General features: G+C 34.9%; 1 protein-coding gene across 3 annotated transcripts; it reads right to left on the bottom strand.

The window, feature by feature from the left end:
- Nucleotides 1-12,751: 12,751 nt before the first annotated feature.
- On the bottom strand, nt 12,752-42,686 carry LOC126815534 (uncharacterized). 3 transcript variants are annotated; one of them, XM_050541221.2, is made up of 3 exons: nt 42,515-42,686; nt 28,383-28,428; nt 12,752-15,485 (listed from the first exon to the last, which is right to left on the bottom strand). In XM_050541221.2, the coding sequence occupies exon 3, from the start codon at nt 15,064-15,066 to the stop codon at nt 13,867-13,869; it is 1,200 nt and encodes a 399-aa protein (XP_050397178.1). In that variant the 5' UTR covers nt 15,067-15,485; nt 28,383-28,428; nt 42,515-42,686; the 3' UTR covers nt 12,752-13,866. The 3 variants fall into 3 exon arrangements, with proteins under 3 accessions (XP_050397178.1, XP_055955670.1, XP_050397179.1); XM_056099695.1 differs by lacking the exons at nt 28,383-28,428; nt 42,515-42,686 and adding an exon at nt 25,877-25,894; XM_050541222.2 differs by lacking the exons at nt 28,383-28,428; nt 42,515-42,686 and adding an exon at nt 18,897-19,013.
- Between the last annotated feature and the right edge of the window lie 29,403 nt (nt 42,687-72,089).

Below are 72,089 nucleotides of genomic sequence, written 5' to 3' on the forward strand. Positions count from 1 at the left end.
GGTGTCTTTAATTTCGTAGCATTTAAGAAACGGTCTCTTCTCCTGGATGACTTCATAATAGAAATTCCGCAGCCTTACACGTAATATGTATTATCTAAGAGGTATATTTTCTGGTGTGTTACGTGATGGATAACTACAAAACGTTCCACATCAAAGATCCAATCCAATTAATATACGCACTGAAGTACACGACCACCATATTTTTGTTCGTGATGGAGATGAATTTTATAACCTCATTGCAGGTCTCAGTATAAATATTTTACATGTCTTAAGCCAAGAGTAAGCCAGATTAACGCTTTAAGCTGATGGAACTTGATGAAAATCGATTCCCTACATATTTTATATTGGTTATACAGAAAAACTTGAATATTTTACATCTATGTAATTTGGTTATTGCTCCCAGAAGACTTTCAAAATAATGGCGATCGTTTTCTAATTCGATTTTTAGGTTCTCTCTACTAATTAAAACTATTCCCTTCTGCCCAAATACATCTTTTAAAAATATGACAGCGTTACTTTTCAAATACTGTGATTCTTTATCGAATAAGTGATGTACAATTAAGCAGATATGCCGTAGGCCATTTTGAACAATTTTACTTAAAGTTTAAAAGAGCTAATCCCCTGTGTTGATTTGGTAAAATATATTAAGTCTTTTAAGTTTATTTCTCTTAAACTGTCAGAAAGTATGTGGGCACAAAATATTAAATGTAGACAGATATCACTTTGTAAAACAAAATAGCACTTTAAATTTTATATAAACAACTAGCCTCTTTATGTCGATGTTATGAAATTGCAAGTTAACAATTGTCTGCAACATTGGTAGTTTTTTGTCAATATATTACAGATTAATAAAGTTATGGTTCTAAGGACATCTGTTGACACTCTTATTTTTTGTAAACTATGAGAGATAAATATATATATTTTATGTAATATATCAGTTACAGAGGTAATTGTCTTTGAGGGATCCCGATTGCAAGTTGGTGATAGTTATAACAGGACAGATAATGTGGGGATAGTATACCCTAACCGCTTATGTGAAATATATATGTATCGAAACCCTACGTTTATTAACACCCAATCATAAATAAGCTTAACCATCAGTGGTTTTAAATGAGAAGATCGTTGTTGAGAGAAATCACAAGGAAGCACAAATATAGTAGCTGCTATGCTTGGGAGTGGATTGCATACTAGTAAATCTTTAAAAATTCCATTATTTGTAAAGTACCGTTAGCTCTTTCTTAATATAATGTAATATACATCAAATGGAAAAACAAAGAGCAGAAAAGAGTACCACAGAGAATCGGGTTTCTGCATGTGGCTAGGATAAAGATATCTAAGAACCTTTTATGCAGAATTTACCAGCTGTATTGACTACTCCTTTAAGTATCTGCTGAGCAGGTCGACAAGTCTCTGGATAATAATTATATAGGTGCAAGACTGATGAAAACTTACGCTTCATATAACCCAGTCTCAGCTTGTTTCAACGACAATCATGAAATCTGTTAAAAGATTAATGAATCCTTGCACTATCTATGCTGCAATACATAGATAATTGTATATGGGGTGTAATTGAAAGTAAACGAAGCTTGAACATAGTAATTGCATATCCTCCAGACATCCTCATCTGATATAACTCGACATCTCCGCCATCTATCATGTTTTGGAAGCAGTGTGTAATCGGGTGTATTATTGGTGCAAATAGAAATTCCATACATCTTGTACAAAGTCGGGCTTAGTTTCATATAAGATAATAGGGGCTTTATACATATATTGAAAGGGCGAGTTCGAAAAAAACTCGTGCAATTATTTTGGTTACTATTTCAAATTGACTTCTCATACATAGCTTTAAATGGGAATTTGCACTCGTTAACATAAAATAATGAGAGTTTTGTTCATATCTTTAATTTGGTGATCTATATGTAGGTGCTAGTCTAGGTGTCGAATCAATGTACTCTTTAACATTGTCCTTTTTTTCAAATCTACCTATATGTAAATAGGTAAGCTTAACTCATGGTATAGAAAATCGTAAGGAAACTTAGGAATGCTACATAGAAATGGTTTCCTGGGGGGCTAGGAAAGAACATCCTAGTAAGATAAATGTAATACAAAATAAGTGACCTAGCGGTTCTCATGTAAGACGTTAAAATTCATTTTATTCTATAAATAAAACCATGCCCCCCCCCCCCCAATGTAGATCATTTAATATATTTGTGATGTGCTTATACGGCCAATATCGTCTTTATTTCCCGTTTCACCTTAATGAATAGTCAATCCCGCAGACTATGGCGAATTAGTAAGCCTATGTATCGCCCGTTATAGCATTTTCTTTCTCTGCAACATAATTACATCTCCATATACCCATGACTTTATTTATGAAGTCTGTATTTCCTTCATAATAATAGCCGCCTATTCATGTTCTAATTAATATACAGTATATCAAGAAGTCAACGAGCGATATATCGAGTCAAGTATGTCTTGGAGTCCGTAATCTTCTTATAGATTTGCATTTGAAGATTACCCGGAGACGAAGTTGACAGTTATCGTTATCTAAGAGCTCAGTCCCAGATAATACCTACGGATGAATCTGAAATTTAGATGTCATAGACTCTCAGACAGTTGATTATATAGAATATTGTAGCAGGTATAATTTATTTTGTGTTGCGATACTCTTCTACGAATATCATCTAGACTTCTGTATAAATGCTTCTATTAAATACTAAGAACAAAACAAATGTTAAATCGTGTAATACAAGCCCCCGGACAAAAAAGGAAAGGAATGGAACTATGTCCAACGTCTCGTCGACAGTCTATTTAATGGTAATACGTATTTCAGTTTACTATCGTAATATAACGCGATGTCTGGTAGGAGACTTGTCGTAGCAAAGTGGCCTTTTCTTCTATTCTTTTTCGAATTCAAACGGGGTGCACCCTGTTTTTTGGCACATGCACAACGACTAGACAGTCTAGTTCCCCGATCGCTCCACCACCTTCGCGCCGAATAATCGGCAATAGATGATGGTTTAACAGTGTTAAGTGGATTTGACAAGGAGGGCGTATTCAAGCAAGATATCTCCTACCTTGACTTGTTATAGGTATGTGAATAAAATTTTCACCAGTGGCTTAGAAATGAAATGAAATGAAATGGGGTTTAACGTCCTACTGTTTTGCTCCGAACTGGGCTAATGAAGACGGGCATACGCCATACGGTGTGCTATGAGGGAAATTTTGCCCGGACAGCGGCACTACGGCCTACTCCTATATCGAATTCCAATTGTCAAGGGATCTTTTACGTGCACGTCAATGTGTACACGGGCCTCGGTTTTTCGTTTTCGTACCATCCGAACGACTAGACAGCTTTCCTTGTCAGCCCCTCCGTCCTGCATCACGGACAAGGAAGAACCACGCCACTGGGCTTAGAATGAAACGAATTAACGTACTACTTCTCTGAACAATTCGGGCGTACTTTTCTTCATCGAATTCTAACCACCATGGGTTCTTTTACACGCACGTCAACGCGTATACGTGACCACTATTTTTCGTTCCATCGACATGGCTAGACACCATGTCTTGTCAGACTCTCCGTCCTGCACCACTGATACGGGAAACCATCTTGAAAATCCTGAGGAACCTACTCGGCCAACACTTGGATCGAATCCGGATCCTCTTGGCTAGTGAGTCAGCGGTTTGAGCCAACTTGACTCCCTTTCAACTCCTAATCAAATATATGAAAGTGTAACATAAAATGATAACGGAAATCATTGATTTTAAATAAACAAAGGGTCATAATTTAGTAAAAAAAATAATTAACGTAATTCCACGAGACGCGACATTGGTCTGTAATTCTGGTATAAACTGCAGTGTGCCAACCTTCAATCAAATATCTCAAAGTTTTTCTTAAATACATTCACGAAAACCTAACTTCCATGGATTTTAAGTCACTAAAAGGTCAATATTCAGTAAAATATTAATGAAATTCCACGAAACGGAAACTCGAATTACAACTGTGTACCAAATTTCAATCAAATATTTTAAAGTTAAATTTTATAAAAAAAAAAATCTGGAAAACAAAAATTTTAATGGCCAATAATCATACGGACGGGCAGCAGACACGGATTAAAGGGGATGGGATGGGGGCTGGGTTGCAGTCAGGACCCCGATATTAAAGGGGTCCCATAAATAGTTATAAAAAAACTTTGGTACCATTAATAAATATTATTTATTATATTGTATATCGTCGGTGGGCGATCAAAACCTCGTATATCGGATTTTATTAAGTTTTCAGGGGAAACAAAAAACTGTCTGCGGTCCCGGATTTTTTATTGAATGTGATTATATTTCTAATTTATGAACTAAATTGTGGAAAATTTAATATGGGAAGGTTATTTTTGGGATAATTTTAGGGGTTTATGTGCTGTGGCTATATACGACATTTTGTCTTGTGAAATGGCGGCGTATGTGATATACGACGTTCTGTTCACAAACTATAAGCCTGTTCTGAGTATATACGACGTTTTGTTCTTAATAACCTATTTACACAGATTATTTTTTAGGGTAATTTACCTAGTACAGTGACGGAGGCAGGATATTTTTTTATCGGCCGGGAGGGGGGGGGGGTGCGGAGCAAATCGGGTGTCAGTGGTGGATTGTGAAGTTTATCTGCACCCGAATACAACACTCAATTTCATCAGCTGTAGCTGACATAATTCAAGGCAAATAACCCTGAGCCATAATATTCAAGACATAATTCAAGGTAAGTAATCCAAGGCTATAATATTCAGGACATAATTTAAGGTAAGTTACCCAGGGTCATAGCATCTACTACACAATTCCAGGTAAGTTGTCTGGTAGGTAAATAGCCTTGGATCGGTTCTGGTAGGTAAATATAGGCTTGGATAGGGATGATACTGAATACGCAACCTAAGATAAGATATCAAGTGTCGTGATATTTACTCCATAAACAGGAGTTATAAACAAAACCCAATGTACGTTTAGCCAGGAGCATGGAATCTATTACAGAAAAGCTATCGAATTAGACTTTTCAAAAACTGTTGTGAAGACTTGTTCTAGGTACATCTTGTCTGACGATGATCGGCAGTAATGGGACGGCAATTTAGATAAAGGGTCTAGAAATCTTTTAGCGGTTAAATATGTAGACGATTCTCTGTTCTTGTATTTTTTCTCTTTTCGGTCGAGCCAGGTGTTGTACCGTTTTTGGAACGGTCGAACCATCTGTACACCATTTTTTCTCCGAGAGCAAACGTCGATAAAACATATTCTTGCAGACCTGTAGTCTGTCATTGTTTTTAATTAAGTGGTAATGGTAAGTAGTTTGCTTTCTGTATGTCTTTTCTTCCGTTTCGCATATGGTTCTATCCTTGACATTACATTTTTTTACAAGATTTACTATGTATACCTCTTTTTGGTCCCAACTCATCTTCCAGAATGCTTCAAATAGATTACGCCTGTCAGCCTCTGTAAATTTTGAACATAATTTGCTAGGATTTGGAGCTTTACACTTTGATGTACAGGACGATGGTGTAAGTGTTTTTCCTGATCTCTTAGCAGCATATTTTTAATGTCCAACATTATGAGCTAAACCCATGTATGGTTTACCATGCATGCGTAATAGTTGGTTGTTGTTCTTAAGCCAAACTGCTGGATCAGAGCAACCTTTTTAGCTCTTTTTAGTATCTCAGCTGATATTGATTCTTCAGCGGATTCTATTGCTTTGTTTTCTTCAATTGCAATTGCGACCGACTCGACTGTGGCTGTAATGTCTGACGATAGCAATCCTGTAACTGTCAACAGATAATTAGACTGTGTTGATGCTGAAGCATTGTAAATATTTATGGAAGCAAGGACCAACTCCCCAACGATGACGAAGCGGGGCTAGAATTTGTCTGCGAATCGAAATCAAGGTAAGTTCTTTTGGTTGATGTTGGAGCGAGGTAAATGTTGGTTACTGAAGGTGGTGCGTGAGCGAGGTAAGAACTGGTTAGTGAAAATGGTGTTAAATTTACATAAGTACTGGTTACTAGAGGTTGTGCTTGGTCGAGGTAAGAACTAGTTACTGGAAGTGATGCTGGGGATTGTAAGTGCCGGTTACTAGAGGTGGTGCTTGAGCGAGGTAAGTACTAGTTTCTCGAAGTGATGCTGGGGGGTTGTAAGTACCGGTTACTAAAGGTGGTGTTTGAGCAAGGTATGTACTAGTTACCGAAGGTGATGCTGTAGGGTTGTAAGTACCGGTTACTAGAGCTTGTGCCTGAACGAGGCAAGTACTAGTTACCGAAGGTGATGCTGAAGGGATGTAAGTACCGGTTACTAGAGGTGGTGCTTGAGCGAGGTAAGTATTGGTTACCAGAGGTGATGCCGAAGGGATGTAAGTATTGGTTACTATAGGTGGTGCTTGAGCGAGGTAAGTGCTGGTTACCAGAGGTGAATCTGAAGGGATGTGATTAGAGGTGGTAAAGGAATGTAAGTACTGGTTACTGGGTGGGGGGGGGCTAAAGGTATGTAAGTACCATTTACTTGATGTGTTGCCGGAGCGGGATGAATACTGATTAGTGGTGATGGTTCTGGAGCGAAGTAATTATTGGTTATTGGAGGTGGTGCTGGGGCAGGTAAGTACTGGTTTCACGAGGTGGCACTGAGGACTGGTAAGTTCTTGGGCCTGGAAATGATGTTGAAACAAGGTAAGTACTGGTTGCATGAGGTGGTGTTGGAGCAAGGTACGTAAATCTTGTAAAGAAATGTAATGTCAAGAATAGAACCGTATGCGAAACGGAAGAAAAGGCATACAGAAAGCAAACTACTTACCATTACCACTTAATTAAAAACAATGACAGACTACAGTTCTGCAAGAATATGTTTTATCGACGTTTGCTCTCGGAGAACAAAGGGTGTACAGATGGTTCGACCGTTCCAAAAACGGTACAACACCTGGCTCGACCGAAAAGAGAAAAAATCCAAGAATAGAGAATCGTCTACATATTTAACCGCTAAAAGATTTCTAGACCCTTTATCTAAATTGCCGTCCCATTACTGCCGATCATCGTCAGACAAGATGTACCTAGAACAAGTCTTCACAACAGTTTTTGAAAAGTCTAATTCGATAGCTTTTCTCTAATAGATTCCATGCTCCTGGCTAAACGTACATTGGGTTTTGTTTATAACTCCTGTTTATGGAGTAAATATCACGAAACTTGATATCTGATCTTAGGTTGCGTATTCAGTATCATCCCTATCCAAGGCTATATTTACCTACCAGAACCGATCCAAGGCTATTTACCTACCAGAAAACTTACCTGGAATTGTGTAGTAGATGCTATGACCCTAGGTAGCTTACCTTGAATTATGTCGTGGATATTATAGCCTTGGATTACTTACCCTGAATTATGTCTTGGTTATTATGGCTCAGGGCTATTTACCTTGAATTATGTCAGCTACAGCTGATGAAATTGAGTGTTATATTCGGGTGCAGATAAGCTTCATAATCCACCATTGACACCCTGATTTTTCCCGATTTGCTCCGCCCCCCCCCCCCCCACGGCCGATAAAAAAAATATCCTGCGTCCGCCACTGTACTAGGTAAATTACCCTAAAAATAATCTGTGTAAATAGGTTATTCGAATTGAAGGAGATCTGAAGCATACGTTTCCCCCTTTGAGAAAGACGAATTCGAATACGTCATTGTAATGGGCACCTGAAACAAATAAGAATAATAATAAAACAGTTTGACAAAACTTAAGACTTAGTAATGAGAAATTAAATTCTTAAGTAAGCTGGTTCGTTCGATTGTCTAAAAGTTCAAGACTATTGTTTTCTTTCTTTTTTTCATCTAGATTTGGGACACAGTTTTACCTCTTTCTACTCTTTCTAACATGAATTCCTCTATCATTTAGATTCAAAATACTACTATTATGTCAAAATGGACAGGCTGTGTTAGACAAAACTTAAGACTTAGTAATGTGAAATTAAATTCTTACCTTGTTAGCCTGTAGCCTGCGTCGATGTCAATTAGGAGATACGACTTTTTGGTTCTTAAAAACCACGTGACTTTGAAAGATGTTTTATGACAAACTGGCGTATATAAGATACGACATTTTGGTTTGTAGAAAATTTCACGAATCAGAATACGATGTTTAGTCACATGCCTATAACTTGAGTTCTAACTGGATTACAACTACCGCGAATAGAGCATTCGACGCGCCATTAATTTACGATTCTAACCATGTAAAAAACGTTTTTGGCGCCAAAATTGATATACGTGGTTTTGATCGCCCACCGACGATATGTTTGTGCCAAATAAATTCATCTAGGGCCCCAATATTAAAGGGAACCCCAAATTCGTTCCAAAAAAGCATTGGTATCATAAATAAATATGTCATGTTTTATATTGTATATGTTTGTAGTAAATATATTTATCTATCTACCATAGTGACCTTCACATTGCATTTGTGTGGGTGTGACGGACAATGATCAGAATATGCCTCCTCTTCACCGTTGATGCAAGGGCACCGTGACATTTTCAGCAAGGGGCTTCATGCAAGCTTAATCCGGCCCTGACGGACGAACGGAGAAGAAACCTATAGCCCCTTCCGTTTTCACTTTAGGGGACTGACTGTCGAACGGGTAAGCAAAGCCTGAATATTAAGTTTATGGTTCAGAAATACATTTGATCAGCAATGTGTTAAAAGACGAAATCCCATAGACATTTGATTGTTGTTGGATTTGTTTTTGTAAAGTTCAAATTAGGAAACAATTTTTGAAACAATATTTCTGCCTTACACCCATTGATACCCCATAACAGTGGACTCGTCCATGCGAAAGGGAATGAAAAAGAGTAATAGGTGCATCTGACGAGTAAAGAAAATGAAATGAAATAGGATTCAACGTCCCAATTTTCAGTATCATCCGAACTAACAAAGTCGAGTATACGCCCATGCAGTGCTCTATGGGGAAATTTTGTCCGGACAGTGATTCTGAGGATGGATCCGGGAACGTACTTGTTTGTGAGACATCGCGACACCCGAAGAGTAAAGAACTAATTGTGTTTTTACCAAGTAAACTGTAACTGATCGACTGAAATAGTTTCACAACTCTTTTCATTTTGCCATCAAGAAGTATTGTTTCTTTTTAAAATATGAAATCCTATTCGTTCTGTTAGTTTATATAATGACACCCTTATTGTTCCTTTTTTCATTCATGGCCCACTATGTGTTGAATGATATGTGAATTCTAATTAAACAGATTTGAACGAAGAAAATAAGATTGAACTAACATACTCATATCAACCACCCCCGCCCCTCCCACTAGTGGTTAATTTCATGTTCTGGAATTGTTATTTAGCTATGGTTTGCCGGGTGCATAAAATATACCACACGACCCCAAATATACTTTTAAATGTCTGATTCTTTGTCTTTGATTATTTAAGACATATTTTAAAACATAACATAAGATTTGAATACTTGTTTTATATTGAAATATGGCCAAACGAACCGTTTCATCAGTTAAATCCCCGTCCCAGTTTTGTATTTGGCACATCACACTAACTATGAAGTTGTTTGAACAATTTAAGGACGTTTGTTAGTTTAAAAGATCAAATGTTATGCAAGACCCATGGAAACAAGCAAACAGACTCAACTGGGAAAGAACTTTATGTAGTAAAGACGTGGGTGATGGTTAGGGTTCATTTTCTATTGCTAACACATGATTGCCATCACGAAGAAAATGATTTAGGTTACATTAATTTTAACGACGTGTCTTCCAAATATTATCTCGAAAGGCCATACCGATCGAATTGTTTTAATGGAAGTTTAATTTTATGAGACCTTTAGTCCATGTTTTTTCTTGGCTCCCAGAGTGGAATCAATTTATGGCACTTTACCCATTAACTATCGCAATGGGAAAGAGTATAGAGGAGTATAAGTAATTTATTACAGAAATTGCTTAATTAAATTTATCAGCTAAGCATATTCAAAAAAGGTGTCACCCAGGGAGATCACTTATCACCAATTTTATTTTCGTATTACAGTAATGCTTCTTTTGAAAGAGAGCCCGATTCAATTCACAATCTTACTAGTCTAATGAGACCAGAGTTGAATAATAAAGTGGTCTTGTTTTGAGCTCGAACACCTACTGAGAGCACACACCAACCGACCTTATAATCGCATTAGTACGTTTGTGCCATTTGCCGTTGGCGACTATTTCGCCCAGTGAGACTTGGGCCATCTCCCCACCTACTATAATTACATAAATGTAATTGTCACTCTTTGGTCAAGCTTGAATACTCATGGGGGTTTAAAGTCCAACAACAAAGGGAACCGTGGAACAAATTAGAGGAACTGTCAAAGCATTGAATCTAACGAGGACATTTCGCCGTAGGAAAGACCTCTGATCCAATGTACATGTAAATTAAGGTCCGAAGTAGTCGATAGCGTATATGTATATGCTAGCTAACTTTTCAGGCCAGTGCTGACCTTTAGGTAATTCGTTTGATTAGTAACAGGTGAACGAAACAGATGGGGGATTAAAGTGTTAACTAGTGTTTGGCTTCCCCTCATCAATCTAATTCAACGATGACCCTTGATGACCTTAATGACTTGCCCATTGCTGACCGCCGAAATTTCAGACAAATGGCAATAGTTTCTAGTTTCTTGTAGATTGACATAGATGATAAAAGGAAAGTCATAAATACAACAAAAAAATATTTGGTTTCTAATTTCTTATGATCTTTGTTTGACCCAGCCGCTTCATCGCATCCGAAAATAGCACCCAGAGAAAGAGGAACCATTCTAGTTTTAACATTTCAATATTTAAATACATTTTTTGGGGAAAGGACATTTTTAAGAAAACTGGAAAATTTAATAAAAATTAAATCATATTACTTAAATTTTCAAATCAATTAGATCACCAATGTCGTCCCACATGCATGACATTCTCTGTAGGCATCTTTAAAACACACTTCGTATATTTATATACATTTTGATGACGTGTTGAAAGATCAAATATTTATCTCACAGTTTTTGTTTCAATTAATAACGTTTATTTACTTTTACTTTCGCAGTTCATTTCATCACTTTGTTAAATACGAGTTTAATGGAAGCTACACATTTGGTTATCTCTTCATCAAATACAAGAACATTAACACCCTTTTACTTATCTCTTTTCAGAGCAAACAAATGTAGGATTTATCAACATCAAAGACCATCTCTTTAAACACGGCGGACAAGCTGTATTGAAAAAAAGGGTTAAAGCTACAAATGGTAAAATTGGGTCCGCGGAAGGGGGTCCTAATATATGTCATTAAATATCTGAACTTCAAAAGACGGGACATCTGTAACCTGAAAGTCGAGTGGAAAATGTTATCTATATGATCAGGTATCGAGAAATGGGAAGGATGAGTTTTTCGTAAAAGCATAAAAGAATTGTATAGCACTTGATCTGATGGACAAGTAATTGTAGATGCTTGTGAGGAGAAAGAATTTGTTACCTTCTTTCGTCTGGTGTTTGTTTTTGTTTAGCACGCAAAGACCTACAACTGGGCCGAATTGTGTTTTATTTCTCTCGTCTGCACCCGAGTATTATCTGATAAACCGCGGGTTTTATAACCGCGAAACATCATTCGACAGACAAAGAAAGGCCGAGAATTGTGATAACCACAGAAGGCAGAAAACCAAACAATTATTCTTTTGTCTAACGAAATTATATTTTGTCCATTTATTCAAGTGTTGTGATACACGTGTTCATAGTTGTGTTGACAATTTGCGCATTAATCCCAGAGATATGAATTAATCATGTTTATTATTAATGTTCCACCTTAAATGTACTGACTTACACGAAGACGGACGTTAAAGCAGAAAAGGAATGTAGCGGCGCTATATTGATTTTGTTGAAGTTCGTGTAGATGATTAACTCAATTAATGATTTTTCTGGTATTAAAAAGTAACTAATAAAATTAGAATAAGGGTCATATATTTCTCTAAGAGGTCTACACAGAAAAATCTCTTAATAAGAAATCGATTTTAAGTGTTATTCTATACTATGTTATCAATCATTCTATCTTTGGCATATTGGTGTTTTATTATTTGAACTGGACTTTAAAAGCTTTTCTAGTCAACAAGTATCAACTATGAACATTTTAAAAAATTGTCTTATATACGTACGCATTATAACTTAATATATTTATATATAACGTCCTATATAATATATGGATATGCCGCTTCCTAACATTATAATTCTTAATGGCCACAATTTTGTTTACATGTTATGACAGACAACATGAAATATGACCATATTATGCAGATGTTTCAGAAACCTGAATAACAGAAACATGTTTTCGTTACCAGTCGGTCGGTATTGGAAAAGTCAAGAGCATCTACTAATGATCTCTATTCTGTAACCCAGGGCCTACATTCAGTTAATTCCACAAAATTGTCAAAATGTTTGGGTTTAGTTTCGTAAAGAATGCCTCCAGGGCCTGTTTTAAGTGGACAAACATCCCTTACATCCTAGTTATGTCATAGCTGTCTCGCCGGAAAGTGATCCTTATTTATATCTGCCATTCGCACTATTCAAATAAATCAACACCGTGTACACTTAATGTAAACAAGTGGCAGCTTTTGAATTCGTTCGAAATTTAATAAATATCTTGTTAGTGGGAAAAAAATAATTAATAACGAAAATGGTTCGTTTGCCAAAATTTATTTATTGGTAACATTTCAATGAAACGATATTTTCTAACAACATAATAAATATGAAATAATCAATACATTTGAGTTATGTAAATTAAATTGGGGTTATTGAAGTCCTCTGTTAGTTTTAGTTTTTTTTTATATAAAACATTTGTATTTACAAAAGTGAAGAAAATAGTGTGATTGTGAAGGAAAAATGAGGAAATGAATGCAAAGCTCAAAAATGGTTTTGTTTTGTTTTTGAAAATTAAAAAAAAAAAAAAACGAAACGAAATATAAAACTTAATAATGAGGGGTATGATGATTGAACAATATTGGAAACTTAAATCGAATGTAAGTTGGCAAGTTATCGGTCAATGAAAAATGTTCATACAAACTCTGAATTTTTCTTGATATGTACAAAATATATCAATATACATTTGGGTTTTTATAAACAATCACATATATGGTTGTGAATACAGTGTGTACATATACATGAATATAGATTAGATTTTAATATATAATATATTTATCACTATATTTACAGTACCGTATACTATTAAATCCCTTTTAGTAGTTTTATGCAAAATTTATTTTCTTAAAACGTTCTATGGTTTATTAAATCACAAGATTTTAAATTAAACTAGTTACTGTTCTAAAAACTAAATATCCACTTCTGACACCACTGTTCTTTTATTAAAGAAAATATCGTTCTACGTACGGTTCCAAACGATTGTGTCACTAGAGTAACAATAATTAGTATTCAATTCACTTATTGTCTCCACATTATGCCATTCAAAACAAAGCACAGACATCATTAGAATTCAATATTAATCAGTAAAAAATGAATAAATATATACTAATGCAACAGTAAAAGTATTAATTTTCAAGACCAATTACGTTTTCCACAAAAAGTTGGTGTCACTGTCACAGCACGTTATGCCATTTCATAAATTATCAACACAGAAAAAACCTCATTGTATCCATGACAAATGGTCTCATATAATACATAGTTTATCACACATTAACTTCGTTACATGAATATTCATCTATAGTACAGCACATTGTAACCATGTTATGAATAATACTACACATATTCACATCCAAAAATTCTATTTAACAGCCACGTTGGTTTTCCATTTACACAATCAACAGAAATGTTCTGAAATCGAAACGCACTTTAAGTGTTAAATGTTTAAGCACTGGTTTCTGTGTGTGTTGGTAATGGCTGACTTGAGGTATTGGCTAACATGGCTCTGTCTCTGTGAATTGTGTATTGTTGTGGGTGTAGATGCGGATGATGGCCGTGGTGGGGGTGATGATGAGGAGGGTGGTGCAAGGTGTGGTGTTTAGGCATGCCATGTAACATTCTAGGAGGCTGATAAGGAGGAGGTGGGTAGTCATCAACACACAACGACATTTGTTGGTGATGAAAAGGTCTAAAGTCTTTTACATTTGTCAGGTGACGATTATGGTGAGCTAAAGCCAGAGCATGAGCATGCGATTGACCCTGTATGGCCGCTAAATTATTAGTATTAATACTTTCATAGCTTCTACGTTCGGGAATAACTTCATAATAATTCTCCGAGCTAGTCTGGCTGTAATCCGTTTGTCCCTGATCCGACAACGATGGATTGACGTAAAATACATCGTCTTGTGTCATTGTTGCCTGGCTTGATGTCACCGAACTACCCTTAGTTTTACTCCTTCGCCTCCCAAGAAACCACAGCGCGAAAAATACGGCAGCGGCTATCAAGGCTACTCCAGCAACTATTCCAAGACCAAGTGACACATACATAAACTGATCTGGTGCTGGTAGAGGGGGTATCACAGCTTTTCCTAACGGATCCTGTTCACAGTCACCATAAAATCCAGATACATTGAACACATAATTCAGATTCAAAGGTTGCACAGAATCACAACGACTCAACGCAAAGTACCATGTTCTTGGTCCACTCGAACGGAAAATACGTTCTCCTAAGCACACGTAATAGGGCTCTCCGGTTTCATTCCAAATATTGCAACCAACCGTGCGATTGTTTTTATAAAGTGGAATAATTTGATTGTTATCAGCAGGTAGAATCTTTTCTCTTTCTTTACACGTCATATCTTCCTTCAACTGTCTAATTTGATCGTCATAATAAATGAGTAAATTAGTACAACATTCCTTCACGGGGTAAGTGATTTGGTACTGAATTTTAGCCCAGTCTCGGTGGAATGGTTTTTGAACTAAATATCCATACCATTTAAGTTCAGTGTAAACACGACCCTTCACTGTACACACGGGTTCCTCGGCCATTACGAAATTTCCAGATAAAACACAACACAAAAACAGCGTTAGTCGAATGATGATATCCATAATTCTTGTCTTTGTCGCAGACACAAACAACTCCATGTTAGCTACACGAACAACAAGCTACCAAAGCAAGATGGATCAATATATTTCACTCACGGGCTCAGTCAACATGGCCGTCTACTCTACCTGACTGTCAGTGGTTTCTTTTTGTCTTGTCAGCTCACAACACATCCAGTCACACCAAAAGATGTTCTCTCCTCTTGTCACCGAGAGCAAAATCCACTTGCTGTTTCCTCCTGCCCTAATACCACACAAACTATCAAGGTTTGAGCAGCCGATCAAATTTCCCAGCTGCTCATACCCCGCGTTCTGCAACAGTTGCTGTGAGAATGTCGTCTGCTACAGACTCGAGATACCCGCGTGAATTGTAGACGATACCATGTGCGCGGCTGTTGTTGAAAATAGGGGAGATTTCTTGTCTGTACTTTACAGCGTTCTTACTGTAAACTTGGATAAACCTGGAAAAACAATAACAAACATCTTTAGTTTGGCGGAAACTTATTTATGATTGGGGAAAACAGTTTTATATCGTTGAAGGCAGAACACCGAGAACCCATCAATATGAACTCGTTTCATTCCCAGTAATTATAGTAAAATAAGAATTACTCGTACCCATATCAACCCCCTGTAAGGATATTAAAACCATATTTCATATAAAACATGTGACCTCGGGGCCATGTTAGGAGCAGATACGTGTATATCCTAGCGTTCTCACGAACTTGCTTTTTGATTACTGGAAACAACACGAACAACAAGAGAAAAGACGAGAAAGAATATATAATGAACACAATGCATTCTTTCACATCTTGTAACAAAATAACTCCCTTGGTGTACATCCTACGTGTTACTTAAACTCTGCAGAATTCAAACAGCTGATGAATTAGGTCTTCTAAATAAATGAAAAACGGGGAAATACATACACAATCGCATCCAAACCAACGCTATTTAAGTCTGTACCTTAAGACTCGAGATTGACATAATATGTTGAAAGGGTGAAAAATGTGTGAAACACATAAAGAAGCTGCTAGTGTTGGTTAACAAACGTTTGTTTGCCTAGACATCGAAGAGGGTCGCGTTCGTTTCTTTCTTTGTGGAAAACTGGAGCAAAAAGTAACTAAACTAACACTTGTGATGTACAACCAAACAAGTTTAAGGAGATATACTCCACACTGAGTCAGGTCATTAGGTTTTTAAAGAAGAAAACACCATGTTAATATTTAAATCATGACATCACAGGTACACCTCGGTCAATACCAACAAACTTTGGGGAAATGATTTCTCTAGAATAATCTGAAAGGCCAATTTGAAACCCTAAGGCTTTAAAGTTCGCCATTTTGTAACAAATATTACTCTATGTTATGTTCGGTAAACCTTTGCTACGAAATGGAATGGCAAAATATGCGATCACGTGGATCCATTTTAATTAGTTCCATGCTGTATTTGAAGTTACTGAGTACAAAAAATATGTCTGTGCTAGTGGAATCATTTCAATCCAGCGCGCATTTCTTGTCAAAATTGTCAGTAGACCGTATTTATGATAGACTGCGACGTACCTGTCGACAATAAACCATTGAGTATAGACATCTTAAAATTTAATGATCACATAAAGCCTACTTTACAAACTATAAATACATAAAATAGTATATCAAAAACTGCTTTGATCTCGCCGCTATATACCTTTAGTACCATGTGCCACCTATGTACGAAGTTTTGATCAATGAGGTGACCTACAGCTGAGATTATACATAATAGGTATAATGTACAACGAACAAACTGGTACATGTAAATGTATATTATATGTGTAATTTCTCAAGTTGAGTTTATTAAAATATGTCGAATCGGATATAGATATATGTTCTTACCTACTTCAATCAATACTTAACACAAACAAGTTCGTGTAACAAATTTTACATTATTATTCTTCAAACAACGCATGACTCACTCAAGATTATGTTATTCACAATGTAATTATCTTATAAAAAAGGACACCGGTGTTATTCTATTAAATATGATAAGCTAAGTAATCGTGGGTCGCACAAAAATTCAGGGAATGTTTTCGAAATGACTAAAACAAGTTCAGAGAATTCAATATAAGTGACCATTGATCACAATGTATGGACAAAAATCCAATAGAAAAATTTATTGGAAGTTTTTTCAATTTGTAGATCAAACAAGTAAATGTTATTAGATAGTCATGCTCTGTAATGAAATCATTGAAATGGACTTTGTTTTATTATCTGAGTGTAGATTGTTTTATAGTGATCACAGCTGTTAAGGTCGATGATTTACTTCCATAGTATTCGTGGCTTTAATTTATTGCCCTTGGTTCTTTTAATGCCTTAGGTCTATTGAAAAGAACACCCGATGTCCATTGAACATAAATAATATTACCTAAATACATTTATATATTTACAGACCGATTCAATTCTTCTTTTTAGATATAAATTGCAATGGATGATAAGTCACATCATAATAAGGCTATCTGAGCACCATATTTTTTCGGGGTACTTTAAATCTATATAAACTCATATCTCATAAATAAATCAATATATTGATCATTTAGTACGCTTTTATCATATTGATTTAAAATAGTTCATGATTAATTATTCCAAGTCATAATGACACATTGTGGTACACGCCTTGTTTAAAAACCATAAACATAGAATTCATTATTCAAGATTTTATAATATTCTTTATATATTATTTGAATATCGTGGTAAAATAAATGCCATCGTTGTATATATGCAAATTATATTCACCAATTCCCGAGTTGAATTAATCTACTGTTAAAATGATAATATAATATTACACGAAAACACAAAATACCTTTTATTCAATTTAATATCTCGTGTGACATCGACATACTGCTATACAAGGAAGCAATTTCAAACTTGCAAGATTCAAATCACAGAATACTAGTAGTTTAGCAGAACATAAGAATAAGACGCTAGAAACAAAACCGTCATTCCCTTACGCCATATAAATCATTCACTATTGCTTCCGATGCTCTTAAAGTTGACGTCTTTCCTTCATTATCTCGCTCCGGAAAAGCTCGCAAAACAAATATTTCACTATGGAAGACTAATTGTTTGAAGGAAGACAGCGAGACAGGTATGGAGTCGATATAATTGACACAAGATAAATGAAGTATATATGTAGCCTACTTGACAGTTGAAAATCTCGTAGAGAAATTAGTGTGTCTTGTCTGATTTTCCCAGACCTCTTTCAATAAATGTAAAACAAATCAAACTTCTTAACAATAAAATGTCAAATTTAATTCTACGCAATCTGCCTCTGTTTTTTTATATTTCATTTTTTACTGGTTCTATTTTAAAGGGTTAAGCTGTAAGGTGAATTGAATCAATTTTAGAAATTCAATTTAAGGTAATTTATTGTTCCTTTTATCATACTCTCAGTCTAAAGATTGCGATCAGGATAAAACGAATTTAACCTTTTATTTCACGAGAAAACAATTTTGGGGGAGTTCATTCCTTAATAAAATACATATTTATTTAAACTTTAAACAAATAGTTAGATCACTTCTTTTCTCAATTGATAACTTCCTTCAGATACACAACTCAATGTAATTGCCATCCAATTAACTTTGATATACAATACAACGACGCTGATTTGATAGATGTCACGAAATAGTAAACCTAAAATTTGGGATTAAATCTTAAAATTTCCCAAGGAGTTTAAGAAAATTTGCTAGGCAGTGCACGTAAACATGCATGGGGGTAATTGCTACTGGCGTTTATAATAGCCAACGTGATGAAAGTCACAAACTAGTACTTAAAATTAATCACATGCCTTATCTTTAGCAATTTTAGCTACAGAAGCTAGTTACTATCAATCTCCCAGTCACTTACCTATCTAGACATTTAATACAACTTCTTAAATCGACTGTAATTTTCTTTATTTACTCCCACCAAGATGTTATCCGACCAAAGAAATGAAACACACTGTACAGAAATATCAAATAACCCTTTACTATATGGTGTACTTATAATCGATAGTCTTTAATATCCAGTAGTAATCACGATCAACTAATCATGGTTTCAAACAAGTGGACAATAACGTGGTTTAAAACCGCTGAGATCAGGTAGGTGGTGGAGTAGGTGGATGACATAACATCAGGTAATATAAGTAAAGATCAACCGTTTATGACTAATGAGTAAGAGCTTGTATACACGATTAACTACAAAGAAAATTTGTACATAATACTGTTATGTGAAACAGCCTAATTCAAAGGCCATAACATCAATTCCCGTCGAGTGCATTCGACTTAATTGTATAACACATACTTATTATATTCTTTAATCCCTGTTTGCAAAATAAGTCGACTGTGCTTACCATGCTGTAAGCTAATCTTCCTTAATCTTATTATCGAATTATATTGATAATACTTAACACAATGAATGACCACTAACGATATTTTTGTTTAAGACTATGGAAACAACAAGTTTTAAATATGGATAATTAAATGGTGGAACGGCGTATGTCAGCAATAAGTTTCATCAACCTAAACGTATAGGTAACAGGACATGTTTTGACCAGATGGTATTAAATATGATGATGAGTTAGTTGTATTTTACGTCCGCTTCCACCGAGGTGATATCGCAGACAAAGGTATTAAATATAAAACTGTCCAGTACTTAAAGAAGACTTATTTAATCTGCACTAACGGAAGCAATCGAGCACTAATTGAAATGTGATATACACAGCATATGGTCCATTTATTACCTATGACGTTTGAACTTAACAAAATCAGTTATCAGAAACAGTCTGCGGTCTATCTGTGTAACGAGTCATAAAAATAGTCACAGTCCAGTTACAGTCCAATTATCAGTACTAAGTTATCTTTACCAAAGCCATGCAACAGGCGTTGGCTTGTTATAAAGATACCATTATATTTAACAGAACCTTAACAGTTCATAATAAAACTAGCGGCTGCATTCAAGAACACACACGGTACACTGGAGTAATATAAACAGTCAAAGATTTATCATATCCATGCAGTTCTAATATAAAACGGCACTATAATTCATATCACAGACTTCAAAGGAGAAAATTCAAAAGAGTTTGGATTGAAATTTTCATAATACAACTTCATAAATAGCCCAATTTACTCTTCATTACAGTCATCGTTAGGTATCACCAACATGTTATTGGTAATTCACATCATGTAAAGAAAAATTATCAACGATTTGTTAATCCCCGACTAGTTTCTACCAGTCTTGCCGAGTTCACATAATTAAAGCTTTAACATGTGTAAGTTAGTTTTTGTTCTAAAAGTTAACACGATAATTAAAATCTGTCGCTAAATCGCTTACGGCATCGAACAATAAGTGGTATTGAATACAAAGCCTGTTATGATACACGATGGAATAACAAAAGCCACATTGCTGGGGGTAGTGTGAATGTAAACAAAGCTCGTGGATATTCCAATGGACCGATGCTTCATTTACTTGTTTGTTTTATTTATTCTCCAACACGGCTTGACTTTCTTCCCTTCAAGCTACATTATACAAACTACAAAGCCCGATGGACTGTCAAAATCACAAATTGATTTCAGTCGACCGTTATTCGACATTCACACCTCATTAAACGCAACGTAATTGAAAATTGTGTAACTTGAATACCTAATAAGGAAGAAGCGTTTGAATTTGCACAACTCTTGTCAGCTTTCATCTGGTTCTAAGTTATTTGATGGTTTCCAACAGCCCTGAAAGTACTCTGGTGGAAGTTAGGCCACCATTGCCACTACTATATTTGAAGTCTTCGCGCGATTAAGCTTATATAACTAAATAATGGCTTCCTTGTGCTTACGTAGTATGTACCTGCTTAACACAAGCATTATTAACCCCAAGGGTATTTATACAACCAACCGCCGCATAAACTTGTGTAAACCTGATCATCGTTTATGTAAGAGTTTCACAACAAGTTCCAACTATTAATGATTTAAGGGGAAGTTTTTGGATGTAGTGAAAATCAGGATGATCTTATACTATTTATATTACTACAACACTTGAAAATTCTCCTTTATTCGTTAGGACGTAAAACAGATTGTGAAGTGGTTCAATTTTTTGCAGTCCAATTAGAAAATGTTCCCATTTGAAACTGCTGAAAAAGAACAACTGTGTTTCTTTTTATAGGATGCCTTTCAATTTACTGGACCCAGTTTAAACAAATTTTCCAATTACTAAATCTATGAAAAGAACAATTTTTATCTTGTGTTCACGATGATACAGTGGGAAACCTTTATATATAGTGAGTGCAAGGTTGACTAATCTTATTAGAAAGTCAATATGGTGTTATCACGAATTTTCAATCAAGCTCCAAGGGGGAGTTCTGGCTAGCGGTAGGCCATTCAGATCACCTAATCGGGTAGGTATAGATATATCGAAATGCTTGGACAATTGGAGTCATGAAAGTTGACTGTTTATTCTCCAAACAACGATAAAGTCTAGTAAGTTGAGCGGTCTCGCGCCGATATAAAACAACGTTATGTCCCATGTCTACTGATTTTACTGCCTTCGAGATCATAAAACTCTATCACACCGTATGCTAAAAGGGCTATATAATCCATGTGTTGGCCGTGTGGTCACGGATCACGGTAATGTCAGAACCGAACTCTCATAATGTCTAGGAAATTTGAATAGGCCACACAAAGAGAAAGCTAGTTTTGATGTGTATGTAAAAAAATAAGCTACGTATGTAGTGAGAACGATAGATAACCAAATAAGCATGTTGCGGTCACTGGAAATTTGCGATCTACTGGGAAGCATTTGTTTGCGCTTAATATCATTTTCATCTCAAGAATATATTGACCACGATGAAGTAATTGATCCCAGAGCTCAGAGTTGAAAAGATTAATAGTGCAAACACACTGAAATATATTGTTGATAATTAAAAGAACATTAAACTTTTCACAATTATAGCATATATACTATTTTAAAAAAGGATTCAGAAATCGAGTTCAATGTTTAACAAATTTTCAAAGCGGTTATGCGACATCTGCCTGATATCGTATTAGCTAAAAACTTATGGATCCTTTAATTTAACACACATTATAATGTAGCTTCAAACTGTCTCAATAGTCTGGCAACAAGGACAGCTGCTCAAACGACCAAAACACTCAATGTTCTCGGAATTTGACAGAACTAGTCGGGTAGCAACTGGATGTTTCCCAGACGTTCGATCACCGTGAATCACGTTTGCCTTTCGAGCAGAAGGTGTCTAAATAGTCTGACTTGAACTGAATGTGGATCTAATGGCGACAATCTACAACATCTCGTCTAAATAATTCATCTCCCTTTCGTGATTAAGATGATTAAAAAGTCAGCTCAAAGCAACCTTTATTATAGAAACTTCATACAAAAAAACCATAATGGGCGAGTTGAAAGAATCGTTTGTGACGAAGTCTTCTGTGATGCTTTATTGATCAAATAATATTACAACATGTTGTCATGAGGACAGAATGTGATGACGTGTACACAAAATACAATACAACATCAGTAATACGTGCACTCTCAATAAATAACAATTTGATATTTTGGTTTCATTTGTATATATCAGTGCATAAAATAAAATCACATTAGAAAAACATGTAGATAAACCCTGTGGGAAAAATTCGACCCGAGGTATCAAGCTTGTAAATATGATTAAGACCTAACTGACCACTAACATTACCTTAACAAAATTTCCCGGCCACTAATCCTTTGACTAAATGTGTGGTCACTCAAATATTGACCCTTTACATCGACTAGGTAAATTGTAAGAGGCGTGTGTGAAACGCATCGCACAATGGGAAGAAATAGACGCAAGTTAGTGAGAGGTACATTCTATTTACCGATGTATACTGATATACCTATATTGTTAGCCAGTAAAAGAAACAAAATACAACCACCTTCATGAAATAAAGTCCCGAGAATTTGACACTTCACAAAACAATTCGACTGGCTTAAGTTAATCCCTCAACCCTATCTAATACAAACCCGGCTTATATGGACCCGTATAGAATGTTGCTAGACCTTACAACGTAAATTGTGGGCGACTATTGAGTTACCTAGATTTAAAAAATGGGGCGCAGGTGTAAAATGAACTATACGAATTCTTTCTGTAGAAAAATTCGTATGTCAGAATTTTATTACCGCGTATACTACTTATTTAAAACAGTGTGTCGGTGTATTTCCTTTTTTTATAATTTGCGTCTCATTTGTAATAATTTATTGTAATGGAATTGCGTAGCAGAGGCGAAATTATGGAAACAAGAAATATGATCAACACCACCTTATGCCCGCACATTTGACTCAATAAAGAAGAAGAGGTCACCAAGACTAATACGAGTTTTATACACTAATTCATACAAAGTAAATAATTCTTAAGTTAAAAAGTAATTTTATATTTCAGCTTGGCTGAACACTACTGACTTGTGATAGCCATTAATATAGTGTTGCCTTATAATCCATAATTACATTCATTGTATTCACCAAAAAGTCACTGAGCATAAGAAATTTAAACCGAACGAACCCATTCCTGATCGAATTAAAACATTATAGCTGGTGTAATATGATCATAGGACAATGCGTTATCTTCATAATCCAAATCCCTTGGAATAAACATATTTCATTGTCTTGGTACAGAAAGAGAAACCCTTGATTAACTATACAATACGCGTGCAATCTCTATTAATGTATCATATTATATATTGTTAATCAACAAAGAGCATTAAAGGAATATAACTCCGGTATTTGATTAATTTCGTTTTAATACACCATTACGTTGTAATAGTATCCATATATTTAATTTCGAACGAATGCCATAATACAAACTGCTTCAATAGGTAATTCTATCATATAATTATAGCATTTGATCCTGTACTAAAAGACAGCAAAGAGTGTAATATAAGGGTGGTTTAGGTAACTCTTACATAAATTAGTAATCATATTTTGTGATAGTCATAAACATGTACATGGAATGTAATATTAACTAAAAGGCAGTATAATGACCATCAAATTCCTGATATACTTTCATGTCACAATTAAGGATAAAATGTTTGTACAATGCCTTTGCACACATTGTGGAATGTAATAGGGCAGGTGGGTGAACCTTGTCAAAGGTCAGTGTAGGCTAAATGTCTAATACGATGATATATCTGTAAATAGAAGATCCAAAAGCTAACGATCAACTCGAGAATGCCTCCATTATGGCCCGGACATTAACTTACTACAAACAAGTGAAAAGTTAAAAATAAAAGTTGTCAAGAAAATGGCGCACGACTTGAAGGTCCACCCTGAAAAGCTAACAGAGAATGGCAAGGATCGGTCGCTTAACATTCTCTCGGCCAGTTATCTTTTAACAAACTACAAACAACTTTCGTCGACGTCAAAGTAGATTCTGCAAACAGATTTATCTGTCAACTCTTGTCGCTACTTGTTTATCTTCTACTTTTATATAACAAGAATAGATTCAAACTACAAACCAATTCTATCCCATCACTCAGAAAATACAACATTAAAAATATTGACGAAAAATAATGTGTCTGTCAATATAGCTAGTTCAAACTCTAAGTATTTAAATTCCATGATACAAAGATAAGAACACCTAAATGCTTCCGTGTGGTGATTTATTATCAAATTACATGTTTTGTTAAGCTATAGGAGGAAATTTACGTTTAAAGTAAAGACTTGAATTTATATCAAATAGTATTTAACCTAGTTCTAAACCCATAAATTTTCGGTCTAAAAACAATTGTCTTTCTGTGTAAATAAGGATTAAGCTAAACTGACACATACAAATTAAATTTTACATCCTCAAAAGTTTTACCACTCGGTAAATATCTTTTTTTTTAAAAAAAAACAACCCAGTAAACCTCTAATTTCCTCGGGGTTTTGTGTTATTTATAATATCTTGACTCTTGATATACGTGTGTCAGTTTATATACAAAGGGATGCTTTCAGAGCTCATCGGTCACAAATGACAGAAGTAGTCAATGTCAGGATAGACTATAGACATTTATACAGTCAGTGATGGGAGTTGTATATAGCAATCAGTATTATATTACACTATTTATTTTTTACTGGCACTTTGCTACAGATCAATTTTCCGTGTGCATTTAACATGGGTCACTACATATCATGTCGTCGCCACACCCTAAAAGATAAAAACAATACACCTGGTTTCGTGTTTACCATTGTCACTATCACTAGTATTAACAATGTCACTTAGGGTCAGGTAATATTGACAAGGTAATATTTGTTCTGGTCACTGATCGGTCAGCTAATGCATGATTTGACCTTTTAGCCATTTGGTTTGACATGGGCTTAATCTCTGTATTGTACGGATATTAAACACTGTGCAAATTACATGGAGAATTCTTAATTGGGCGAGACGGGACAATATATAACAGATAATTGACTACATCATAACACAGCAGATTATACCTAAAAATTGGTAAATTGTTTGAATATCCGCTATCTTTTATAGTAATGTTATATTATCAATTTATTTATGAGAATGGCAAATTTTTAACTGGGAGGATATTTGAGATTACTAATAAAACTCGATGGGAATTCCAAATGCTGACACATGGATGGTATAAAAGGAAAATGAATCATGCATTTATATATGGTCGAATCCTCGTCATATTAAGCGTGTACAGGTATATTGATTTTAACTTTTTAACCGATCATGGAAACCAAAACACTTAATAACAATAACCAACTACGCCCAAACAAGACATTCCAAAATACCGATGATACATTAACCATGAATAAAATATTTGAACTTAAAGCATATTCTATCATGATAAAAGCCCTTTAAACTTAGAGAATGTAAAAATATTTACCATATTTCGTTGACACCAAATGCCTTGCTAAATACTGCACAAAACCACAAACACTAAAAGACTCAGTCGTTCTGTACATAACAAGTCATGACTTCTTTCTGATAACTATAATTATGTGAATAATTTGTGAACTTTTTTTTTTAAAAAAAAAAGGTGCAATTCGGTATAGGACAGGAATGCAATATTGATATGATTCGGGATAAAATGTACATTCAAATTTAATATGACATTCTAGCGGATAAGTGTAATATTTACATAAAGTGCTTAACAATGGAATTTGTTATTGACATTCCGCTTGTAATAAAATTGTATTGTACGTAAAAATATGTTTCATTGTGTTTACAATACAATTTTATAATGTTAAATGCAGTCTCACGTTCCCTCCTGACATTTTACAAAATAGTGCTTGGTGAATTATGTCCGATCCACTTACAAAATGCATTCAGATTTCAAAATGCAAAGTTCAAACGATCACTCCTCGAGATGGGTTTTCCGGCAATGTAATAAAATTAGCCCCGAAAAAACATAAATCGCAATTTAAAACAGCATCACTAAAATACCAAATAACGACATAGCCTTCCAAATGACTTGACAACTAGATAAGTGATGAACTTTGAAAAGTCTACAATTTTTTTCCGCGTTGGGATGCTAACCAGACAGCAATACAATGATAAACCTTTTTTTGTCTGCAAAAATGCTGAACCGAAAATCATTATTACTGGGTTGTCTTTCTTTGAGGAGTAAGTTATAGTACGATCGGGTTAAAGGTTGGCAATATCAGGGCATCTAGAAAGATTACTACTAAGCATAACCTGTCTCGCGTGCGATACCCATGAACTTACATTTACCCATGAACTACAATTGGCCAACAGTACACTAAATCCGAGAAATACATTATCAAACAGAGCAGTGCCGAGTATTTCAAATGAGAAAGCATACCACGCCTCTCATTAGATGGATACAAACAAATATTCCAATGCGATAGTATCCAATCTTAACGAAAAGCCCATATTCGAAAAGCCAGACGAGAAAAGAAATCAAGTATAGCTATCGTAAGATTTTACCAATTTACTTAAAAATTGTTGATATTCGATGTTTCAACTCTTGAACCCGGTCTTCTCATCAAATATGCATGATATGTATTAATATTGATGTTTTTGTGCCTTAATGAAAACGTGTTATTCCCGCAATTTATGAATGCCACTCAAATATGTCAAAACAATTTACCAAAGTCAGTTCCATCACCATTTGATTAGAGTAATGTACACATGGAAGACCTGCAGCAATAACAATATCTTTCTAGGAGACAAAACATAGTTCAACGTAAAAGGGACATTTCGGAAAAAATTGAATTGAATATATATATATATATATATATATATATATATATATATATGCCCAGGTCAATTGTAAATTAATGGAAAGTCACCTGGGATATATTTTTCAAAGCTGGCACCCATTGTGATATATTTCCTTTTCTGCAAAAGGGTTAGACGAGGAGGTCGTTGTTATTAGGGAATAATACATGTCCTTATTCTGATGTCCTGTGTTATGTCCGTTTAACAAACAATCTATATGCCTTATGAGAATTTGATTGCAAAACAGTTCTACGCGTAAATACTAATTATTTCAAATTTGTTTAACACAGTTGATTAAACAAGTCAAACAAACTATCAGAACCAAAAGATATCAACCAAACCAAAATTATGATTCAGCATATTATCACGAATATGAATATTTCATTCGGCACTATCTAGCTATCAAGAAAACATCAAAACTCAAAACTCCTTCATGTGTTAAATTCCATTCCCAAGACGGCCATCTTAAGATAATGTTTTAGAATAATTTCGATATTCATAGAAGCTCGATCCATTATTATGAATAAATAATCACTTGTGTAGGAATGGGCGAAAGAGGAGTATGTTCTCTAGAGAAATGAAGCTAATGCAACATGCAATAGAACAGTCTATATGTGGGTACTAATTCAAAATACAGCAGGATTAATGACAAGTGTTGATATTAGGAAGGATATGATCTGTTTTATCTTTAGAATGATGCCATAAATCAAGATATTGATAAATTCATATACATAAAACACAAGAGTAAGTGGGGTTTACGGGGTGATAAAGTCATGGTAAATGAGAATTTCCAATAATATCTCAGACTAATGCTAACTGCAGTTCAAAAATGAAAAAAAGCAATCTTGATCAATTGTAATAAAGATAGGCAAAAGATACTATCAAAAATACATCAAAAAGTAAGATTCAACCAAATTAAAAATTGAGGTTTTAATCGAATATGATAAAGATATTTTAAATGTCGAGAATTTGAAGATAAAGATCATTTAGATTTGAACTAACAGATCAGAATGAAAAGATTCAAAATCTATAAGATCTATAAAGCATGGTAACGCATATCCAAATTTTGAAACACCAATTAAGACAAAATCAACTTCGAAAAATGTACATTGATAAAATCAAAATATTCTATATGAACACATCCTTACCTTTCCAGCAGAATAATCTATTCGAAATCAAGCTTGTAATTCTCTTCTGAAAAAGAACAAAAAAAGCTCAAATGAATTCATCATTATATAAAAATATCCGTTTCTGCACAATTTCGAAAACAGTAATAACTTTATCCAAAAGTATCTGTGCATGATTGGATATCTCGTTAATGTTGCTTTTTTCCGCCCGATTCATAAGATCGAATTTACATTTACATGTCATGTTATTAGCCCACGAATCAAATATCATAGCATTGTGTGAGTTTTAGCAAAAATCAAACACGATAACTTGGGTATTCTTTATAGTGAATCGTGTATATGAATATCATAAATCACCATTCCATTATAGTTGCACGCCCAAACCACAAAATACTTCCAATATTCCACCAAACTCATAAAAACATCAAATAAATATTTGCTTCTTTAAGCATAAAATAACTATGACGTAAGGTCTACATTTAAGCCCCAACAATCAAGGTACATGTACATTCCTCTATAATATGGAGATGGACTGTTTGTATAGGTATCGTAATCCTGATATTTACATTCCAAATTATTGGCATTCTTTCACATTTGTGCTCTCTCTCTCTAATCATCAACACCTTGGATACGAGAGGAATCTTAATATTGAAGTTGTCTATACGGTAAGGTAGACATAGGAACATAAATAACTCAAGTCTCAATAAACTTTTACATACAGTGTAACACTAAAAGCTGAAGTCATTATGGGAAATCGATACCTGGCTTTCGGAAACAAACACCGACTTACTGAGTAACTGGTAGATCCAAACAACTGCTAAAGTACCACGGTCAGTAAGTAAATCATACAAGTGAAATAAAAATGTCTTAAAATTGAACTATATAATTTGAACTTAATGCTTCTGTGTAGTTGATAACAGATTTATTTACTCTCTTAACATGTAAAATTTAATCAATTTAACTTAAAAACATGGATATAAAATTGGCATATTTGAAGTACATTGTAAGTACAGTGTTCATCTTCAAAATGTCTACGCGATCAACTTGCAGGAAATTAAACGGTGCTTCGCGGATCACAACTAATATAACATCGTTTTTGAAGTCAGCGATAACCATGACAAATAAACCCCTTACCTTGTAAATCCAATAAATATGTCACAAATAATAAAACGAAAATGTTAAATTTTCTAGTTACTGATATCAGATGACAATGGTGAACACTGGCAGACTATGACCACACATCAACGCTGGGTTTTATGATTGAGGCTAGGGTATGTATTGTATATATCTATATACCTGTCCGTCACGGCTATCTTCCGGCATGTTTAACCCCGCCTTCTGATATACTTATGACAACACTATCCTACATGTTTTAACTGTCTAAGTAACCGTGATTGTTGATAGGTGCTGGCATATCAAAATAAATCATTGAATTGCCCACGAACTTAAATATTTGACAGTTAAGAGCTACTTAAGATAAGCTTTAATCCCCTCTGATCGGAGTCGGAAGATGGCCGTGAATAAACATAAACAATCCAATTGGGGCTGACACGCTACTCCACTGTCCGTACATAATTAACCCCCTAAAGAACTCTGGAAAGATTTTATCCTTTATTTTTTTACACGATAACAAAAGTTAGTTACTAATAATACAAAAGATTGTATACAGCCAATACATTGTTTAAAAAAAAAAAGATTGGCAACACAAAAATGCGATAGTGTAGTTTTTGTGTTGGCCCCGTCTTAATCGTGTTTATTTTATCGAATAAAAGTAATTTATTTTATTTCTTATCAAAGTTTTTCACCAGGTTCGATAATGTGAAGAGGTTGAGGGGATTATAGATATTTAATGACGAGGAAAACCAGTGCAGAGTTTATTCGTTGGTATGCAAGCGAAAACGATTAACACTTTGTAGGTTGAATTGGTTTCACATTCCAGGTAATTGATTCTAGCATTACTCGCATTTACATCGTAAAAGTTATACCACGTTTCTGAAATAACCCAATAACTTACTTATATAACCCATACATATTTGTATGTACCACATTTTTTTAATTTAAAGAATTCATGCGAAATCGACAACTAAATCATATACCTATAAAAGAATGACTTGGCTTGCATTTTTTCTGAATTCAAGACAGATAGGCGACTTTATTATGCCATTTTAAAATAAAATGGGTTTTAAGTCCCACTTTTCTGTACCAAACGTGCTAATGAAGACGGGCATGCACAATACAGTGTGCTTTAAGGTAAATTTTGCCAGGACAGCAATAACATTCTGTCAAAGTTTCTTTTATATATGCGGGACCTAGCCGTTTCGTTCTAGAAACCGTTGCTTGTCAATCCTCCGCCACCCCCGCCCTGCACCATTGACAAGGGAAAACCACGCTGAACAAAACTTTTAATTCTCTAAACCAACCAACAGATGTTTTGACATTAAGTACGTAGCATTTAAATCCTGTTTATCATTGACAATCTGTTAGTGTCTGTAATTAATCAACAATCAAACAAACTTCATCTTCCACACCTGGTACATAATTAAAGACCAATAACTCTTTACAAACAATAGGATTATCGCCCTGAAACCCGTGTCAACAACAACACAGATTGGTCATTTGACCTCTAAAAGGCTATAATTTAATCCATAAATTAGTAGAATTATTTAATGTTACGCGACATCTCGATCCAGTGTTCAGAATAATGTTATGTTCGAATATTTATGTCATGGAAAGAACTTATGAATATTCATGTTGTAAATAAACTGATCCGTATCAAGGTTTTAAAATAAAATTTTATAAAAGCTGTTAATTTTTAACATTTCCTAAAGATGGACCATTCTTGCATTCCATATAATTGTGCCATGTATTATTCTCATTGAGTTTCTAAATGCCGCTTAAACATTTACGTAATCATTGTATCATCGTAACAGTCAGCGTGACACATATTCCAGTCTTCTCGGGTGTAACTAATTTACACGTGTAGCATGAAATATCTGGGGCGTCTTTCAGGCACAGTTTTAATCGTTGCTGTGAAAAAACAAGTACCAAGGTACTATGGACCAGGAGCATGACGACATGGCAGCCATCTTAGAATCGTGACGTCATATCAAAAATGGAATTACGGCAATCGATAAGAATTGTCCCAGGAACAGGAATGCCAAATTTCATTTCGATTGTACATGAATTAGCGGAGCCTTAGGTTGTTTTGAAGAGCGTCGCCCCCAAGAACAAGAGGAGTATCGCATGGGGACATGTTCCCGGCCCAAAAATACCACCCTCGACCCCAATACACGTATACACACTGACATTGAACAACATTTCATTAAATTTGATTAGATTTGTTATTCACCTGGATCATTCATAACATTTTATTATATTTGCAAGTAACATGACGACATCGAATGTATTGTGTAAATTTAACTACTGGGAGTGATGATACAATGGTATCATAGTTTACAATCTAACAATCTAATGATAACTACATGTATATGAAAAATCGATATCTAAAGTGCAATTTCTAGCTAATTTATATTACGTACTAAACATAATACTTCTAATATAGAAATGACATATATATTATATTGAAAACATGTTTCATTTCAATTTAGATTATTACTGACTCCAATTTTATGTGTGAGTTTGATAAGAACTTATTTGCAATACAAATTAAAGCAATATGTTACCACCTTAATTAAAATTCAGAATACTCAAACTGTTGAATAACGTTTTGTACCTGTTCATGCATAAGGTTATTGTTATATTTTTTTATCTGTTTTTTTTTTCACAAAGATAAAATGGCACACATCGATATCCGTTCCGTTCGATAGTTTTCGATATCAACTTTGGCAACTGCTTGCAAATCGGCACATGTTGACGAACTGTGTTGACCCATGACCCCGACTTAACCCCTTGTCGACACTGACCGGATGTGCGTTGATTAGAAAAATAGCTGTACAAGATGCTATCGCGTATATAAAAGGAAATGCAGATATATCTATCTTCTGTACAGGAAAATGAACTATATATTATACACCAAGTCAATTTAACAATAGAGTCTTTTGTACCTGTCACTCAAGAACACGTCATTTTTGATCTGTCAAGATGAAAATAATGCATTTAGATTTATACTGGTAGGTATAATGAATTTAGAAGGTAATGTTTGCGATATAAGCATAGTTTTACTAGATTAAATATCAGGTCTACTGCCAAAACATATCTTTTTATTTATATGGTGTTATTCATTGTTAAGCATATAAGTACTTATCTTCAGGTATAGTTACACATTTTCTACGTGGGTTTTAAAGAGCAATGTAAATATTTGTATTAAACAGTTTGAATATTACATGCTCAGTTATTACATTTATCGCCGTCTATTACATGTGTGTTAACATTAGTTCAATGTACGCTTATGAAATAGTGTTTGGGTAAATTTTGATGACAAACTATTACTGCAAATCCACCCAAAGAAAAGGACTAGCTGGCATTGTTATATTTTATCTAGTGAAGTGCAGGTACAATGTATGATACACATATGTATTTGATTTTGTCAATGGTGAAAGAATACTATTAAATGATTATGTTCCACATTTCTATCAGTTAATGCCAATGGTAAAAGAAGATAAAGATATCAATGCCAAATATGCTGAATCTATCTGAACACAGAAGTTAGACACATCTGAAAATCGATCTTTACATAAATGTTTATATCCGACGTATAATATAACGTCCTTACCATTCAATTCGCTTTGCTGCACACAATAATTTTTAATGATCCATAAAACTGACAATTGATTAAATATTAAATTCATTTATTATTGCTTCTATTTTCTGATTCGAGTGTAAATATATAGGTTTTCATACTCTTTAAAGATAGCTAATAATTTATGTCATACATTTGTATTTCCAATACATTTGATACGATAATATGCATTTTTGCGAGGCGAGAGAGAGAGAGAGAAATGGGGTTTAACGTCCACTCGACACAAACTAGGTCATTTCGGGACCACCATATGGTTTAATTTTATTTCAATAATTCGCTTGCGCGTAGGGGTCTTTAGCAGTGGGAGGAAACCTGAGGACCCGAGGAAAACCCACGAGGTTGGACAGGCGACCCTACTCCTTGTCACGTACAGCCGGGGATTCGAAACCACGCCAGTTGACTCAATGACAGGCCTTATGATACAGCACGCACGTGCTAACCATTCGGCCATCCAACCCCCCATTTTTGCGAGGCTGTGGCGTTTCGGATTTGACAGGTCATAGAACATGCAATCTTTAAAATCGGAAATAGCTTTTTTTTTATGATATTTAACAATAATGTAAAAGACAACAAAGTGCCTTTCCTTTATAATGAGAGGTAAAAGAAATATTAAAACAACAAATCTATTTATTTCTAATATTGACGTAAAATGTCATCATCAATCATTTCTTTTTGATGTTTCTAGATAGATAGGAATATATATATACAATATAAATAGGACAAGAAGAACATAAAAAACATTTATACAAGTCAAGAAGATGTATGGCTATTTTGCATTCGTATCGATCCAGTCTTTCTTTTTTAAACCGAAGTGTATAAGCCAGACCATGAACATATTAAACTGAACAAAAATGGACTCATTGTTGCCATTTATAGGTTTGTTATTTCTCTTACAATAGATACTTGAAAAAGACTAATTAGCAGAGCGTAAAACATCAATATACATTGGGTTTTATGGAAATTATATTCTTGACGTAATAGTTTTAATACCAAAGGACATTCCAAAAATATAGCATCATCATCATAAAGAAATACATTTTATTAGATAAAACGGTGATTATATCGAACAAGGATAATTCTGCACCAAAGCATTAGTTTAGACATTGTCAAGTTCATAATATATTACTTACGCGTATTTTCAATTCTTGTAATGTATGTTTACTATATTCTGGCAACACTGCATGTTTTCATACTTTTTGTAAGCGGTAATATTTGAACGATTTACAAGGATATGTTGATGAGGAATGCATAACCATACAACCGGTTGTACAAGTATAATTTGTTTGAACTAAATATATCTGCAGTAACATAACATTTACACATGTACACATCGTAATTTACACATTCAATGATGCCAAATAGAACAAAACAGAAACTTGTTTCAGGTAATGTTATAACCACGTTATGTTATTCCATATTCCTAACAATCTGTACATACGCACTTCAGTAATCTATATTCATAATCAATATAAAATAGGCCCCATTCATTCTCCTTGTTGAATCCCTATAACACAATAAAGTACGAATTTTACCTGTTAGCTCTTGTGCTTTGAGTATGTGCCTCTTCGAATTTAAAAATACCCTGACTTAATCAAAGTACAGATTTGGGTCACCATGTATGAATGACATGAGCAACACAATGTCGACAAGACTCAATATTACGAGTTGTATTATAATAGGAACACGTCTCTTTACAAATTCCAACAAAGAAGACTGGTTAGAGCTGTATCTTGAATGTCTTCTGCGCTCAATATCATCCGCGGCTATTCGTCCTCAACCCTTGTATAATGATTTCTATTAAGTTGAAAAATCTATACAACCTAATGCCGTGAGGAATATGTTAAAGCAGTCGTTCTTTAAATTCAATTTTTTCAAGTTTCAAAAGCGGGTGAAAATAAAGTAGGATGAAATTAGCTAATATTGGACATCAAAGTGTTTTACAACCTATCCAATTTATGTAAGAAAAACATAGATAAATGTTAAGAAAAACATTCCGACTTTTGTAACAGACGGTTGTTTGTCTAACTTTGAAAGGCAAATATCCACAAGCTACCATTATATAAGATCTATAAGCAATATTTGTACAAAACATCCAATTAAAATAACTTCAATATTATACCAAAATAAATAAAATGTTGTCACGAGGAATATAGTTATACTAGTATTTTCATTTGAAATAAGATGGCACTGACAATTGTAATTTCAAAATGTGTAAAGGCATACTATATATTTATCTTATTTTTCAGAATATGGATACACAAAAGATCAAAGAAGGACCCGTTTCTGCATTTATTGTTATTTATATCAATATAATATATTATCGAACTATTTACACAAGGTTTACTAATTTTAAAAGGGGGGTTGGATGGCCGAATGGTTAGCACGTGCGCGCGCTGTATCATACGGCCTGCCATTGAGTCAGCTGGCGTGGTTTCGAATCCCTAGTTGTACGTGACAAGGAGTAGGGTTGCCTGTCCAACCTCGTGGGTTTTCTCCGGGTCGGTCCTCCGGTTTCCTCCCACTGCTAAAGACCCCTACGCGCAAGCGAATTATTGAAATGAAATTAAACCATATGTTAGTCCCGAAATGACCTAGTTTGTGTCGAGTGGACGTTAAACCTCATCTCTCTCTCTCTCTCTCTCTCTCTCTCTCTCATTTTAAAAAACATATTTTGTATATAAAAAAAAGGCATGAATTGTGTTTCTGTTCGTAGATCGATTGGTGGATAGTACCACAAATCTATTTAGTCCAGGGAACCGCGATGGCTTAGTAAAGTTAATCGAGATTTTCGGTCGTGGTCAGTGGTGCAGGACGGAGGTCCTGTCAAGGGACAGCGTATAGTCGTTCAGATTGGCCTATTATTGATAATCTGTACATTTCATCTCCTTCTAATGACTATTTTACAATATTGTTTCATATCCGACCTTTGTTACCATTCAACCAGATTTTGTTTGGCTACTGTTGTCTCCACATATCAGTTTTGGCCTTGCAGCTAATGGATGTCGTGTACAGGGCATGGCATCTACCGTTTTGCTAATTGGACAGCTTTCTTGCAGACATAAATTCTCAGAAGGGGGAAAAAGTCACAGACTAATGATAGACGTTAAATGACAAAACAAATATAATATTCATTTGAACATTCTTTTTTTTTCGTTCAAATTTATTTATAAAATAAAAAAGAGAACCGCAACTTAAATAAATTCAATATTGGTAAAACACACATTAAAGGAAATGAAATGGCTAAGACTTTCTAGCAATACGATTTACTTAAATTCACATTGCATACAAGCGAAAACAAATCTATACCCGGCCTGAGTACACACTAAAAATAGTTGATTCTTGGCCAAAAACATCCCACACGAGTAAAACGTTTTAAATTGACGACGCAACATCAGTGTCATATATTAAATATTGTCGAACTCAGCCACGTAACATGTCAGACGGTGAAATTATAGTCGCAACTTTACACATAAATAACCCTTTAACCATGAGTCACTGACATCAATTATAGATGATGCCATCTTCATAGGCAACCCGAACGTTCATAAACCCGGGAAATTCAATCATAGCCATGAAAAACTAGATCTGCGTCAAATTATTCTTTTCCAGCTCGTTTTACACAGACGTGAACGCATTTAGTTGAAAAAAGGTAATCTGGAAATTGGAAACTTTATAAAATTGACGATAAATGGTCGAGGCATTGATATACCGTACAATTCATATCATCGAACAAATCAAATGAAAATCCGATGAAAGTCATTAAATTATCAGCATGAACTAGTACAGGTCGCGCCATGAATATTTGTATAGATGCAAAAACTCAGCTCTCCAATATTCAGCAAGTGAACCAAACTAACCGACCGTCATTAAGAAGCTCACATTTTAATAAAAAGAGGAAGAAAAAGAGAAAAGAAAGTCTCAAGTTACTTGCCAAAGTAGTTGAAACAGGGTTTCTTAAAGAATAAAAAGGCGCACCCCGCTTCGTGTAATATTATTAAAGGAAAATACATAAAAAATCATAAAATTTGGCTTGACTGAATGGATCTTCAATGACTGTAGACATTGGAATGCCTTTTCCATACAATAGCTAGGCGAAAGGCAACATAAACTATTAATCCCAATCCCAAGGGCATAATGTTTATGCAAATATTTAGAAGAAAAATTATTTGAACTATCAAATTCATGTACTCACGAACTCAACTGAAGGATTTTCGCACGGTTCAGCTAGTTGTTTCCTCAACATTTCTAAGGTTGACATGAAATTATGTGTGATTAGCATGTCTCTATTGCTCATATTCGACATTTATGTATTATTTCTACTGATAATTGAACAAAGTTAATTGCCGTTTTCTGATGTTATCCCACGGAGTTAATAGATTTGATAACAGTTTAATACGTCAAATAGTCTCCAATATTTTCCCGATATAATCTTTATGACTCCACCAGGGCAAAACAGTGCCTCTAGCAACACGAACATTATACCTACCAACCAACATTATCTGTTTAACAACCATACTAAAACAAGATTTTCCGTCAGCGTTAAATATAGATTTACAATATATATATACAGGTGAAATATTGAATTTCCACAGGTAGCACCCACGAAATACTACCTTCTATACACGCCCATCGCCGTTACACTACGTACTAAATTAAAATTGTGAATTATTTACAACATACTAAACATGGATATTAACTATTCTTGGGATGATAATAAAAAAAACAACCCAAAATGTTACACATGACAAATTCGAGTAAATTCGTCACTAAATAACACGAGGAGACTATTTCAGATACCATCCAAACTTCAGGAATAGTACATAAAAACGGAATAAACTTAAAAAGGCATTAGTTAAGATTAGATAAAGAGCTGACAGTTCTAGCTAATAATAGTTAAAAAATAGATAATGAAAAGAGAATATGCTGAAAATTTTAGTCATTTGCTTCACTCTGAACCTAGATATTTTAGGCTTGCCTCGATCGTCATTATTACCGGTGTTACAATAATAAACAAAGTCTCGATTATTCCTTGTTGCGGTTAATCACCAATGGCCGTTGAACAGCAGATCGGTTCAAATCTAATGAAAGAGAGAGAGAGAAAAATGGGGTTTAACGTCCACTCGACACAAACTAGGTCATTTCGGGACTAACATAATAATATGGTTTAATTTTAGTTCAATAATTCGCTTGCGCGTCGGGGTCTTTAGCAGTGGGGGGAAACCGGAGGACCCGGAGAAAACCCACGAGGTTGGACAGGCGACCCTACTCCTTGTCACGTACAACCGGGGATTCGAAACCACGCCAGTTGACTCAATAACAAGCCTCATGATACAGCGCGTACGTGCTAACCATTCGACCCCCTTAAGTCTAATGAGACTCGGACCCATCAGATGGCATCAAGAGCTGATTTTGGTCTTGTCATGTTAATAAATGTCTAATTAATAGTTTGTATAATAGTTCAGGCCCCAAGAAAGACCTGCAATAGGTAGATCTAGCTCTTGCATAATGTATGTTTAAGAGATCTGAATGAGATATATTCTTTGAAATTTGTATATAAAATTAATTCGATAGCCTTATCGATAACTGGTTTTTATAACCATCGATATATATTATCGACATTGTAAACACTATCTAAACATCAGACTATGAATTACAAACACCCCTGTATCTATAACACACAGCCCCCGGGAATAATCATTACATAATATACATGCATTGTAACATTATACACAACATATACTTATTTATCAGTGTCATCAATATATAATATAACACATGTTGGTAATGCCTTCAAAGAACAGGTATGTTATATTCATTAACCAAAAAGCATCGTCAGTGATATAGCATACCACGAATATAACGAACCAGATAGGCACTTACTGAACTATATTATTTATTAAATTATTAATATAACACGGTTATAGATCAAACACATTGAGTTATGGCGGAATCATACATTACCAATGCCAGAACATAACAAAGCCAAGCCATTAACCTAATAAACGACCTAAATTATATTCTCTATAATGTGATGCTCTCAAATATTAATGGGCCATTTTCATAACGAAATATGAATTTTTGATTTTGCTGGAATCATCAATTAATAATATCGGTCATTAAGCACAGAAACATCACAAAATTCAATAACTCGTGTTATTCTCGGTTATCGTAATGACTTCGGCCATTGATAGATTGGTTCAATAAAAAAAGTACGTTTTAAAGAAGCTAAATGGCTATTTTTGGCACCTAGAAATGGATACAAATGGGCCGCAACGCATATAATAATTTATAATGAATGTATATAAACAGATTTACATTCAATTGTTTCTGTTTTTACTGTAATTTCTAATCAGTTATGATCGGCAATTGAATTGAATGGGAGTCTTTGGCGTTTGGTTATTCCAGTCTACACCTGTAGCATTCTCCTGTGGGGTATGTTTAGCCCCGTTCATCAAGTCGCTTTATTACAAAATAGCACTTGAAAGCATTCTGGCACACGATTCGTATACCAATATGTTCATTTGTCGTAAATATTGGATATCAGAAGCCCGTCTTTTCACGGTAAGATAACAACATCAACGTTAATTTAAATTGGCCAAGAAGTCGTCTTTGCAAAATGTCGAAGACTGTGGATGATATTGAGTTGGCGACTTGGCTCCTTTAATTGATTTTATGTTATATCCGACATAGGTATGCACAAAAGTATATATGCAATTTACAAACGGGAAAGGGTAAAAGTAAAACCGCTAAAAATTAAAACTCAGTTAATATAAGTTTATTGTCTATAGAAACGATCAACAAGAATGCAGAAACTTCGGAAACAATTTTCTGCGAACTTCAGCAATGGCTTTGTCTCGAATTTCTTCAAAATAGTGTTTTAGAACGGCACAGGAATCTAACAATAATATTAGAAAAATACAAAGAAACTCCAATTCGTGGCTCAAACGCGAAAAATCAATGTTTTACCGTAATACTTGTATTTGAAAGGTACGATGTTTGTTTTTCAAACATGGCGATCAATATGGTTCTTGTTTAACTCGTCCAAACGGTGAAAATTGTTCATCTTGTTTACTTTCAACCCAGACTGTATATCCGGGTTAAAATATATCCACCATTTTCTAGTTCAGAACATTACATCTTTTAAAGAATTGACAGCGCAAGCATCAGCAAACAGTACAGACATGTGCTGAATTAAGGTATTACTGCTAATATGAACAACTTCATAGGGTTAATGCACTGACGAATAACGCATTAAAAATGTCAAGCAGTGCCGAATTCTGTCTCAAATAACTCGTAAAAGTCTTTCCCGATCTTGAGAAAGAAAGAAAAGGATGACGCGTTTCAATTCTGCTACAAATAAATGCACTTTGAAATCAGAAGTATTAATTTGGTTAGGGTAATTAAACTTCTTTGATTCTAAATGTCCCATTTTTTTGATCAATATTTCGACATATTTATATGTTCAAAGCACAAAAAACTTAGTGTGCATTCTACTTAAACCTAAAGTATTATTAGGATACTTTTCAAAAGCGATGTAATAAATATGAGAAGTGCAGTTTGTTTATTTTTCTATTTCTATTTTAAAAAAGTCCGTACTCTGTTGACAAAAATAGCAATAGGCCAAGCCGATTAACAAATATATATTATTGATAAACAGTACATATACACACTTTTGTTTTAAATAGACACCCATAAATAACTTGAAAGAGTAATTTTTCCGATTTTATGGTGTTTAAATCAGTGGACAGGATAAAAGTCAACAAAACCGTAAGTGAAAATATTCAAGTCCTTGCTATTATACCAAATGATCAAACGAATAAACGTCTTAGAATATTTATGTAGAGTAGAACCCACAGGAAAAACGAAATACAACGATTAGCCGAGGTCTTCTTCATATAACAAACCCATCCAATTTTAGATATTTGCGTCATGTTTATTGCCGTTAATAACTATTTGCTTTCCATCAAGTCCAACTCAAGGTTTTAAAGATAGCTTTCCGCAAAAAGACTTGAATCATCTTATCTTCAAATTGTTCAGCTAATGACACATGAAAGAAGATAGAAGACTAACCGCAGGAAGATTCACGGCAGCCCAAATCTTACAGGTAACATCAAAGCATTTTTCACCTGGCAGAATGTCCAAGAGGACGAAGAATGCCAACCATCTAGTCTCTTGTGACTTCTCTTATATTATAATACAACGTGCGATATTTACAATAACAATTTTCAGGCATAACCATTAAAACCGATTTCCTAAATATAAAAGGAAAGATACGATTTTATTGTCAAGTTCCAAAGTTGTAAACAAAGCACATGGATGTCGCCCAATCGTAAAACATATGTCTAAAAATATGCCAGCGATGTTATTATTTCAAATCAGTTATTTTGGCAAGTGTTCAATTTGACAGAAATGAAATGAAATGGGGTTTAACGTTCTTCTGTTCTGCTCAGAATGAAGACGGTCAATTTGACAACTATTCTTTAGAGTCATTGAAATTTTCTCGAGTATGGATACTAATATTAAGAGAAAAGGAGGCTTTTCCAACTTGATGTTTGATCATCTAAAAATGTATGATTATGATAACCATGTGTATCTTTTTAATAACTAAGATTTTAAAGATATTCATAATCCACATTCCTGTCTTCTAAAATAATCATATCCAAAAATAGCGATTTGTAAAAAAATCTTCGGCAATTTCTAAACAAGATTTATTCCCGTGGTAGCTACTACCATTCGTCTGAATGTAGGCTGAACGTGACTTCAATTGAATTACCATAGAAAAACAGTGCCCGGGAATGTCCTCGGCGGTATTGGAGTCTCTATAGATAATATTAGCGACAGATGCCCGTGGTCTCGTAAATTTTGATCATGTCCGCAATAATAGCAACAACATACCAACACATTGCCCGTGTGAAAGACCAGCGATATGGTAAATAATTTATGAGTTATCCCCTGTTTCCATTCGCCTTAACACAAAACAAAGCCCATACAGGTCAGACGCACTTGTTTAAACTTCTTTCAGAAATCTCTGTATATCTTTTTCAGCTTAAACCAGGTTCGTGAGATTAAAATTACATTATCTTCAAGATACAATTGTTTTATTCGCCTTCCTGGCAGTGAAATGGGGGTAAACGTCCTACCTTTCTGGTCTTCCTGGAAGCTAGTTTGCAATAAATCGTAATAGCGCTATTATTTGCCAGAAATGGTGAAGATGCACCGTTGCTTTATAAACAATGACTTATTTTGATCCTTAGTATTGTCAAACAAGCCATACTTGGAGAAACCGAACACTGGTGTTTTTCGTTCCATACCATAAATATTCCATTTCCATTGGACCCGTCTGTCTCTTGCCCGTATTAATTGTGAGCATATAAAGAAAAGAAAAATGGCTTACCTGTGAATATTAACACTTATAACAGGTAGATATATTTGCTTTATACACTAGACAAAATAGTCCGTACAAATTTCTGTGAAACAAGTATGGATTATTCACTGTAATATACTCCTACCAGTATGAACTGTAAAGCTATTGAAACTGAGTGCTGACTAATCGCATTGACTGCTGGGATACAATAGAGTAACAAACCAGCCAGCGGGACAAAACTGTCATGCGCACAGCATCGTTGAAACCGTCAATCATGTCAGTTAAAAAATAATTGACATATTTTCTTTTATTGATCGTTTTTTCTTTGGCTCCCCTATAATACAATACTCTTTGTATGATGAGCATGCGCGTACCTGTCATTTCTATCATTAATTATTTCCTTCAATGCGCATGTTTTTTTTTGTTACCTGTTATCGTCTGCTAAACGAGGGGAAGGTAGCGGTAGCGCATCATGTGATATACTGAAGAACAGAGACTCGGCAGCTCTTTCACTGTATAGGGGGTAAATTAGTTTCAAATAAAGGAATATAACTTAATATTAGAACGCATAATAAATTAGCACACACGATTAGGAAAATAAGAACGCAAAAAGTGGAAGAAAACTGAGAGCTAGAAAAGAATCAATTTGTTCACAAGAACTCGCGAGACAAATGCAATGTGTATACAGGATTAGTATCATCAAGTCTGTAACCGGAAAACATGACCAGTGTATTTACCAAGAAAAAGAAAACGTTTGGTCTCTCTTATGTGTACATTCTTAACATTACAAGTCCACTTTGGCCTTACTCAAATACATAATGTGCAGTTGAACAAAAGATGATAAACGAACTCCATGGCTTTGTCGCTTCAGCGATTGTGAGTTGTGGTGTTTGATTCGACCCACCGCACACGTATTTGTTCATGGCCCTTTTAATGATGGTTCCCACTCAATGCTTGGTTTCACGTACCCATTATAACTAATTGATTCTTTTTAATGAAATTTATTATTTACAATAATTCACCATGTTTCTATTCAACTATTTTTTTTTATCTATAAACAACTGTTGCACAGCTGACATTATTGTTAGTTTTACATAGAAAAATAGGGTGACGAGTGGCGAAATAGATTTATCTTGCACGGTATGGCGTGGTCACTTAAGTTGACTTCACATAATGGAATCCGTGTGCAGCATGATGACATGATGGACGCGAAGTCCGTCAATAATTTTAATAATCTGATTTATTAATATCATATTTTGTAAGATTAACAAACATATGACATGCCATGCACCTGCCCTTGGGTTGATCTCTTCAAGATTCAATTGTTTTTTTTATTCGGGCACGGGTTATAATTTTATTGTTTCAAGCTCACTTTATTTAAACAAATTTTATACAATAAATAGTTCTGATTTCGTCATCAGGACAGTATTCCTCTAGGAAAAACGAAATAAAGGAACATTTCCTTACTCTCAAATAAAATAAAGCTCTTGCAAAAGAGTAGCATGTTTTGTACGTTCAACTCAGGTTTCACTTATTAAGTATTATAATGAGATTTCAATTCCCACGAGTTTCTTGAACTTTGCAAAATATGTGATAATAGAATAATACATGTGTGCCATAATTAATTATCGCTAACAACAATAAAAAATAAAAAATAAAGGAATATATATATTGCCAGGAGATGATATTGCGTGTATTAACTTGTAAAAAGTACTATATTTTCTTCGATTCTGGTGTTTGTCCTTAGTGAACTCGCCTTCCCTCTTGCATAGTTCTAGACGGTATGATGTACATGCAATAATGTGAGGTTAATAAGGACATGGTTTTACAACAGCGGTTACAATATAGAATACCTCGGGGAGTGTTCTTTGTTTACATGGACTACGCCTGATCCCACCCCCTATTCAAATATAAAACAACCCAAATGGTGTTTGATTCCAGTGTTGGGTAGAAAGTTCCTCGACAGTTTCTAGTAGTGTAGGAAGGAGCGTTTTGCAAATAACAGTGGCCAGTTCTTGGAATGGAACGAAAAACCGAGATCCCGTCTACACGTTGGCGTACATGCATAAGAAGCACTGATAGTAGGAATTCGATGAAGAGTAGATGAAAACGCCGCTGTTCGGCCAAACCTTCCTCATAACGCACTGCCATGACGTATGACCGGTTAGTGTAGACAATTAGGACGCTAAGCCCTAATTAATATAAAGTGGATATACATGTTGGTGTAATATCAGAGTCAATGTTTTTGCAAGTTTAGATTTTGTCTTTGTGAAACGATTGAACTAAAATGACTTGACACCCAACAGAATCTATAGAACCATATTAAAGTATAGTTATCTGGAGGATAATCAGGTGAAAAGAAGCGCTTATGTTGAAGTTTCCACCCCTGCATTCTTCCTCCGAGCCCGATATCCATATTTAATAATTACAATTCGTTAAACCGCATTTCATTTCATTTCTTCATTCCTATGATTGATTTAATGATTCATCATAAACCAAATCAATGCCCTTTGCTTAAAATTTATTATTTTCCATTTTCCACCTTAAATTTCCATCTTTTCAATTAGAGGTTGTGCTTTACATAACAAAATTCATCTTTTATTCAATACCCCAGCATTTAATTTCGCTCTACAGACGAATAGTAATGAATAATTGAATATCCGAACTATACTAATTTATACTTTCTATAGAACTACCATAATAACTATCTTATATTCGAGACAGAAATCAATGGAGTGCGATCTTTTATCGCTGAATAAATTTTCTAAAATATCATCCACAGAAAATCCAAAGTTCACAGGGAAATTTCATTACGCGAATCAAACTCATTAAATATTTGTTAATATTCCTTGATTTTCGTTTGGACATGTTTTTATAGGGTCATTGATGTCAGTTTTGCTAGACTGTTAGAATCCTTAAGAGTAATTACCTCCTTCCTTATCCTTACGATCAAAAAGAGTGACACGAGGATCGATAACTACAATTAGGTCAAAGTAAATGGCTATGATAAACATTGGAACCATCAAGTAGAGTTTTAATCCTTCAACTGGTTACTTATCTAACGTCCATGACAGAGTAACAGCAATGCTTCTTTAGGTTTTCTACTTATAAACATTAATAAATGCCTACAGCAACAAATGTGACCTCTAATGTCTACTCAAATTTTTCTCGAGGAGAAGGAAGCAATGGTGTCTAAGACTCGATACACTTTGTTGTGCTCTGATATGATCGAAGATTTCGCTGAACGTTCGTTTAGGAGAAAATTGACAGAATAATTGAGTTGACTAGATGTCCAATTAGTTATCTACTTGACCAGATACATCCAATAAAACAAGGTCATGTGGGACGTTTTCCTCCATGATACATTCAATCTCGTTTATAGAAAAAGAAGATAGATGCAATTTGTATTATACCGAAACATAGAATTGCACGATTTCGTTACATTTCGCCGTGATAACAGTTCACTGAAGATATTGTTTAGCCGGACGTAAATATCATTAGCCAAAAACCATTAGGCAACAAACATTCTCTGTTTCAAAAGAAAAAAGATATTGAAGAAAAAAGAGACCGTGGTTACGCATGAGAATTAAATAGCTAATTTACTAGATATACTCTTAAATAATGCATAATGTTCGATCTTATCGTCATACGCAACAGGCGCTGAAACCTCATATACGGCAATTTACCATTAAGGGCCTGTAGTCAAACTTTTTAGCTTGCTTAGAAACACAATTCCGCTACAAGGTCCTCGAAGCTAACCAAACTATACTTTTTGGGAAATCTTATAACACCAGGAACACAGATCCGAGAGTTCCAAGAAAAATGTTTGCAATAACTCGATTTAGGGCCTGATCAAAATCGTCACAATTGTCGAGTAAATGCTAGAGTTATATTAATAATTTTTTTTACCGTTAATGAACAGATCCGAGAGTTCCAAGAAAAATGTTTGCAATAACTCGATTTAGGGCCTGATCAAAATCGTCACAATTGTCGAGTAAATGCTAGAGTTATATTAATAATTTTTTTACCGTTAATGGACTTCCAACATTCCTTGTTCAGCCTTAGCATTTATGTTTTGGGGTATTTTTCTTTAATTCAAACCTTAACCAATACACTATTCTTTGCCAAGGATGAAGGCATCAGGTGTTTTCACCAATATTTAATTGTATGTCAACGTTTGAATCGTTAGTATAAATATAGCATTTACTTGACAATCATGACGATTTTCATCAGGCCCTAAATCAAGCTATTTTTCTTGGAACTCTCGGACTTAGTATTCCGGTGTTATAAGCTTTCTAAAAATGTATAGTTTGTTTAGCTTCGAGGTCCATGTAAAGGAACTTCGCGCTAGAAATTCTGTCTGCAGCCCTATTAGTCACCAGACAAGTCTTTGAAGTTTGGTGAAGAACGAACCGACTGTGTGAAATAGCTTTATTTTACGTCCGCTTCCACCAACCTGATATCACAGATAAGAACGAACTGAGATCTGTCGAGTTTTAAATCGCTCTCATTGCTGAAACGCGCACAATGCTTGTGTGAACATATTGTAAATCAATGACTGCAAATGGAAAAATAATGAGAATCGCTTTTTCACATTCCTTCCTTTTTTCGATGTTGTTGATGTTAGCAATCACCTGTTTTTAATTAAACAAACCCTTTTATTATTCAAAGCATCGACTGGTCCAAAGACAAATCAATTATTTTAACCCTGATTGACGGAAACATTCCATTTAGAAAAAGAACAAGTCTTTGATTAATGGATATCCTGTGGACAGAATTCCAACAGTGAAAAAAGCTGACGAATTACCGCCGTTTCCGAAATCCTGCAAGAATCGACTAGGCAAAATTCACAGATGGACGTTAATGACGTATATTGGCCTAAATGAATCTTACTGATTCTGATCGAGACAAGAACCCTACAGATGAAAATATTTTAAGATTTAAGATTCTGTTGCAAATTGGACAATAGACTTCGGTAAGCATATTTGCACGAAACAAATAAATGTCAATGCTGTCTATGGAACCAAACCAGCGTTAAAATAAAACCTACGAACAAACTTGAACAAACTGTCTTTAGTTCGTGGGCCACGGTTGATCAGTCAGTAGGTCGTTGGCTCACTAACAAGAAGGTTCCCCGGAATTTTCCAGCGTGGTTTTCCCTTATCAGTAGTGCAAAACGAACGGCCTAGTCGTTCAGTTGTTATGAAAGAACCAAGGTCCCGTGTACACGCAGAACTGAAATGGTATTAAGTCATCATTAGTATACCGACAGGCAATTAATTCAGAGATCTTGATTTTTAGGTCTACACAAATGCAACAATAGTAGATATAGTACTCAAAAATATCAAATCTAGTTATTTAATTACTTTAAGTGTAGACTACTCTCATGAGTGACCCTCTTGATCTTGATGATACAGCGTGAAAATATCTCTACATTTGTTAACAAGAATTAATCGATGAGAGAAATAATAAAGGAGATCATACCAATGGTCCTTAACATTGATTCTATCAGACACCCAATGGACCTGTCCAGTTTCTCTTCATTCCTGGCAATTACTAGAATCAGCGAATTTTGGTCCCAACAGACAGCGAGTCCACGGGGTCTTATAAAACCGGATTATTGCTTTAGAAGAAAAGTGGCTCTACATATTATTCATTTAATCTGATTTACTTTCCAGATCTATCGAACAATCCCTGAATAGCTCTTTAAAAAGATTCAGCGATCAAAGATAGCAATCGTAGTTTGTCTGTCTGGATATCTACTCCCTTCAGCACAGTGTTCAACCAGTATGGTTTAAGCCGTTTGAGGAATCTTAATATTACGATTTAATAAAATTTGACTAATGCTCATATGCATTAAGTAACAAGGTAAAGCCTATTTGATAAGGTTTCTTTATTCCCTTACACCCGATCTTTATCGTGTTCACAAGCTTTGCCAGACACGTAATTATCTCTGGTGCATCAGCAAGGTTCGGTCTCTTCAATCGCAATGCTTCACACTAAATTTGAGCATCAGTAGGATTATCACACAGATTAGGGAAAAGAAGGCACAACTCTGGAACGGGTTTGTCCTCTCATGACCGCAATGGAAACAATTGGAAAAACAATATCCGTGAACAACAGTAGCCTCTATCGCGTTCAAAACGTTCTCGAAAAAGTGATGGCGGATAATCAGTAAAGGAAGGTCGCGGAAGGCCGACTTTCGATGCGGTTCATCCTCTCGTGACCCCATGCAATGCTTCCCGCCAAATTTCAAAACAAAAACCCTTAGTCAGTACGGACCGACAGATGAGTAGAGGTGATAACATAATACGCCCACGCGGAAATGCTTATAAAACTGTCTACGGATATGATCGTTTATGAAATCATCTTTTCTAGAAGCCCGAAGAAGCCCGTTGATTTTCAATAAAAACTCCCAATGGTTTTTTTTCTTTGTTACGAAATATATTTAGTCTCGTAGATGCTGCAATTAGATCCGATTTTTCTGAAGGGACGGCTATCGTAAATGAGGTATTGTATGCTTACTATTTCTAGACGGTAGAAATTTAACAACTTGCAGTGTCACATGCGGACTTTTGTAAGCATCATCGCATAAATATTAGGTAAGGGGATGCCCAGTATTTATACTATATCTAGACCCTTATCTCTTTGGGAAGTTATGTAGCTTGTGATTTCTGTCCTACCTAACAGATGATATATTGGAGATTTCCAATTGAGCCAATATCTTAATTTACATTATCTCCAGACACATTAATATGGTCAATGAAATAAATTTGTTAGTTTATACATAAAACGATTAACTATCATTCCCAAGACCATATTTCCGTTTTCTGGAGAGGACGCAAACGAATCACAGATACCGCTAACGAAGTCGGTCTTTTTGCTTCCGTGAGAAGGTCATCTAGGCTTAATCGTAAAACTAGTTAAAAATGATCTAACCTATGACGATTACCTCGTTAAATTCGTTATTTGTTCAGTGTTTGCCGGACTAGATTATCAGCCTTATCAATTGGATTGGTGTTATTCGCATTGATTATCAATGTTTACGATAAGAAACATAACGTATCAGAACCGGGAATCTAGAGCATGACATGTGGTAAGGTTAATAGTTGACTAGAACTAAAAGGGAATACGTGAGAATATTCTAACCCAAGAAAGGCGAAACTAACGAATGATTATTTTGATTGGAAATGGTCTGGTAGAAAAACGACTGTGTACAACATACATTTATCATAATAATACTTAACTGTAGACTAAACGACCTTTTGTGTAGAAGCCTAATCGAGTTAATAAGCTTGCCTATTAAACATAATAGAAACAGTCACCATAATATGATAATGTATGAGGCGGTTAGAAATCATGATGTTACTTATTATTATTGGAAAGACACTTGTCGGAAGAGACAATGCTTGCAGATCCCCCAAGCCTTATATTTTTTCGTAAGCAGCCCCAACGTGAAAAGTATGGAAGTGCTTGATATACAGAAACAGCCTTTCAATAACTTGTCACTATATATATGTTACATAAATTATTACTTGGCATTTAAGTTGCAAAATTGGGGACAGTTCTAGACTGGTCTCCAAGTCTACGGATAATATTTTTTTCCCGGAATGAAGGAGCAGATGTGTGATCATCCGGCATGTGTCACCTAATGACGCCACTTACCGTAAAGGCGCTTGTAATTAAATATTATTCGGGTAGGTTGTCAATATTTGAGAAGAAATCTTAAGTTATTGTGGACGAAAACTAAATGTTGTTGATTATCCAGTACAATTTCGTCAACTATGGGCAACTGAACATACCCCATCTAGTAATTAGCAACCGGAATCGGGCGTCTGTCAATCATACAAAATCAATCAACGATATAATTTCTCCTAAATCGGAATGATGAAACCGATCCGTGCGCAAAAAGTACCAAAGGAATAAAAACAATGTATGTTATACACAACAATGAAGCTATAAAGCAGTAGTTCCGAATATAAAGCTAGTTTCATTTGTGTAACCCCCACCTCCAAATACAAAAACGCTACTTTATTTATGTTCGCTCAAGCGATTTTGTTTGGGAATATAAATTAATCTTGCAATTATGAAAGTAACAACATTAGATCCCAGCGACGACCCGTAAAAATCGTGTTTCCACTATCGCGTAAACGCTCCAGGGATAAATTCTCTCAAACATCAAACCAGCGGCTGCCAGGCAGGATACGCCCACATTTTCGAGAGATGGATAGAGAACAAGCTAAGAAGAAAGTGATTTTTCCTACAATCAAGGGCCATAATTCAGGAAATTACAATTCGATATGCGCAAATATCGAAAGGAACCGAGATCTTTGTGTTATAAACTTACATTTCAAGTTTCAACAAAATCGGAGAAAAATTGTGACTTCTATAGGGTCCACAACCTTGATATACCATATTTTTACGCTATTTGAGAACGAACGGCGGCCATTTTGTCTGTCAATTTTGGGCCGATTTTCACGAAATTCGAACTCGGCCATCCTTAGGGTGTAACGGTGATATAATAAAACGGTTTTTTTAAATCGGATAAAAATTATAACCTCTATAGGGTCCACAAGCTAAAAACGTGATTTTTTGTACAATCATTGGCCATAATTCAGGAAGTTACAGTCCGATATGCGCGAATATGGAAAGGAACCGAGATCTTTGGGTTATCAACTTACATTTCAAGTTTCAACAAAATCGGATAAAAATTGTGACCTCTATAGTGTCCACAAGCTAAAAGCGTGATTTTTCGTACCAACAGGGGCCATAATCCATGAAGTTTCGATCCGATACATGCCAATATCGAAAGCAGCCGAGATATTTTGGAGATAAACCTATTTTTCAAGTTTCGTCAAAATCGGATAAGAATTGTGACCTGTAGAGTGTCCACAAACAATTGTGGACGGACGGACGGACGGACGGACAGGGGCGACGGCATAATACGTCCACATGAAAAAGTGGGCGTATAAAAATGAATTCGACAGAATGCATACATGGGGTATAAATAGAGGAAGACGCAACGATATGCCAAGGTTGACACCTTAATGCAAGAGCACACGAGTTACAGAGCTAGTGGAAGCAACATTGTTAATGTTAAGCAGCCATTCAAAAGCCAAATATCACATGTCTCGCCAGAACTTCCAGTCAAACCAGTGGTGCGTCGCAGTATAATTAGGATCGTGACTGACTTGGAAAAGTATCTCTAACAGCTTTTCAAATGGAAGCTATCCCTTTAAAGATATTATCGCAGTATTTGTAAATATCGATGATACCCAATTAATCCGCCTTAGTTTATCGCAAACGGACAGTTTGCTTGTAATCTATAACAAATGGATCGTAAGGGATTACAATGTTGAAAAAATGAATGAAATAGATCTGATACTGAAAGATAAAAACTATAAAGTATAAATTATAAACCTTGCATACATATTATATCCATAAGAAACTCCATAACAAACTTATTTCAAAAACGATTTTTGTCCGTCGCTGTATATAATTACGTTATTTATCAAAAACCCTGACAAGTTTTAATAATAATCTAGTTAAGAGAATATAACAGATTTATCAGCATTCTTCAAGTATAGACACTATACAATATGGCCCAAGATTAAATATTCGGTCTATATCAGGTTCAATAAAATAATGTCTATTATATCATTATAAGGGCTTAGGTACATATTAGAGAAAGATATGGGCTATAGATCATTTTAATCTCAGACCACATATCAAGAAAACGGCTACTTAACTCGTAAATAGGAGCTAGATTAAAATAACTCCAATTGCATTCAAAGCTTATGCAATCTGAAATTAAGGACTTGGCCAATGGATCTATAACTTGTATTAGTTAAGGTCAGTGATCTAATCCTTTGGTAAGCATATTTGTTGAATTTACAGAAATAGATTTATATATACGATTTGTTTGTAAAGTAATCCCTTATTGACAAGCGAAAACGGTTTAAACACAAAATGTATACAATTCTCCGTGTTGGAATATTTCTGATCAATGTACTATTTACGCCTGCAAGTTTCCAAATTCCATGATAAAGATAACCTGGATCCTAATATTTACCACAACAGATCGCGTGACCTCTATTGTTGTCTTTGGTAGAGCCTGAGTGGACACCAATCCGCAAAAGACATTGGATAAACATTTGATTTTCAGCCTTAAGAGCTAGGTAGTTCTGTTTATACCGTGACGACGGTCAATAATATGGTCGGATAAGCGGTTATCTGACGGTCAAACCACGATCAGCTTCAAAGAAATTCCTCTCTCATTCGTGTTTTACCGCCGACCTGTCGTCTGCTCAACAACATTTACCAGGTCACCATAAACACAGGAACATTTGTTGATGAAGGTTAAACTTCTCAAATACAAACACTTTAACGAAAACTATCAGCATACATTATACATGCCCCGAAAATTAAACGAACTTAAATGAACCAAGGGGTTTTATTATTTGTTTAGACAGCTCCTAATTCATCATGCAAACGTCCTTTTGCATAAAGGGTTACATATTATATGCATCCGTATGTTCGATTATTTTGCGTTAGCATATTATGGTTTTATAGTTTTCATATTGAATAAAGTATAAAGTAACCTCAAATCAATTATGATTCATAACAGTAATTGCTCGTTCTATTGATTGTTGGTGTTATCAGTTTGATGAAACTTTACATGCCAATGTCGTTTAAATCTTTTACAATTTAATTAGTGGTTACCTAAGAATAGGTCAACAGCTGCAGCAAATAATTTAATTCTGGGGAGAATCTGCCATCCCAAATGGCAAAGTTGCCTGCTCTGGTTATAAACGAATCCGTTCAAGTCGAATAAAAGTACAGGTAACTCTGTGGGTTTGGATGCAGACCACCAAATATTCTCACGGTGGTTTTATTGTTAATTCTTGTCGCTTTGTCCGGCTCCAACTTTCCCCCGATATCGGACCATATCTTTCTCTAACTTCTAAATTAACAACACTATTTTCTTTTAGTCCCAAAATGAGTACACTAAATGCCAATGCATCACCTACTTGTAGGAACTTTAAAGTTAAATCGCATACTTTATTCCATTGACGTTATGGTAGAGTAGCTTACGATCTCAAAAAGACTTCTATTTCATTTTGTTTTGATATCCAAGTCGAGGTAGTTTTTTTTTGCTTTGGATGCACCCAAAGGACCAGAGCTGGGGTATTCCTTCCTTTTGGTCATTCATTTTTGTGAAACAACGCGTATTACAGAAACCCTATGACGTTTAGAAATTGTCCACGTGACTTAAAGAGGGTCACGTGGATAATTTGTAAAAAGTCATCGTAGAATCGATTGTCTACCTAGCGAAATTTAGTGAGTATTGCAACTGGTTGACGGAATCTAGGGTAGTGAACTGTGATCCCAATTATGTAATTCCAATCAGTTTCTCGCCTTGGTATTATTATATCTACCGAAAGAGAATCGGTTTTAGACGAGTTATTTGCCCCTGAGTTAGAAATAGTTATTTGATATCTCGCTTACGAACATGGACGTAACAGACTTTAGACATATACTTAGTCATAGCTTAATGTTATTTTTGAAATATTTTCCAAGTTACAGACGCCTGTGGTTTGTCGTACTTGCCAGAAAGACCAATAATATTTACATCAGAATAATGATATAGACATCAATCACATACGTCTACAACAGAAGCCTCACATATTCAACAGAGAATCAGTTTATTAGTACACGAAGCCTCAATATTTCAATGGTCTTAGTAAAATGTCTGCCTATTGAACCTAGTTAGCTAAGCGTATAGAGATCATTTTCACCAATCTTCCGGTAATTTACCGATGTATTATTTATAAACATATTATTACATTAGTAGAAATTAAGTCAAACTTAATTCCCAACGGGCAAGAAAAATAATCTAAATTAACGTCTTGGACTCTTGTACCTAATAACTGGTATCCAACTTTTCAAACTCTGATAGCTCTATCTTGAATGGGTTTATTACACACTGATTCGATACCGTTGTATTTTAAAATGTTGTCTTCAACTTGGCGATTTTGAGTTATACTTCACGGGTCCCCCACAACACCCTGCATGTTGTATACCTGTCGTCATTAACCGGCTTGCATGCAGAAAAGCAGGACGTTAAATCTCATTTCAGTCCAGCTCAACCCACATTTGTTCGGAAAATTACATGTCTTTTCAAAACAAAAAATTCTGCTGGAAGTAGCTTGTACATGTATATGTTTGATTATATACTAAGAACACTGTGTATCTTTCTTACTCAAAAATATTTTCGTGATGGTCAACAAGACATGTAAAATTTGTATCATTTTACAATGCGTTCAATGTCCAGGGGAGCACTGACCAACATAAATCACCGTAATTTGAATGACTAAGTTATCTTTGGTCAAGTTTTGACACGTAGTTCACATTTAATCTGAAAAGTAAATCAAGTGTTGGTATTTGTGGCTAATATGCTTCACCCTATTTACACCGGCTTGACTGTAAACAAATAATACGTTCAACTTAGCAGATAAAATACCAAGCCATACACCCTTAGAATGTTGTGAGAATTCTGAAAAATTGATGACATTTGCGATACGAGGTTAATGCAGAACCATTAATTGGAAAATATATCAAATTGTAATTAGTAGAACTATTAAAGGCACGGAAATCTATATATAACCTTTATGTTGTTGTATTTTGTAATTAATGTTAAAAGTGAGTTGTGTCTTGGTATAACACAATAATATCACACGTTTGGAAGATAGCGATAAGGAAACAAACAAAGCATCATTTGAATTCTGTGACTAATTTTCTATGCAAAGGGCACACGTCTAATTAAACCGGATGCAGATGTGATCTTATGGTTTATCGTTACCAGAAGTGCGAAATGTGATTAAATACAGGTGGGCATGTATTGACGCAGTACTCGTCCATTTTGGAAATGGCTTACACCTGGTCAAGGGTTGTTGGTTAATATAAGTTTGATGTTTAGCATATTCGATAAATACTATAAAGCCTTAATCTCTACCATCTGAACAAACACTAGAAAATGGTTGTTGGGTCCAATTAGTTCACAAGATGTATATAAACTTATTGAAAATGTACAACCGTGTCATTATTTTACAAAATCAACACATAAGTACATTGTCTTAGATGGAATTAGGTGGATTTGCATTTGTTGAAACATAAAAATTAAATTATGTAAGAACTAAATTTGCCCATTGCAGGTCTGTTTCTGTTCTCTAATGTTATATAAATTATTACTGAAACATTTATTAACACGCCAAGCCCGTAATCAACTTAAGAGTTAAACATACGAAAACAAACAATCTACGCTACATTTTGTCAAAACTTCAAACACTGCTAACTTCGCCAATAATAAATTTCTTTAACTGAAATTTCCATTATTCATTTTTCATTATCTAATGAACTAGTATAGAATGAACGGCCAGCTCTTTATCTAATTCTTACATAATGCATCTTTAAGCATATGTAACCAAGGTGACAAAATGGATGGTTGTCTTCAAATGTCCCGGGGGGGGGGGGGCAATTCCATTTTTCGATCTTGTTTGTTATTAGCTAGCGTCTTTTCTAAACCCCAGATCCTTTCTGATAAATACGACCAAACATTTGTTTCCATAAATTTACACCAGGAATCATACAATCAATATATTACCATTTGGTTACAAGTAGTTTTCAATGTTAGTTGGAAGAACTATGAAAATGGGATAGCCTGTCTATCACTTAGATTTTGCATTGTCGTTAAATTAAAAGCGTTATCTAAATGTTTCAAGTCTAGTTGTAGTGACGTTAACCGATATTTCGCTGATCTAATCCAGTTTCATGCATTATTTTATAATGACTAGAAATAGGTCTTATTGATTTACGTGGGTATTGCATCAAAATCGAGAACATCTGATACTCTTAATCATATAGTTAACAATTTAGTTTGTACATTCCATATTTATCAGATCCCACCATTACAGTTTCCTATTTGGTATGTCACCAGTGTTACCCATTTCATAGTGGAGATCGTAACAAAACATTTCACCATCTACCATATGTTTTTACAAAATAAAAGTTGCAATTTTCTATATCCATCATCGAGCAATGTAGGGGTGATTGATTACTAGACGAGGATGTATGGGAAACATGATGGGGCGGGTGGGGTCAGAATCAACAAATAGATAGGCTTACAGATAGTTTAATATCTCTATAGAATTGAACCTTGAAATCTAAATTCAAAATACTTAGCATTTCTGGCTTGTTTATGAAATGTCATTGTGTGGGTCAGTATTTTAATCCATTCTTTTAATATCTAAGTAGGGGTTATAACACTCAAACCCCGCCACTTTCCATTCTCTTGCCCACTTGAAATTATCTTGTAGGTATATACCTTATTATAAAAGGTGATATTCAGAAACGCAACATTGAGCAGATTCATCCTTAAAAGAAAAATCCATTAATAATAGACAAATATATTCAGAGCAAATAGAAGGTTTAGCCAAGCAGAATGTTGATAACGCCTTCATGGGTCCGAACAAGTGCAACATTATAATAAGAAACATCAAAAATCAGCTTTAGTTCGGCGTCCTTATATCCCAGCTCGCTCGACGGCCCACGATAAAAGATCCATTTATTGAAACACTAGGGGGAAATATGTAAAGAGTATGTTATAAAAATAATATATAAATGCCCTGGATGACATCTTGTTAGCCTTTTAATAACCCATATATGGCTATCAATAATAGTCCAAATCGATCTAGTCTCTTGTTGATCAATCGAACTACATTAATGCTTTTGGAACGTCTACTGGAAATGCCAAAATTAAGGTGTTGTTTACGGAAGATCAATATATTTATACGACTAAATCAATTAACCCGTATTTTTAAGTTCATTTTTATTGCTGTTTTTTTTTTCTTCTTCTTAATTATCCCGCTGTATGAGCTAATCAATCGTGATTGTTATACAATGACACTTGTATGATTTATATACATATTCTATCATAACACCGCCCACGTTATATGAAAATCTAGTATATATATATTGGAAGGTTATGTCGGCCCTTCATATAAACCGGGAAAATATACAGAATTGTTAATGTATTAAGATAAATGACTTGATACACATGGATAAAAAACAAAAACAGTGTGTTACTGTGTATGCTCTTAATTGAATGGTTTCTATATCAACGATTACATAGTACATATTATATATTGTGATCAAAAACAACGTGGAAATTCCTTGGTTCAATTTTAAGAATTATTAAGCGGATTTGTTGACATATTTTAGAACGAGAGATAGAGTAATGGGATTTAACGTCGACTCGACACAAACCAGGTTATTTCGGGACTAGCATATAGTTTAAATTTATTTCAATAATTCGCTTGCGCGTAGGGGGTCTTTAGCAATGGGAGGAAACTAGAGGACCCGGAGAAAACCGACGAGAGTGAACAGACGACCCTACTCCTTGTCATGCACAAACGGGGAATCGAAACCAGGCCATTTAACTTCATGACAGACGATCCTACGCACACGCGTTAAACCCCCTATTTTAGAACTTTGCTATTGGTGCGCACGGGTTGTTGTACTTACAATCTTAAAACCGCCATCCGAAAATTCGAAAGAGGCAGTTGTCTCCTTTACGCCAATTATGAACACGTTAAGATTTATTTTAGGGGATCATTAATATCAAATTTTTGAATTCCAAAACCTAATTTAAATTATTAGCATCCGAATCGAAAATGCAACCCGGATGGATATGTGAAATCCTCAAAAGAGTACAATGGGGTGCTCTAAAAAGAATAAGAAAGCTTAGCCTGCTGTGTTACAAGTACATGTATATCGTGCTGATAATGCACGATCAAATAGTAGAAATAGGACAAAAACTAAAAAATAATACATTCGGTACACGTAATATATAGTCAAAGAAAAACAGAAACCTTTGGCATCTTCCCATTCAAAGGCACATTTAGAGTTTGGGGAGTGATGTATTACCACTCGGCAAGATTACTCAACATGGAAATTATAGATCCATTCCGACACGCACGCTTGTTAAATGAATCACGTTTGAGAAGACAATGATACGTTACAGTCTGGCTTCTGATATGCTTTGGCGCCCAGTTCTGGCTTTCTTCCGATACTTCGCCGATCTATCGTCTCAATGTGAACTCTAATTTACTTCATTACCGAAAGTCCATTACCAGTAATTTCCGTGTCAGTAGTTGCCTAACAAGTATAAAACTACTGATGAAATCACCGAGGCCATCAACCTTGCTTACATGCATCAAATATTTTTCTTGCCGCATCTGATTCAAATCGTTTATCCATGTCAAAGTTTATTGTCATTTCTGTTAGATTATTGTTTTTGCAGAAATCTGAGTACAAAAACTGTTGGAGACCGACTTCCTACTTGTTTTGTTTAACCATTTTGGCATCACTGTTCTTTGAATTAGAGATCATTGAATATTGTATCCGTTCTAGACCATCGTTTCTGCCATCGATCAGATCCAGGACTTTTTTCTGTTGTTAAATTTATGTTATTCAGTTTCTTAAAATTGGAAATTCCGGGGCATTGCTTCTGAAATGAATTTAGATTTGATAATCCTGACACGAACCAGCTATTTCTTGTAAACTGACTGACTAAGCAATAAACATGCATTTCTGGACACAATTTTGATAAACAAAAAATATCATATTATTGCATGTAATGTTTTCGAGATACTTAGTGGTTTCCGGAATGAATTTTCAATATTAACATTATTTCTCATCGCAACAGAAAGAAAATAGGTATTCCTAATTGTGAGGAGAACCATGGATGAATAAATCGGATGTAACGTTTTACTTTACTGCACCAACCCGGATGATGAAGACGGGCATACACCATGCTGTGTGCGATGAAATAAATTTTGGTGTTACACCCTACTCTTATTCCATCTTCCAAGCGTTCGTACGTGTGCACGGAACCTCAGTTTTTAATACAGTCCGTACAACTAGACACACTTCCCCGATCCACTAACGAGGCAAAACCCCGGAGAAGTTTCTCGGTCAACCCTGTACTCAAACCCCCGCATCTGGTTAGTGAGCCAGCAGATTACTCAACTGAACCATCGTGGCTGCCAGGGCGCCAATACGAGGGCTGCTTTTACACGCAAGCATATATGCTGGGTAAGCTTAAGCTCATAAGGCGTCGTGCCACAAACCTCTTATTATTGGACCAAGTACGTAACGGTTGACCAGATCTCAGATGACATCAAACTAAAAGATAGAGAGCCAATAGGTTGATTGGGTGAATGAATCACTACAGCAGCCGAAAAAAGGCAACCGAGTTTGTATGTAAATCATGCTCAGACCGTTTTTCTTAAAACCACAAGCAAATAAGGACATCAAACCCAATTATATGGTCATATGTTTTTTATAGTGGAAAACTCCAGCAATAAGCCAATCACGACTATTGTTACTAAGTGGTTTGATCATTCCCATATTTTTTTACAGGCTACAAGTAGCACCAGCTTTGTCACTCTGATTTAGATAGTGTCTCAAGAGTATTTTTTTTTCAAGGGTAAAAATTCTTCAAACAGTACAGTATTTACCGATGCCATTATTCTGCAAATAGTCAAAGACATCAGGAGAATTATCTTAATTTGGAAAACAGTTCGTCATGCAATCCAATCATTAATCATTGATATCCAACATTTTGGGCCGAATTACACAAGTTGTAATGGCTGTAAAGCTCAAGTTAAAAATTGTGAAAAGTGAGAGTGTTTATGAAGAGCAACATTCCAACACAAAGACCCCATATTACCAGATTCCAAAAGTTAATCAAATGATTCATACTACTGTCGTGCAATTTCACTCACACAACTGTTATCGTCAATGCACGTGTTGGCCTCATTAGCATCCAAAGAATTATCAAATTAAAGAGTCCCGTTTAATGAAAACTTTTGGAAATGTGCCATTTGATTAATGTATGCTTCGTTTATCGTCACATTAATGGATAATGGAATTGTCATCTTGTGCGACACTGCGATCTCTTTGTGTCAGAAGAAGAACGGAATCACTGTCACCCTTCTTTTGATCAAGTCTTCATAATACGAGACCTTCTAACTGGGGTCGATAACTAGGAATACAGTTATTGACTACAAGTGTCCGCATAATAGAGACACCGACCAGCGCTTCATAGTCCTTATTCCTTCAAATGATGTTCTCGTTAAGGTCCAGTTTTGTTAGGTATGAGTCAAGATTGAAAAAAACTATGGCCTCCGTATTGTTTCTAATTTCATGACATATTTGTGATTTAGACGAGAAAACTTTTATTCTAAACTAGTTCTTGTTAGACTTTAATCAGTAAAAGCATCAAATCAATCCCAGTTTCCCGAATCAGCAATCATGATCATTAATAAAGATGTTGATAATTTCAGTTATTATTCTTATCAATTATCATTACAAATCCATCTCGCGCCATGAATTAATATGGATGGTTTTATCTATATTTCAAAAACAAACAAAAAAAAAACAAAAAAAAGTTTTGTAATCTTTTTATCTGTACCCGAAAAACATTAAAATGGTTCAACAGATAATAAACCAAACACTGACCAAATCGATGGAATAATGTGTGTATTTTGTCTATATATATTAACAATTATCACATGAAACGAATTTTCGTTTTGAAAACGTACATGACTCATATTACACCCGATGAACAATTAAATCGTGGCTCTTAACACCCTTTCATCTGCAGTTCAACAAATAACCGCTGAATGGCATAAAAATGAATTGCAATAAATAGATCGGTACAAATTATATGACAAAATATTCCATGCAAGTAGTTTGATAGACACCATTTGGCTACTATTATGTAACCCATACTGTTAATCAGACCCAATCTAATAAATGAACATGACCATAACTTCAAAGGAATATCTTCCAGCTAATTTCAGCAGCATTAGTCGCTATAGAATAGCAAGGAGCAAACTAATTAGATTGCAACCATTGCACGCAATGAAATGCAAGAACTATAATTGCTTGTGTAAACGTTATATTGAGTTAGGCTATGTTATCGTTCACGGAATGTGTTCATTAAGCTAATATTTCCTAATCTTATTTTTTATTCTGAGTCATCCCTCAGATGTCTGTCCTGGCAGTTAGTTTTGTGTTCGCCTTCATTCTCCGATAGTCAACAATGATTTTTAGATTAATTTCGACCGGTTGACATATTCTACAAGTTGTTTTACGGTTCCGTCTATTTACTAAATTGGGTTTTACTTAATACGAGAGAAATCAGATATTGTTAATAATACAAATTCTGTTTTGCTTATGCAAACAATACCTTTTTGCTATTAATTAATAATTACGTCATTTACCTAACGAAAGACAATCTATCCCCTTCAAAATTATTTCGACACCAGGTTAAACAGACTGATGGAAGATGAATGTTTACATCTCAAGTATTGTCCAGGAATAAATGCATTGTCTCTTTTATCGGATGAATTTCACTAACAGTTATTTCCATCAAAGGAATTCCTTAACAAGCATGACATTTAAATGCAAGGGGAAGATTTAATCAACCAGTATGCCTGAAAATAACGATTTAAGGATTCATTCGACAGTATCGCATCGAAGCATTTGCAGCTTTACGTTATTACTACCAATAGCCAGTGGTGAATCACAGGGACCCGAGGGGTATGCGTCTCATTATATCCCACTTCATTACGGCCCATAACTTTACTTCCACCTTTTGAAAAACGAACCCATAATTACAGTGCTTCGGACGGCGGCCTTCAAGTCATCGAAAAGCAAGAAGCTGTCGTAGTAACGAGAGTTGTAAGGCCGTTAACACAAGTGGTGGCGAGTTCCCCATCTGGTGGTTTCGAAAATCAAGGAAAGGTTATTGGCTCAAGGGAAATAAATGTTGGTAATAGTCATCACGGACCTCGCTTCTAGCCTTTGTCATTCTTAATGATATAGCATTAGCTTAATGAAAATTTATTTGCATGAGCAGTAATTGTCCACCGATAGCGAATAGTCAATTATTATCCAATATGGAAATACTGCTAGATCTACAAAAAAGTAATGATATACACACCCAGCAGTGATTTTGAAGAGATGTAATTTAGGGACATGTATTAGAGAGAAAAGATATAATAAATATCATGTGTGTATGTAATCGTCCGATCCCTTACAAAATATTGCACTTCGCAAAATCCGCGGCTAAGGCACTTTAGTTATTTCTCTTCGGGAATTCAGAACTTAAAAATATTAAACCATAGAAACCAGCTAATAGTAATATACACAAATATAATTCCCAATTAAAGTTTGTTGAAGTTGAAGTATTTGTGTGAGAAGGGAGCTTACTCTAGAATTATGACCGTTTCAGACTACTACTGATTATGGAAATTCATGACACGAATGAAGTGAGTGTGAACAGTTATAGATTGACATGTGCTCCTTTATTCTTGTTTATTTTTGGTTTGAAATCAGAGAAGCTATATCAGTGCAAGACATTTCTCTCACTCCTCTTGAATCATAAGTATTAAAAAGGATGTTCAAGTCCCATACATCCTTGGCTCGGCTCTTCAGCACTGGTACATCATGTCTAATCAGTACACAAAAACACACACTTCAGGTGAATTGCAAAGGCGAAAAGTAGAGAGGGGAAAAAACATAAATTTTTGTCGAGAAATTTTTGTTTTGATACTAATAGTGATTTTTATAATGTTAAATATCCATAAAATTTATACATGTGTTATGTGATATTTACAAGTGAAAAATCTCGAAAATGGCCATTTTTGCCATTTTGACTAAGATATTTTTGCAATTTTAACCATGATATTTTCTCTTAATATAACAACGATTCGGCTCCATAAATATGTCCTAAGACTAGTAATGTAGTGCGAGTTATAAACAGATATTTTTTTTCTCTTTTTCCTGCATTTTTTGGTTTAATTTTTGGCCTAGAATTGGAGAAAGGGATCAAATTTGCAATTTCATAGCAGTTTTGAATAATACTGATGATATTACAGCGGAGGGATAGGAGTGTAAAATGTCTTTCTGCAGAGCAATCATTGTGTCGGAAGTGAGATTTTGACCCCACTCAACATCAAATCCTCGTAGCAAAAAAATGTAAACAGCCAACTCCCTACAAAATTATGATGAAGAGATTTCAAAATGGGGTCCCCTATGTGCCTTTAAAGATTGGAACCAACAGAATGTTGAGCAAAAGGCTACAGCCTGTGATGTTACAACCATTTAACATCAAAGTCAGTGGGCAAATAATTGCTAGTTTGAGCCCATATCGGGGGTTGGAGTTGTGCCCCATGTCGAGCCACCGTATTTAGTCGACATGATGTCATGTTCTCTGCAATAACAATGACTGGAAATGGATTGTCCTTACCTACCATTCGCATAAAAGCATTATTCTTAACTAATACATTTCGTATGATTAATCTCGATAATATTTACCGCCTATTTCTAAACAAACGATCATACTATTTTATTCACATTGCGATATTATGGTTGAAATATGATCATACAATGTGTTTTACATAGGGAAGATTCATTTCCTGGTTAGTGAGACAACTACCATGCGGTAATATTCATTCTAATAATGTGCTTGCCTGTTAGATTCTTTATCAATGGGATTGAACCGGCGAGTCGGGCGTTCATACAATCCTGGGATCGAAACTACACGACTCAATGAAAGACCCAATGATTTAATGCACTCGTGTGATCCCTGACATGACCTCCCACTACAAGTTCATGTTGTAAGGCCATCGAAAGTATGCAAAAATAAAACGAAATATAGATCTGTATTTTAATCAGATGGCCTTTCAACTGCCATGGGTTCTTCTATGTAAACACCAACGTGTATTATATCGTTATATCACTAATACAGAATCAAAAATACTTATTTCCCAATTAAACTACAAACATTGTTTTAAATTTTTTTTTTATTAATGTCGGTATTTTATTCACTGCACGTTTCTCCCACTCAGGAATTTTTTTTATTTATGTCAATTAATGTCGGTATTTAGTTCTATCCTTTCTTCTCTCAAAACAGTTTACTAAATTACCATTTTTATAGAAGTCCGCATTACACCCACTTCAGTAGTTTTAGCTGTGGGAAATAAAAATCAATATATTAAATACTCTTTTATTTAATATTCATCACATCAGTCATCACAAACACAATTAAGAGTAGACGGTTAATGGAACTTTACATCAGTTAATGTACCTTTGCATCATTTAATGCACCTTTATATTAGTGCGGTTTCTGGTAGAAATTGATTATAATGAATGATTTTGTCGAATATTAAATATTCCAAAAATTCTAAATGGCAATGCAACAAAAATCCCAGTGGACATTGCTAAAAGACTCGGCTGTTTGAAAATCAAATATAAATTATAATGGCATTTCTCACTAAAGTAGTGTGATCACAAGTCATGTACACGACTTTTGTACAATCGGGGCAATAATCAAGGAAGTTAAAGTTTGATATGTGCCAAAATCGAATCCATCCTAGATCTTTGGGATATAAACCCTTGTCTTAAGTTTCATTAAAATCGGTGGGCGTATAAAACGTATTTTTATACTTAAAGCATGTGGTATTGTGGATGAGATGGACACGTTCTAACAATACATGGATCCTCGAAACAATTCGCCACCGATACACCTTCAGAACATAATCTACCTACAAAGATATATGAATTTATAATCAGTAAAAAGGTCAAACGTCACTAAAGACATTTTTTGTCACCTTATGCACATCATTTGACCATAGAAACACTCGTTTACTAGCAAAGCAGATACGCCTCACCATAGTTTTATTGCGTTTTAAGAACGAACCTGTGAAATATATGTTCTACAAATTTCAGAAACGTTTATAGAACCCTCACTATACAATCAAAATTGTCCAAAATGACTTCATTTGTTTCGTTTGAGTTCACACCATTGTTTTTAATTCTGACAGCCCACCACTAGCTTCCCCTGTCGTCAGGTTAGATGAATTTGGAGAAATGTTTTTTGACAATCGTTTTGCCAGATAGTCTAATTAGAGCATGCATACAATCATAGAAACAATGAATGTGACTATAGCTAAATATATGATGCCAAGCTAAAATAAATACAAAGTTAAAGCTCGTGGATTTGGGTCAAAATAATTTATCGAATTTGAAGATTTGATGTCGAATTTCAATCATTGTTTGGTTTACTGCGCCGACAGTGGAATACATAATCTATATCTCAACATTGACTTGGTCGATAGTCGTAAAATTTCCCCAAATACAAATTGAAAAAAAAAAAAAATCAAATATTTTCTAAAATAATGATATTAACATTTTCATCACGAAATTAAACATACATGCACTTAATTTTGTCAGTGCGGATTTGCTATGATTAATTTTGTTTCAAATATCTCGGACCCCTTCGACCTAAACCTTTGTCGCAATCGAACATTATAATGGCAGTTTATACGCAATCGGATATTACGTGGTGTTCACACTTATATTAGTTCAATCGAATTAAAGCTGATCGTCAGTTGTATTTTACGGACACAATCTAATTTTTCAAGGCTTAATCAAGGCTAGAACGTACCCAAACTGATTATTTAAAATTGAATTAAGACAATAAATTCAACCACATTAAAATGAAGTCCATCTTGACACATGTGTTCAATTCATCATATCTTTGTGTATATTACATGTTCACTTTGTTCATTTTCATTTTAAAAATAAAATCTGCAGACAAATCCCTCATTCCAACATATCGAATAAAAATGGAACTACATAGATGAATAATCCGAGCACAGTAGCACTGCTAGGACGGGTGCCTTGATCCAAACACAGCATTTGCCTACCGCAAACAACTGACGATTGCATACCATAGTAAACTACATTATTGTGGAAGCTGTATCACTACATTGAATATCAATCTTCTAATGATACAATTCCGTTCAGAATTTACAAAGATATGTGAATTAAAAATTCGGCATCCACTGCAGACGATATACATAGGATATAGTCAACACACGCCAGTTCCACCTATAAGCTTCGCTGACACTTTTAATGGGCCTCTTTCTAATTCGACTGATTCGAAGCCGGAGATTAACAGCCGGGTTTAAATTGAAATAGTTTTCTTAATAGAATGTTAAATAATCAATTTTATTTCATTTGAGTGTGAGTTAACCCGTGTAAAATCTAATATTTTCCGAAAATTGCAAAATAACGCAAAGAATCTTTAATTAAAGTGTGCCATAGTTTGACACCATGAGTTATTTTAATATGTTCATGTTCGTGCAGAAAATAATATAATCTAAAACAACGTGAACACAAAATGTATTATACTTAGAATTTTGTAATTGGCAAAAGGTACAACTATAACTATAAGATAAGACACTGACGTGTGTATGATGTTTCATAAAGATATTTTGAGAGGTTCAAGAAATATGCTCTGGAAATAAAACTGGGACGGAGAAACCCGTTTAAAAATCCCGCCCCTTGAATTGGCTCTCCGCGGGATAACCCAAGTTCGAGAACGCAAATACGTAGGGGTTAAAACATGGGTATCAATTTAATATTTATAATTATTTTTCACAATTTTTACCTGGTATAGGCGCAGATTTAACCACAACCTTGCCGACAACATTTCTGTGTTAACGGACAATCTCTATCATTCTCACATTCATCAAATTTGTCACAAGGACAACGGGCAGGAACAAATCTTGGACACACACCTTCAATTGTATAAGTGTGAGAACATTTAAGAATTGAATTAATTATATTTTTGGAAATCGAACATAATTGTCATGATTAAAATAGCTAAGTCTCTAACTCAATATCACCCAAAGTCTTCGACAGACATTGAAAACTTGAATTATTTGTCAATTTAAATCAACATTGATATCTTCATCTTACCGAGAAAAGATGGACTTCTGGTATCCACTATTTAAGACAAAATAAACAGTTTACCATGGGTACACGAATCGTGTACCATAATGTGTTTCAGTGCCATTTGTAACAAGGGACTCGAAGAACGAGGCTAGACATATTCCATAAGTCATGTCAAACGGTGACCCATCTTCTTATCTGGAGAGCAGGCGTAATAAATACTATTTCGTCGAACATAACTGATTTGAAATTAGAGTAAAAACAGAAACGATTGAATGTAAATCAGTTTATATACATTCACATTACATTATTATATGTGTTGCGAACCATTTGTGTCAATTTCTAGCTCCTAAATATTTAGTTTTATATCAAAAAAATGTTACTATCCCATGTTATAGAATAATTAAGATTTGATGTGTTTAAACGAGTAAATCTAATATCCCGACCATGTATATGATGTGTTTGGAAGTTGAAAGGGGGTTTAACCTCCTACCTTTTTGCACTAACGGAGCTAATATAGACGGCGAGGATACGTTCGCCCGGATAGCACAGTGTCAGTAACCAATCGGAACGATTGAACGCATTTCATTGTCATGCCCTACGTTCTGTATCACTGACATGGGGAAACCCGACTAGAAAAACCCAGAGGAACCTTCTCGGTGGGCCCTGGACATCCTGGATAGTGATCATGTCGATTTCTTTCTCTATGTTAGCCACCTAGATAAAGCTTTTTATATACACACCCGCTATTATTATGCTTTTGCTGTTAATATAGTGTGGGTGGTTTAATATCATGGATGGAACCTCATACATTTTGCTTCGTTTCCTTTGGAGTTACTAGGTGTCGGATTACACCTGTTACTGCTTCCCTACCCCTGATCAGAATGTCCGCTTAACTATTAAGTTGTGCTATATTTTATTTCAAATAGATGAATTTTCATTGACAAACAAGACCGCCATTTTCATAAGCAAATAACAACTTATGTATTTTTGATTTTACCAATAATTATAATGACTTATATAACTAAGATAACATAATAATAATAAGACCTGGCTTTGGGGGTCTGACTAGATCTCATCTTCCTCCACAAGGATTTGGACAACATTTAAGGTCATCTCTACAGTCTCTAATCTTTCTACCTTCGTTTGTTATTGGTAGAAGAAAACTTGTCACAGTTGGATCTGGCGGACTGGGACATACGCCTGGAAGATTAACATTATGAAAGACATAAATTAATGACACTATGACAATTTAACACGGCAGCGTGAAGTTGGCACGTTATTCGATATTCGCGAATAACGAATAACGAGCTAGCACATTATTCGGGATGGCAGTGTGAAGTTGAATCGTTTTTCGTTATTCGTTATTCGTTATTCACCAATAACGAATAACGAGGTGACTTACCTCGTTATTGGCGAATAACGAGGTACAAGCTACCTCGTTATTCGTTATTCACCAATAACGAATAACGAGGTGACTTACCTCGTTATTGGCGAATAATGAGGTAGAAGCTACCTCGTTATTCGTTATTCGTTATTCAACTTTATATTCGGGATTCCAATATGCAGCTAGCCATGACTAGAATGATGGATGCCAAGTACCCCCCAGTAGTATAAAACACAGCAAAACGACCTCTAGACAAAAAAAGCCCACATTGTTATTCAAGCAGCGAATAACGAGCTGTTTGTTATTCGTTTTTCACCTCGTTATTCGGGATTCACATATGAAGGTGTTCATGTATCTTTAATGAGGATATTTCATCACAAGACAACAATAGAATAATTGATTGCAAAGTATGCCCTAGCAGTAGAAAACGTATTAAATGACGTATAGTCGGTGAATAAACCAGATTGTTATTCAAGCGATGAATAACGAATAACGAATAACGAGGTGACTTGCCTCGTTATTGGCGAATAACGAGGTACAAGATACCTGGTTATTCGTTATTCAACTTTATATTCAGGATTCCAATATGCAACTAGCCATGACTAGAATGATGGATGCCAAGTATCCCTCAGTAGTATAAAACACAGCAAAACGACCTCTATACGAAAAACAGTCCACATTGCTATTCAAGCAGCGAATAACGAGCTGTTTGTTATTCGTTTTTCACCTATTTATTCGGGATTCACATATGAAGGTGTTCATGTATCTTTAATGAGGAGATTTCAGGATTTAATTCTAAACGATCACTAGACAACAATAGAATAATGGATTGCAAAGTATCCCCTAGCAGTAGAAAACGTATTAAATGACGTATAGTCAGTAAAAAAACCCAGATTGTTATTCAAGCGGTGAATAACGAATAACGAGGTGACTTGCCTCGTTATTGGCGAATAACGAGGTACAAGCTACCTCGTTATTCGTTATTCAACTTTATACTCGGAATACCAATATGCAGCTAGCCATGACTAGAATGGTGGATGCCAAGTATCCCCAAGTAGTATAAAACACAGCAAAACGACCCCTAGACGAAAAACAGTCCACATTGTTATTCAAGCAGCGAATAACGAGCTGTTGCTAGAAGTTAGTATGACGTCACTAACGCGCCCTAATTCTTCAGCAACAACATGGATACATTTCTTTTCTTGTATTACAGATAATTACCAGATAGTCAAAGTAGTGACCAAATCTTAAGATATTATACAGTAGATATTAAGTTGGTTTCAGAATACCAGAAAAGAAATACGTTATAAAAATGAAGTTGTATTCTCTAACCTCTTTTTATAATTGGTACTGTAGTTAGTGTGCAAATACTACCACATCCTTCTTTACAGCAAATGCTACCTGAAAAATAAATTAATAATAATGGTAACCCGGTCTTGTGTTACATAAAGTAATTCGGATATATATAAGACTTTTTGTAACCATTTAGTCACCCTTTTCTTCTTTAACTTCTTTAACATTAAAGGGCGCACTGTAAATATGCTGTAATACTACTACTACTACTACTACTAATAATAATAATAATAATAATATTTATTCCGCCCGTTCGTTCTAGTATAAAAGTAATTGAGTGAATTCAAACAATTGTTATTTTATTAATCGTAGCATCTTTAACTTCCTCATATGATATTTATTCCGTCCTTCCTAGTATAATATTAATGGAGTGAATTGAAACGATTTTGATTGTATTAATCGTAACAGCATTAACTTTCTCATATGATATTTATTCCGTTCTTCTTAATATAATACTAATGAATTGAATTGCGACGACATTTACTTTATTTATTAAGTTAGATTTTAACTGTTATCTTGAGACTAACCTACAATACAAAGTGGTGAGGGTTGAGTGGATGTATTTCCACTCATTCTCTGAGATTTTCCAATTTTGTGTAGGCCAAGACACCGACACACTTTCTAAGCCAAAACCATAAGCGCGACCTCCCGAAAATGTGGTTGAATCAGACATGGGAAATTCTAAAAGCATGCATCGGAAACATGGGTCATTATATTCGATACATTGTATGACTTATACCAGGACTAAAAATATTTATCACTGTGATTCATTGGTGTGTGATGTCCAAAAACTAAAGTCTCCGGCTAACTCATAATTTGTATTATAACCAATAAAGAAACTTCCAAATCTAACTGGAAAGGTAAAATTATAAGAAAACGCCGCTTTTGAGGACCCGCGCTCCTGGCATGTCGGTCTAGTAACGTCTGCACTGGTGGTAACAAAACAAAACATCCGATTTTGATGAAACTTAAAAAAATATCTTGATATTCCAAAAATCTTAGTCACTGTTGATATTTGCGCATTTCAGACCATAACTTTCTGGATTATGGCACCTGATTGTACAAAAAAAAATCATTTTTGTTTTTATCTTGTTCTCTATCCATCTCTTGCAAAATGTAGGCGTATCCTGCCTGGCGTCCGTTGGTTATTATTTATATTTTTGCGGAATTCAGTCAGAGTTTGCAGCAAGAACTGTACATGTATATGGTGCCAACATTCTGCCAACGTAGATGTGGTTGGCCTCTGTGGAACTATTTATTGAATATAAATTGGGTTATTTTTGACAAACATCAAGTGCTTTACCGATGGGAGAAAAAAATAATCTCAGATTGCTTATATCTCGGTTATTTCTTAACGGATCTTCGTCGGGTTTTCATTTTTGTATTCTTTGGACGAATCCCATAATGTTCCGCCTGCTAGTGTTTCGAAACTCGGAAGTTCGTTCGATTAGTTTTAGCATCAAAGATTTACGAAAGTTTTCCTCAGCATTTTTTCGACATTCAAGATAGCGCATCTCCGTTAGTAATTGAGGTATAAAGTTGGAACTTGGTAGGAATATGGAACACATTGATGTCTTAAAAATGTTATTTTAATTTTTTTTGAGACGACTTCCGGAAACTTTTAGAAATTACCGAACCTTTTCGATTTTTTCCGAACATAAATAGTTCTTTCTATTTTAAAAATAGACCAAAAATGACACATGTTGGTATTAGCCCCAGATATTATCTTTCATTTTCATTAATTCTTACCGAGCCGATTTTTTAATTTCGATTTTGTTTAATTCCGGTTTCACTTTTGTTCTACTTTTGACCTTCTATCTGGTGACCTAACCTTTCAATGACCTTTGTATATATGATGACCCTGATGTCTACTAACACAGTAACAATTAATATAAAAAAGTTCGGTCTTGAAGTACAACTTCTGGTTTTATTAAAGAGTTCAAAATGACAAGTTTTGTCCACTTTATTAGGTATTGGATGTCACTATACTTAATA

This window comes from Patella vulgata, chromosome 3 (assembly GCF_932274485.2).
Source record: "Patella vulgata chromosome 3, xgPatVulg1.2, whole genome shotgun sequence".
Classification (NCBI taxonomy): domain Eukaryota; kingdom Metazoa; phylum Mollusca; class Gastropoda; family Patellidae; genus Patella; species Patella vulgata.

Excerpts from the sequence above, each read along its gene's own strand:
- LOC126815534 (XM_050541221.2), bottom strand. The coding sequence starts at position 15,066 with ATGGAGTTGTTTGTGTCTGCGACAAAGACAAGAATTATGGATATCATC.